Raw genomic sequence first — 60,948 nt, forward strand, 5'->3', positions numbered from 1 at the left:
AAAACTATACGACCTATCAAAACGTGGAATAATACGCCAATACACAAGATTTGTGTCTACTGTTTAAAGTTCAAATGAAGTCTCTAGGTGAAAGTATGCCTGAGCAGTAGACGTTTGTAAAACTCCAATGATTGTTCTTTTTTGCTCTTTTTTTTCCGCCCGTCCCATTGACTTCAATGCAAAATTGTGCGCAGTTGTCGTGAAAAATTTGTAAACTGTTGAGAAAAGTAATAGCACACCGATCCCGATCAAACTGCACGTTTTGATATATAATTTGTAGCAGCGAACCGAAAATCGTTCGAAAGATGAAAAATAAAAACTAGGAAAAAATCCACACAATAACAGTAGTGCCCGGGCTTCGCCTGCAGCTATTTCATAGCTGTAGGGGCCAGTGCCTGTTGCGATGGCCCGTGGCCCTAATAATGAATAAACTCTAGAAAAAAGTGGTAAAATTGAAAAAAAAAAAAAGTTTTTAAGATAAAAAAACTTTTTTGTAAAACTTATTTTAAAAAACTTATCACATATTAGACCACAGATCACATTAGACAAAGTTTTGAAGTATACACCAAAAATGTCACAAAAATGTGTTTTAAGATTTAAGAACGTTACTTTTTTGGTCAATGTTTGTTCAAATTATGGCCAATGCCGTGATTTTTTGTAAATATTGTAGAGAAATTTCTGGAAAAAGTGGTACAATTTCTCCACAAACGTTTAAACATTTCTAGAAAAAAGTGGTAAAAAAAAAAAAAGGCTCAAAACAAGTTTTTTAAGAGAGTATAGAAAAAAGTGGTAAGATTTCTCAAAAAAGTGGTAAAAATTTCTAGAAGACCCCCTTGAACCCTCTCAAGGACCCCACTTTACCACTTTAAAAGCATTGACATTGAACCACTGTTGTGCTTTGTTGAATTTGACATAATTTGGTAATTCACATTTGGTTTAAGGATCTTACGTTAACTCTTGTTGATGGAGATAAACTGTCTTATCTTTACCTCTGATTGAATCCTCACAGCACTGATTCCATATCTGGAGCGTCATGACGGAGTTGTTGTAAGTGAACGTGAAGCGGAGAAAGAGAAGACACAGCAGACAGGTGTGTCCTTATATTTTACAACTAAGGGTAAAGTAAGATTTACTTGTGATTTCTATGTTTATGTGTCATGTATGTGCGGGTGACGATGCGCTGCTGTTCATGCACAGATCTTTAGGGTTTTAAACTCTCCCCAAAAAGTACATCAAGACTTTCTATTTCTGTCCAGATGTGGGGGACACCGGGACTCTGGGCCAAATGTGGTTCGATGATGACGATGACGTAGATGAAGAGGAGCAGCCATCGATGCAACAAGCGACGAGCTGCAGACAGAAACGAGAAGATCTGCGGGACCCCGATTATCAAACACCATCAAGGTGACATCAAGACACCTTTTTACTGGTTTGGTCCCTCAAGGTCCAGTGAAGACAGATCTTTGGAGACAAGACTTTTCTATAATCTTGATTCAGCTCATGTCAACATCCTGCCGGTCTTCTTCCTCCACCAGGACGCTTTCCCCCAGAGTTCGGTCTGACAGAAGGAAGCCCGACAGACAGAAAAGCGGCATTCTAACCCATCGGAATCTCAGGATCTGCATCCTGGAGAATGTGCAGGGCGACGTGCTCTCAAATGAAAGTCAGTTTTACAAAACACTAGAGTCAAACAGTGAAATCAGATCAGTTCAAATGTTCATATAACCTCAAACTGTGTTTCCCCCTCTGTGCTCTAGTGATTAGCAAGTATCCTGTTCGGGAGCTGCAGTGTCCCTGTGGTCTCCAGGAGTCGGACTTCCTGAACTTGCTGAGGTCCGAGTTCCCTCAGCTTGCAGCTGGTAAACCATTTGACATCCTCACCATCGACAGAAGCTGGAGACTTCAGCCTCTGAAGTTCTCAACCCTGACGCCAGAGGAGATCTACAGGAGCATCAGAATCACCAGGGGGAAGTCGACACTCTACATCCGCCTGAAGGTACCGTCTTCTTCCATTGACCGAACCTCGATGAATCCATCTGTTATCCCAAATTTAGAATCATCCACAAGTCGACGAGTGGCTCGGGTGTAGATTTAGTCTTTGGTACTGTTTGGTTTAGGTATGATTGTGGATCTTTTGTCAGACAGGAGAGGATCCTCAGACCGGCAGTGACGACCTTCGTCCTCCACAGAGACCGGACGATGCCGATGGAGATTCTCCATCCAGCTCCGCCTCCATGACACCTGATCCAACAAGGTTCGTTTTCCCAGACAGAGGGAACTCTGACTGATCATATCTGGTCATGAACCACATTTAAAAGCGACCTTTTCTCTTTCAGTTTGTCTCTCAACGATCAGTCGGAGAGGAGGAAGCGTGGTCGACCACGACTTGGCGAGGAACCAACCCATCACTTCCTCAGGATCTACCTGCTGGAGGACTCCCAGTCAGACATGCTCTCAAGGAACGGTAAACATGAAGAAAACAGAAACTCACCAATCATGAAAGACGTTGAACAAAGTCCTAAACCTTCGTCTTCTGCTTCAGTGTTCATGAAATCCTCCATCCAGGAGCTGCAGTGTCCTCGCGGTCTACAGGAGGCCGACTTCCTGGATCTGCTCCGGTCTATGTTCCCTCAGCTGGCGGGAGACAACACACAGTTTAATATGTTCACCACCAACACAAGCCGGAGACTTCAGCCTCTGAAGGTCTCGACCCTGACGCCAGAGGAGATCGACAGGAGCATCAGAGCCACCGGGGCGGGGAGGTCGGCACTCTACATCCGCCTGAAGGTACCGTCTTCTTCCATTGACCGAACCTCGATGAATCCGTCTGTTATCTCAAATTTAGAATCGTCCACAAGTCGACGAGTGGCTCCCATTTCCCCCTTGGCCCTACCACTTACCCCTGCCCCTCCGTTTTGCGCGTTCACGTGTAGGGGTAGGGGTGTCCCAATACCCGTTAGGACAGTGGGGTAGGGGGAAGTGGAAGGGCTACATACCCCTTCAAACGGAGATTTTTCAGAGGCACACTTCAAACGGAGGGGTATGACAAGTTTCCCAGAATGCATCTTGCGGCAGCCGGCAGCGGTAGCCGTAAAAATGGAAAGCTTTTTTATTTCTTGCTGTAGTGTTGTTATTGCGTCACTTTAATATTTTTTCATGCAAGAAAGTAACTGTTTTTTTCCCAAATGTGTGGTTAGTTTATCCAAATGACGGCTGGTTAGAAGTTTGCTCCAACGTTTTTTCGGAGAAGTGAAGCTCCAGGAGGAGCGGCTCCTCACAGAGGCAGCACCAAACTACGTCCTCATCCCGGGGGAGAAGGCAATCGCTAATTAACTTACCCGCAGGTTTTTAGAGGTTTACTACCGGCTTAGTAAATTCTTTTTAGGAGATAAATGTTGGTCTCATCAATGAAATCTAACAATTGTGGCAGTCGCATTGTTTGTTTGAATGAAAAGTGAATTCATGTGTATTCTTGGATAGAAGAGCAGCGCTGCCTCTGGGCTCTGTAGCCTACGTACATTAATCACCACATTTACAAAAATAAATAAATGTTTTACAATGAACCGATCAGTCTGCATTAAGTTTTATTTTATTTTATTAAGTTATATGGTACAAGGCGATTGGATTTCTGGCAAAAGCTCACCGCATCTGCTTACGTAAAAGCCAGTGGAGACTACGTGATGACGTGTGTGATTGTTGAAGGGGTGTCCCAATTCATAGGGGTTGACTTTCAACCCCTACCCCTTGTGGCTCCGTTTCAAGGGGACAGGGGTAGGGGTAAAAAAAAAAAAAAGAGAAATGGGATTGGGCCTAAGTTTGGTTTAAGTACGATTGTGGATCTTTTGTCAGACAGGAGAGGATCCTCAGACCGGCAGTGATGACCTTCGTCCTCTACAGAGACCGGACGATGCTGATGGAGATTCTCCATCCAGCTCCGCCTCCATGACACCTGATCCAACAAGGTTCGTTTTCCCAGACGGAGGGAACTCAGTCTCTGACTGATGATATCTGGTCATGAACCACATTTAAAAGCGACCTTTTCTCTTTCAGTCCGTCTCCCAAAGATCAGTCTGAGAGGGACCCCGATTATCAAACACCATCAAGGTGACATCAAGACACCCTTTTACTGGTTTGGTCCCTCAAGGTCCAGTGAAGACAGATCTTTGGAGACAAGACTTTTCTATAATCTTGATTCAGCTCATGTCAACATCCTGCCGGTCTTCTTCCTCCACCAGGACGCTTTCCCCCAGAGTTCGGTCTGAAAGAAGGAAGCCCGGCAGACAGAAAAGCGGCATTCTAACCCATCGCAATCTCAGGATCTGCATCCTGGAGAATGTGCAGGGCGACGTGCTCTCAAATGAATGTCAGTTTTACAAAACACTAAAGTCAAACAGTGAAATCAGATCAGTTCAAAGGTTCATATAACCTCAAACTGTGTTTCCCCCTCTGTGCTCTAGTGATTAGAAAGTATCCGGTTCGGGAGCTGCAGTGTCCCTGTGGTCTCCAGGAGTCGGACTTCCTGAACTTGCTGAGGTCTGAGTTCCCTCAGCTGGCAGCCGGTAAATCATTTGACATCCTCACCATCGACAGAAGCTGGAGACTTCAGCCTCTGAGGGTCTCGACCCTGACACCAGAGGAGATCTACAGGAGCATCAGAATCACCAGGGGGAAGTCGACACTCTACATCCGCCTGAAGGTACCGTCTTCTTCCATTGACCGAACCTCGATGAATCCATCTGTTATCCCAAATTTAGAATCGTCCACAAGTCGACGAGTGGCTCAGGTGTAGATTTAGTCTTTGGAGCTGTTTGGTTTAAGTACAATTGTGGATCTTTTGTCAGACAGGAGAGGATCCTCAGACCAGCAGGGACGACCTTCGTCCTCCACAGAGACCGGGCGATGCCGATGGAGATTCTCCATCCAGCTCCACCTCCATGACACCTGATCCAACCGACTTGTTGACGAGGTTTGTTTTCTTAGACAGAGGGAACTCAATCAACAACACTAATGCTGTTACAGATGCTTTATCAATGTCGCCAGGTGCAGAATCACATGGCGTCATGTCGGGGTTAAACTTAATGCAGGTCATGAAATGGTTCAATTAAAAACATAAACACCAAGTCAACAAAGTGATTTTTGATTTTCCCTCCACAGCAGGTCAGTTCGTGCCAGCAGCTCGACGTCACAACACAACATGGAAACCGACGACGAAGACGTCGCCGAGAGCGTCGACAAAGATGGAGACCAGGCGCTTGACAGGGACGACGACGACGACTGGAAACCAGATCTTGAGCAGCGTTTGCCAAAGAGGACGTTGATCCATAGGCGTCGAGGGCGTCCAGCTGCTGACATGGAGAGGAGTAAGACGCCCTGTAAGGTGTGTGGAGTACGGTACAAGCTACGAGGCAGCTTGATCAAACACACCTGGAGTCACGTGGATGAGGCACAGGGTGTCTGCGGAGTGTGCGGCGAGCGCTTCGAATCTGTGGAAGAATTGAAGAAACATCTTAGAAGCTACGGAAAAACTCAAAGCTGCTCGCACTGCGGAAAATCTTTCTCCAGCATCTCTGGACTAGACCGCCACACTGCCCGACACACGGGAAACCAACCGTTCAAATGCGATGTCTGCGGCAAAGCCTTCACCCACAAATCAGCCTTGAGCGTCCACCGCTGGATCCACATCACCGAAAAACCTCACAAGTGCGACGTTTGCCCCAAAGAGTTCGGCCTGAAGGCGCAGCTCAAAGCTCACAGGAAGGTGCACACGGGCAGAGACCGGTACCTCTGCAACATCTGTGGTAAGTCCGTCTACCATCGCCGGTCCCTAACCCTGCACAAGGCGACGCACTCGGGCGAGAGGCGCTACGGCTGCGAGGTTTGCGGGAAGCGTTTCAAAATCCTCGGCACGTTGAAGTCGCATGAGAAGACCCACACGGTGAGAGACCGGCCGTACCTCTGCCACATCTGCTGCAAGACCTTTGTGTCGAACAGCTCTCTGAATATTCACATTAAGACGCACAGCAACGAGCGGCCGTTCATCTGCACCGTGTGCAGCAAGGGCTGCAAATCCAATGGTGAATTGAAGGCCCACATGCGGGTCCACACCGACGAGGCGCCGTACGGCTGCTCAGAGTGCGGACGCCACTTTAAACACAAGTGTCACCTGAACAGCCACGTCCGCAGCCACCTGGGCATCAAACTGTTCGTATGCAGGGTTTGTGGGAAGGCGTGTTCTCGCCAAGAGCACCTGACTGTCCACATGAGGACTCACAACGGAGAGAGACCGTACAAGTGCTCGCTGTGTGATAAAGCGTTCACGCAGAGCCACTGTCTGAAGACGCACATGAAAAGTCACCAGGCGGAAGAAAACTCATTTCTGGATCCGTCCACATCCTGAAGGACTCGTTGTGTCCGACGAACCTTGAACCTGTTGGTCCAAGTGCTGAAAAAACTGACTTCAGGCTTTTCTCTTTTACAATAATTTGGCCTTTTTTTTCCTACTGTGCTTCATCATTCACAAAATGAATGATTTAAATCTGTAATCGGCTGGTTTCAGTAAAAGATTCCTACATCCAACGTTTGTGGTATTTTGCTCTTCAGGGACTCTCAGGTCAGAGCAATTAACTAGATGTACCAATTTATAAAAAGAGAAGAATAAGTGTTACATAATGAAGGTTTAAATGTTTCTAGTGCAGTCCATGACCAGCAGATAGACACCATCCTTTCAACTGTGTGTGCAGTAACAAGGGAGATACGGGCAGAGCTAGCGCACCGCTAATTAGCTTAGCTCAAACACTGGAAGTGTATGGGTAGTGTTAGCCTGCCTCCACCTAAAGTCATCAGAGAAACTCTTCAGCAACTCTAAACGGAAACCGGCGGGCCGATCTTCGTCTCAGAGCTGACAAAACTCTCCGGTAAGGCATCTTGAGCGGTCCAATTCCAGTAATGGGACGAGATCGGTCAAAACGGAGGGTTCAAGCAAAGACGGTTTATTTTGGTTCAAGCCACGTCCGCAGCCACCTGGGCATCAAACTGTTCGTATGCAGGGTTTGTGGGAAGGCGTGTTCTCGCCAAGAGCACCTGACTGTCCACATGAGGACTCACAACGGAGAGAGACCGTACAAGTGCTCGCTGTGTGATAAAGCGTTCACGCAGAGCCACTGTCTGAAGACGCACATGAAAAGTCACCAGGCGGAAGAAAACTCATTTCTGGATCCGTCCACATCCTGAAGGACTCGTTGTGTCCGACGAACCTTGAACCTGTTGGTCCAAGTGCTGAAAAAACTGACTTCAGGCTTTTCTCTTTTACAATAATTTGGCCTTTTTTTTCCTACTGTGCTTCATCATTCACAAAATGAATGATTTAAATCTGTAATCGGCTGGTTTCAGTAAAAGATTCCTACATCCAACGTTTGTGGTATTTTGCTCTTCAGGGACTCTCAGGTCAGAGCAATTAACTAGATGTACCAATTTATAAAAAGAGAAGAATAAGTGTTACATAATGAAGGTTTAAATGTTTCTAGTGCAGTCCATGACCAGCAGATAGACACCATCCTTTCAACTGTGTGTGCAGTAACAAGGGAGATACGGGCAGAGCTGGCGCACCGCTAATTAGCTTAGCTCAAACACTGGAAGTGTATGGGTAGTGTTAGCCTGCCTCCACCTAAAGTCATCAGAGAAACTCTTCAGCAACTCTAAACGGAAACCGGCGGGCCGATCTTCGTCTCAGAGCTGACAAAACTCTCCGGTAAGGCATCTTGAGCGGTCCAATTCCAGTAATGGGACGAGATCGGTCAAAACGGAGGGTTCAAGCAAAGACGCTTTATTTTGGTTCAAGCTAGCTACATCAAGGGTAGGTTAGCTTCCTATTTCAAAGTAAAAGCACAAATTCTATCGTCATGGTTTTCTGTATGTAAAGGGCAACGGGAGTTTTATTTTGTAAAAGTAACCAGAAGTGCGTTGGTCACAACGGCTAGCTTGAGTAGCGCCAAATTCGTCCGAACAAAATTGTAAACAGCTGGTATTTAGACAAATTAACGACACACTGCTGATCTAAGCGGCTACTTTCTCGCCTAAAAATGTTTGAAATGTTGATAAAGTGATATATTTACAGAGTTTAGAGCTTCTGACGGCTGATTTCGGCTTGGGTAGGAGGCAGGCTAACACTACCGATGCACTTCCAGTGTTTGAGCTAAGCTAATTAGCGACTTTAGGTGGAGGCAGGCTAACGCTACCTATACACTTCCAGCGTTTGAGCTAAGCTAATTACGGGCGATATGGCTCTATCTCCCTTGTTACTGCACGCACAGTCAAAAGGATGGTGTCTATCTGCTGGTCATGGACTCGGGAGTGGGGCAAGACACACACACAAAAAAAATGTTGGCGTATCCCTTTAAAGTAGTGTTAAAATGTTAACTGATGTTTTTGTTTATTTGTTTCTACCAAAATGTTTACATTTGTTTTTCATTTATGTTTTTATTTGTGTTAATTCATAAAACAAAAAGCTCAGAGTAGCTGGTGTTCCTAACAAAGTGCTCGCGAGAGATAAAGTTCACAATCTGGTTTTCACGTCTCCGTGGTAACTTAGTTCGGATGTATTTAAACTTCCTGGTTCCAGGTGATTTTAAATAAAGAGGAGGCCATTGAATTTGAATGTTGTCAACTGGTTTTGTTTATTTGAACATGTGAACGTCTCAAACTGTTCGACCTGTGTGTGGTCACTTTGATGTTTGGATTAAATATATTTTTCCACTGACTCAGTTTTACTGTTTTTTTTTTATACTCCACCACAAAACAGAGGGAAATGTTTTTCTTTTTATATAATATAATCTACATTATATTTATATATTACATGGTTTACTATCATGTATATGAAATATAATTTATTTAAATATACTTTTATATATAATTTGAGCTCCTTTTCAAATTCAGAAAATTAGTACAAAACATAATCACTAATAATTGCCCTTATGCTCAGTATCAATTTAAAATTTCTGAGGAATTTTAAATTGATGTGGAGGAATTTGAGTTGATATTTGACACATTTGGTTGTTTTCTTTTTTAATATGATGTAAAATTCAGCTTTCACTTACTAGTGTATGTAAATCATGTGATTATATCATGATTTGATTTACAATTTACATGCATAATAAGCCAACTGTTACATTGTAATTTGTAAACTAAATATGAATTATCTAGAGATATTTATTAACATGCTGCCTTTATACTCCCTATCCCACTACAATTTGGAGAGAACTATTATCGTTTTTATTGATTATTGTCTAAATTGTAAATATATGAAAGAAGAATTTATTATATTTTATCTTTTTATTTTATTTATCAGGCTATGATATATTTTACATGTTTATGAAGGCTACACTTTTCAGGGTCAGGCTGTTTTGATGAGGCTACAAACTTCAAATCGTATTAAGATCTTATACATTAGGCTGTGTAACATTAATAACACTTTGCCTCAAATGACTTATGTATCACAGATGGTTCCGCTCTCTTTGCTTTGTGTTTCCAGTCGGACACTTTTCGTGGTTGCACCATAACCTGGAACCACTTTCGCTTTGATGTGAGAAGCTGTATCAAAAAAAACCTTGTGAATAAAAACACGCATCAACATGTTTTACTGGATGAAGCGGAGCGGCGGGGCTCCCGATGGCCCCTGCGGCCTCGACAACATGTCCAAGGCCGAGATACTGAGAGGGATCGTCACCGAGAAGCTGAGCACGGCCGCGCAGGAGATCCTGGCGGTGGTGGAGAGAACCTTGGCCGGATACGAGGAGGAGGCGTCGGGCTTCAGGCAGGAGATCGCCCGGCAGAGGAGGCAGCTGGAGGTGCTGCAGCCGCGGGTCAAACTGGAGAGGAGAGGTCGGTGCACGGAAAGTTACAATGAATGAATGAATAAATAAACAGATAAATAATTAAAAACATACACTCACAAACGTTTGGTCTTTAACACGTGATCTGTTCATAGTAAATAAATAAATAGAGAATTTAAAGTTCCTTTATTGACAGACACACCTTTCTTTCATTACAGCATCAATACTCAAATTCTGCATCATAATCAGTAAATAAGTAGGCTAAATAACTTATTTTTGTTAATTAGGCTGTACGAGTTTTCTGAGTTGCTTTGTTGAATTTCATTAAAGAAACAAACTCATTTAAAGGTATAATATGTAGGAATTACCCCCATCTAGCGGTGCGCCTTAATGTATTCTTGATGTTGCATTCACGTGAAATCGGGCAGACGTCAGACAGACAACAGACATTGCATGTCTATGTAAACAAGTGGTCGGCCAGCACAAGGCAAAACAATACAGGCGTGACAATATGTTGTCATGGTGATGTCATATTGTTTACCTGACCCATGTTTTACCTCTTTCCCTCGTCGAGGGTACACAATACACAATTCAACAACTCCAAAACTCTCTCGTGGACAAGTTGTGACCTGCACATAAAACAAAAAGTTGAATCAGTTTTTGTACATTTTGTGAAATTGTTAAGTGATTCATAAGCCCTGACCTTTAAACTTTTAAAAATGAAACCCTTATTTTAAAGTTTATTTGCTCACTGTAAGAGTTTAAATTAAACCGACACTTTAATTAACTTAAATGTTACATTACACCTTCTCTATGTAAATGTTCCTAACTTTATTTCTTTACCTAATATTCACTTTGACAGTGTTTTTCCTTTAAGTTGTGTTTTGTTGAATTTGACATAATTCGGTAAATTTACATTTGGTTTAAGGACTAAAAATAACTAAAAATAACTTTGCATTTGTTGATTGAGAGAAACTGTCTGATTTTTAAAAAAAAATTTTTACCTCTGAAACCTCACAGCACTGATCCCAGATCCGGGGAGTCATGAAGTGGTCGTTGTAAGTGAAGGTGAAGAGGAAGAGGAGGAGCAGACACAGCAGACACAGCAGACAGGTGTGTCCTTATATTTTACAACTGTGGGTGAAGAAAGATTTACTTTTTACTCCCCGATTTCTATGTTTAGGGTGACGATATGCAGACAATGTGCTGCGGCGGGTAATGCACAGATCATAGGGGTTTCCAACTGTCCCAAAAAAATAAATCAGGACTTTCTATTTCTGTCCAGATGTGGAGGACACTGGGAGTCTGGGTCTGATGTGGTTCGATGACGAAGATGAGGTAGATGAAGAGGAGCAGCCATCGATGCAACAAGTGACGAGCTGCAGACAGAAACGAGAAGATCTGCGGGACCCCGATTATGAAACACCATCAAGGTGACATCAAGACACCTTTTTACTGGTTTGGCCCCTCAAAGTCCAGTGAACCATTTTATAGCTACGCTGCTATAGACTTGGACTGCTGGGGGACACATCTGGTTACATGGAGCCCTCTCCTCTCCTCTTCTCTCTATCTCTTCTCCCTCTCCCTCTCCTCTCCTCTCCTCCCCGCTCTCTCCTCTCCATCTCCTCTCCTCTCCTCTCCTCTCCTCTCCTCTCAGCACATTTTGAACTGTCATTATCATTATCTGTTGCACTTCATAGTTTGGCCTTGGTGTCTCGCACTCTCTCTGTGTTGCCACAGATCCACCGGAGCTCCATCTCTCTGCACCAGCCACCGCCTGCATTGCCCCCTACCCCCCCCTTTTCCCCTGCTGTTAAACTGGTCTGCCCTCCCTTCCCATGAACCAGTTTGCCATCCAGTCCTCCCATTACAGTTTTTCTCGATTGCTAAGACACATTTCTCGAAAGCTTCTCTCATTTTCTCTAAACTGTGAACACAAACCCCAATTTTCAAGCTACATTCACAAAACCTCAGACTCTTCTTGCAAAACCAAACTTTCACCTCAAAACAGTTCAATCTGTGCCCAAAACTGAACTCTGTTGTCAAATCGTGCCCCGAGTCAATCAAAATTAAAAACACTACTGAGCAGCCACTAAACACTACATAGAAAAATAGAAAACACAACGCTCAGGACATGAAGCTGTAGAAATAAATGTTTATTGTTCACTGTAGCTAAATGCATGTTGCAAAACAAAAAACCTGTGCATTTACACTGTAGCACTTCTCTCCTTCCCTTTCTTTCACCCTCCTCCTTCCCTCTCCACATCCATTTCACATCCATCCATTTCATCCCTTTTCCTTCCTTCTTATTTTTTCTTCCCAGTTCATCCCTCCCTCCCTCCCTCCCTCATCCTTTCTTCCTTCACCCTGTCGTCTCTCATCTTCTCCTCTTGCAAAACAAAAAACCTGTGCATTTAGCACTTGTACATAGTACTGTAAAAAAAAAAAAAAAGAAGTACAAAAACCAGAAATCTTGTGCATTTACACGTAGCACTTGTACAGTACAAAGACAAACAGAAATCTTGTGCATTTAGCACTTGTATACAGTAGGCCTATGTAAAAAATAAAGTACAAAAGTATAGAAATGACAAGTGCATAACTCAGCCACAGCATCATTTCTCTGTACTGGATCAGGCCACAGGACTTCATCCTGAACTAGCTTACAGTATATGTTCCCTCACATCATTGGACATAAGTGTTATCAATTTTGAGTTGTTGTGTTCAACCGGTGAAACTTGTGCTTTACTTGTGTTTGACCTTTGCCACCTGTGCTCAGCATTTTGCAACACAGGTGCATCACAATGAAAATGTGTTGGTAAGTTGTGTCTAAACAGGTGAAAAGTGCTGATGGTTTTGCCAAAAGAGTGACTGATTCAATCAGTGGGTTCAGGCAACTGAGAATTTGGTTCAGACAACAGGGTTTAGTGTTTTAGCAACTGAGAAAAACTGTAAGCTGCCCTGCTCTCCCTGCCTCGCTTGCCTACCAGAAGCTTCCTCCTTCAGCCGTTGTTAACATTTTCATGTTTCTCGCATTCTCTGTTGTAAATTGTCTTCTTGTCTGTAACAACATCTATTGCACGTCTGTCCATCCTGGGTGAGGGATCCCTCACCCTGAGGTTTCTCAGATTTTTCCCTGTTAAAAGGGTTTTCCATGGAGTTTTTCCTCAGTGGATGTGAGGGTCTAAGGACAGAGGATGTTGTTATGATGCTATTTTTTTAAATTTTTTAATTTAACCTTTATTTATCAAGGAAGGATCCATTGAGATTTAACAATCTCTTTTTCAAGGATGTCCTGGTCAGGAAGTACAGATACAAGCAAAACATACACAACAAGATCAAGGTAACAAAGAGACAAACATCAAATGAATAGCACAATTACAGAATTAAATTAATTGTCACTGGTGCAGCTGGTGACTAAAAGTTCTGAGATTGTGTTTGAAGCCAGAAAGAGGGATGAGAGAGCCCAATCTCATCCTGGCTTGTAGGTCAGTGGTCCCCAACCACCGGGCCGCGGACCGGTACCGGTCCGTGGATCATTTGGTACCGGGCCGCAGAAAGATGAAATGAAAATGGAAAAAAAATAAAATCGTTTGTTTCGTCTATTTCACACTTCCGGTCGTTTTATTTTGAAAATGTTGCCACTTCCGTTTGTGCATCTTCCCAGTGCTGCGCAGGCAATTGACAGGCAGACACAAACGTAAAAGAGTGAAAAACACACGTCGCCGGGCCGGGAAAAACTCAATAATGAGACGACAGAAGACGCCTTCCAACAAGAAGAAAGCTGTTCTAAAAGAAAAAGCACGAGTCCTGTTTAAATTACGGGTTCATTGCAACAGGTGATTCACATGCTCCAAGCTCCGCAATGTGTGTGCGGGACCCGGCCGGCTCTCTGCCGCTTCATCACTTCACAGAAAACGTATCTCCCTGCGTTCTGGATTTAAGCAGAAAAGCACGGAAAACCTGCTTCCATTAGGCTACAAACATTATGTTTGTGAAACAGAGTTTTCTGCAGCTTCAGCAGCAAAACGAGATGACAGAGTAGACAGGAACCGAGATGACAGACGGAGCATCACCCCCAGATGACTGACATTATGTGATATTATATTATGGTGAGTTGTAACAAAGAACGTAAACGTAACAGAAAACTAGGCTATGGGAACGTGTAGTCCTGTTTATACAGTAATACAGTAGGCCTACATGTAATGTAAACAGGAGAACGTACGCTGCCCCCCCCCCCCCCCCCCCCCCCCGAAGAGAACGACCGCCGCAAACACCCCCCCCCCCCCCGGGCCGCGGTAAAATTTTCCACCGGTGACCGGTCCGCGGAGATAAAAAGGTTGGGGACCGCTGTTGTAGGTCATTCCATGACCATGGCCCAAAGTGAGAGAGGGTCTTCATCCCTAACTCGGTCCTCATATGGGGGACCTTAAATCGCAGCCAACTGTTGGCTCTAAGATTATGTGTCAACTGGACAGCAATAAACTTAGAACAGACGTAGTGCGGCAGCTTGCCTAAAATAGCCTTGTAGATTAAGGTGTACCAGTGCAATAACCTTCGAGTATTAAGGGAAGAAAATCCTGTAAGTGTGTATAAAGTGCAATGGTGGGTTCTGAAGGCTGATGTGAAGCCCTTTGAGACAAACTGTTTGTAAAAACGGGCTATACAAATAAAATTGCCTTGCCTTGCCTTGAAGACAGATCTTTGGAGACAAGACTTTTCTATAATCTTGATTCAGCTCATGTCAACATCCTGCTGATCTTCTTCCTCCTCCAGGAAGTTTTCCCCCAGAGTTCGATCTGCCAGGAGGAAGCCCGGCAGACCCCCGAAAAGCGACACTCAGACCCATCTGGATTTCAGGATCTGCATCCTGGAGAATGTGCAGGGCGACGTGCTCTCAAATAAAAGTCAGTTTTACAAAACACTAGAGTCACACAGTGAAATCAGATCGGTTCAAAGGTTCATATAACCTCAAACTGCGTTTCCCCCTCTGTGCTCTAGTGTTTAGAAAGTATCCGGTTCGGGAGCTACAGTGTCCTTGTGGTCTCCAGGAGTCGGACTTCCTGAACTTGCTGAGGTCCGAGTTCCCTCAGCTGGCAGCCGATAAACCGTTTGACATCTTCACCACCGACAGAAGCCGGAGACTTCAGCCTCTGAAGGTCTCGACCCTGACACCAGAGGAGATCTACAGGAGCATCAGAACCACCGGGGCGGGGCGGTCGGCGCTCTACATCCGCCTGAAGGTACCGTCTTCTTCCATTGACCGAACCTCGATGAATCCGTCTGTTATCCCAAAAAGGAGTGGCTGAGGTGTAAATTTGGTCTTTGGTACTGTTTGGTTTAAGTACGATTGTGGATCTTTTGTCAGACAGGAGAGGATCCTCAGACCGGCAGTGACGACCTTCGTTCTCCACAGAGACCGGACGATGCCGATGGAGATTCTCCGTCCAGCTCCGCCTCTATGACACCTGACCAAAGCGACTCGTTGACGAGGTTCGTTTTCTTGGATCGCGGAGAACTCCGACTTGAAGATGTTTTAAATCTTATCTGATCATGAACCAACATTTAAAAGCGACCTTTTCTCTTTCAGTTTGTCTCTCAACGATCAGTCTGAGAGGAGGAGGTGTGGTCGACCACGACTCGGCGAGGAACCGACCCATCACTTCCTCAGGATCTGCCTGCTGGAGGACTCCCAGTCAGACGTGCTCTCAAGGAACGGTAAACATGAAGAAAACATAAACTCATCAATGGGCTCTATGCACAGCTCCACCACTTCTGCATTGTGTCTGAGTAGTCACAATGGTCAGACACACCTGGATTAATCAGTTTGTCCAGTAATGTAAGACAGGAAATGAAGGACCTGCCTTAAATTCAGGAAGTGGTGGAGCTGTGCATAGAGCCCATTATGAAATGTTTGTTTCTAGATGTTGAACAAAGTCGTAAACCTCCATCTTCTGCTTCAGTGTTCATGAAATCCTCCATCCAGGAGCTGCAGTGTCCTCGCGGTCTACAGGAGGCCGACTTTCTGGACCTGCTCCGATCTACGTTCCCTCAGCTGGCGGGAGACAACAAACAGTTTAACATGTTCAAGTCCGATAGAAGCCGAAGGCTCCAGAGGCTCCGAGTGAAAGCCATCACACCAGAGGAGATCTACAGGAGCATGAGGCCCACCAGGATCTCCAAGACCACGGTCTACATCAGACTCAAGGTGCTGTCGATGGTCGATGTTTGTCATAAAGCTCCATACCATACAAAGGTATACAAGTTAAAGGTAATGAAGTTAAATGATCAAACTCTTGTAGACAGGTGAGGAAGATGAAGAGGAGGAAGAGCTCAACCTTTTACCGACAAACGATGCCACCGTCCATGGCGATGGTGATGATGCCGATAATGATTCTTCATCCGCTGTTGCCGTTGTGATTAAAAACGACGACTCTGGACCAGGTTCAAGGTGATTTATAAAAAAGATGGAAATTTTGTGTTTGATGTTGTTTGGCAGTGTTTTAGTGTTCAAACTTCTCTGGTCTAGGAAAAACACCATGAACAATAGAGTTCAGTGAAGGATTTATTGCAGAATTGATTTTATTTATAATTTTCTTCATTCTTTATTCAGGCAGCAGCTTTACTTTTCTTGGTGAACACGACATCATCATGTAAAACAACAATTTAAACTAAAATCAAAGACAAAAGAGAAACAAACAGCAAACAGTGAAACTAATAACAACACACACAACATATTTAAACAGCTCGATAACATCAGCATTGCCACTAGAAACGGTGTGTAGTAGGTATTGTTACCCACATGTACCAGATAAACTGTAAACCAAGTGAATATTACAGACAAAAAAAAAGAGAAAAGACATAAATATTTTGCATTTACAGTCACTGACAAAAGTCTTGTCGTTTATCCGTATTGTAGGAACGACAAATAATAACCTGACTTGTACTCGATCAATTCGAATTACTGTAGAAATGGCTCATATGAATTGCAAAAGCCCTTTTGTTGGACAAAAGTCTTGTTGCATACAAAAATAATGTGGAAATTTATTTTGACCACACAAACTTGCTACAAGAACATCAAGTTATGCATTGTGAAAAAAAAAGTATGTACTGTATATCGTAAATATGACTCCCATGAGCTTGGAGGACTACTTCCATACAGTTTGGCAATAACTCAAATAACTTATTAAGTTATCTGGAATGGCAAGGAGAGCAGTCTTGCAGGACTCCCAGAGTTCATCAAGATTCTTTGGTTTCATCTTCCAAGCCTCCATCTTCATCTTACCCCAGACATGCTCAAAAAAAAAACCTACTGCAATATGGGTTATTTTATTTAAAATAAGAGTTTTTTAATTTGAAAAAGTTTTAAATGATGATGGTCCTGTGTTTTTTGTTGGTTCTTCTACCAAACAAACATGAATTTTAAGGCCGGAGTGTATCTGTAGCACATCAACACTAATGGTGTTACAGATGCTTTGTCAATGTTGCCAGGTGCAGACTTAGCACTTAGCGACATTGAGATGGCGTCATGTCGGGGTTAAACTTAATACAGGTCATGAAATGGTTCAATTAAAAACATAAACACCAAGTCAACAAAGTGATTTTTGATTTTCCCTCCACAGCAGGTCAGTTCGTCCCAGCAGCTCGACGTCACAACACAACATGGAAACCGACGACGAAGACGTCGCCGAGAGCGTCGACAAAGATGGAGACCAGGCACTCGACAGGGACGACGACGACTGGAAACCAGATCTTGAGCAGCGTTTGCCAAAGAGGACGTTGATTCGTAGGCGTCGAGGGCGTCCAGCTGCTGACATGGAGAGGAGTAAGACGCCCTGTAAGGTGTGTGGAGTATGGTACATGGTACGAGGCAGCTTGATCAAACACGCCTGGAGTCACATGGACGAGGCACAGGGTGTCTGCGGAGTGTGCGGCGAGCGCTTCGAATCTGTGGAAGAGTTGAAGAAACATCTTAGAAGCTACCAAGAAACACACATCTGTTCGCACTGCGGAAAATCTTTCTCCACCGTCTCCGGACTAAACTGCCACACCGCCCGACACACGGGAAACCAACCTTTTAAATGCGATGTCTGCGGCAAAGCCTTCGCCCGCAACTCCAGCCTGAGCGTCCACCGCTGGATCCACGTGAACGACAAACCTCACAAGTGCGACGTTTGCCCCAAAGCGTTCGGCCTGAAGGCGCAGCTCAAAGCTCACAGCAAGGTGCACACGGGCGGAGACCGGTACCTCTGCAACATTTGCGGAAAGTCCGTCTACGATCTCCGGTCCCTCACCCGGCACAAGGCGACGCACTCGGGCGAGAGGCGCTACGGCTGCGAAGTTTGCGGGAAGCGTTTCAAAATCCTCGGCACATTGCGGTCGCACGAGAAGACCCACACGGTGAGAGACCGGCCGTACCTCTGCCACATCTGCTGCAAGACCTTCGTGTCGAACAGCTCTCTGAATATTCACATTAAGACGCACAGCAACGAGCGGCCGTTCATCTGCATCATGTGCAGCAAGGGCTTCATATCCAACGGCGAGCTGAAGGCCCACATGCGGGTCCACACCGGCGAGGCGCCGTACGGCTGCTCAGAGTGCGGACGCTACTTTAAACGCAAAACTCACCTGAACAACCACGTCCGCAGCCACCTGGGCATCAAACTGTTCGTGTGCGGGGTTTGTGGGAAGGCGTGTTCTCGCCAAGAGCACCTGACTGTCCACATGAGGACTCACAACGGAGAGAGACCGTACAAGTGCTCGCAGTGCGATAAAGCGTTCACGCAGAGCCACTGTCTGAAGACGCACATGAAAAGTCACCAGACGGAAGAAAACTCGTTTCTGGATCCATCCACATCCTGAAGGACTCGTTGTGTCCGACAAACCTTAAACCCGTTGGTCCAAGCGCGGAAAAAACTGACTTCAGACTTTTCTCTTGCACAATCATTTCCTCCTTTTCTCCAACTGTGCTTCATGTTGACAAAGTTTAAACGTACGGCTGCTCTATGTTTCAACATTTCATGTTTCATATTTTGTGATTAAGATTTCCTGCCAAAATGATAAAACAAGTTAAGAGGTTACGATACGAACGCTCAGGTCAAACTCCAATAAAGTCAGCTTTAATCACCTTGTGCTGATTCCAGACCTGCTGCACCTCTCAGCTGTACAGACTGTCGCTGTTCTTACTGTACTATTTCACTGCTCGTGTAAGAAAATCAGTCAAACTTAAACACTTCTTAAATAAATATTGTTATGTAGAAGGTGAAGTTCAATTCTGAAACTGTACAGCTGATGCTTTTACTCAGTTTATCTCAATGTTGCTTCTTATTTCACTGTAACTAATGTTGCATTCATGGAGTGTGGGGACAGACGCTTTCTTCAACCAATCAACTCTTAAAGGGTAACTATGCAAGTCCGCTCGCTTTTCTGCTGTTTTGCTAACGCTCCTCTCATCCATGTGCATTTGTTTACTATCACGATTACTCCGGAGCTTTTTAATTAAGGTAAAAATGTAGCAGAGCCACGGGAAAATCCTGCTTAGTTCCTCTTTAAACGTTGATTTTCTTGCTTATAAAAACTCTTGTAGTGGGGCGGATTAGCTGAACAATCGTTCACTTTGTGATAAAAGCATGAAATTTGGTGGATGTGTTGGTGAATATGTTTCAGACAAATCTGGATATTGGGCCACCTCAAAAGCGCCCCCTAGTGGCCGTGGCAGCCATTTGTTATGCGAATAAATGAATGATGAATAAAAACTGCCCTTTTAATAATACCAACTATGTATTATAGTGTCATAATTATCAGAAAAAGTGTGTTCATTTGTCTTTGTATGATGTCTGGTTTAGGAGTTATGAAAATTGGCCTTTTCGCCATTCGTGCAGACATAAATTCAAAATGGCCACCGAAAAAACCCCCATGGGACATTAGTTGACCCGGGCAACAAGCAAAAATCTTAAGTAGACATCTTAAGGGTCCTTAAAAACCATGTTTCAAAAATGTATCCACCAACACCTCCACCAAATGTTGTGCTTCTGTCACAAAATAAACAATTCTTGTGATTTATTGAGCTAATCCGCCCCATAGGGGATGCACATTTTTGGGGGGCGCTACCCACACGTTTAGCCCCGTTGCTCATTCCATGAATGCACGATCCTTACAAGCTGTACCTCGTTGTAAAGGTGACTAATCAGGCTTTCCAACAATATACAATACATCACCAGTTGGTATTATTAAAAGGGCAGTTTATATTCATCATTCATTTATTCGCATAACAAATGGCTGCCACGGCCACTAGGGGGCGCTTTTGAGGTGGCCCAATATCCAGATTTGTCTGAAACATATTCACCAACACATCTACCAAATTTCATGCTTTTATCACAAAGTGAACGATTGGTGTAAAATATTGAGCTAATCCGCCCCACTATTGCCAAATCCCACGTGGTGCTGTGGTGCCTTAAAGTGCATGTTTTTTTTCCTCAACAAGTGTTATTCAACTTTTAACTTTTATGTTGTTGTTTCTTTGTTTGTTTTTTTACATCTGCAACTAACAGACAAGCTAACATGTAGAAAATATGAACCTGCTTGTTGCCATGGCGAATGTTACAATATTAAACTACATTCTGTAAAAAGGTTGAAGTTCTGTCGTCGTATTTTTAAAAAAACACAACGTTAGCTTAACTTCCCTACATACCGTCATGTCGTCTACGTCAGGGAAGCTCCAACATGTCGTATTCGGCGAGGATCCGTTGAGTCCGTGCATGAACCAGCGTCAGGGCGTGGATAATGATGCGGAGGACTGGCGCCGCCTCGCTCTGGTCTTCAACACAAACCAGCTGCAAGAAGTACCGTCGGTCCGGCAGGGCGAGGAAGACGAACTCAGCAGCCTGACGCAGCACCCAGGGGTGGTGGGGGGCCAACGCCACCTTGTAGGCATCTCTGAGGGGGACAAAAGACGGACCGACTGAAGGTTTGATGCTTCAACCGGGGCGTGGAAACTGTGGATGTAATGGCACCGTTATTACCTGCTGAGCTCGCCGGGTGTTTTGAAGCGTCCGTCTGCGTCCGGTCCTTCAGCCAAACCCTCCAACATCAGCTTCAACCACAGCAGAGACCGATGCAGCCGCAGCAGCGTCCTGCAGCCCGAATCTGTACGACGGTCGAAGTTGACCAAGCCTCCTTTAAGCTCCGCCTCCACCATGGACCGCGCCGACCGATACACCTCCAGAAGAAAAAGTAAAGAAAAAACTCAAACCCCCAACTAACAACTTTGGCATGTTTAGAGATCCATCCATCCATCCATCCATCTTCTTCCGCTTATTCGAGTCCGGGTCGCGGGGGCAACAGTTTGAGCAGGGACACCCAGACTTCCCTCTCCCCGGACACTTCCTCCAGCTCTTCTGGGGGGACCCCAAGGCGTTCCCAGGCCAGCTGAGTGACATAATCACTCCAGCGTGTCCTGGGTCTTCCTCGAGGCTCCTCCCAGCGGGACATGCCCGGAACACCTCCCGAGGGAGGCGCCCAGGGAGCATCCGATACAGATGCCCGAGCCACCTCAGCTGGCTCCTCTCGATGTGGAGGAGCAGCGGCTCTACTCCGAGCTCCTCCCAGGTGACAGAGCTCCTCACCCTATCTCTAAGGGAGCGTCCCGCCACCCTGCGGAGGAAGCTCATTTCTTTATGGTGCTTGTATCCAGGATCTTGTTCTTTCGGTGACCCAGAGTTCATGACCATAGGTGAGGGTAGGGCCATAGATTGACCGGTAAATTGAGAACTCAATTTCGGCTCAGGTCCTTCTTTACCACGACAGACCAATACAACAACCGCATTACTGCGGCTGCTGCGCCTGTCAATCTCACGCTCCACTTGGAGCGACTTGGAGGTGCTGATTCTCATCCTAGCTGCTTCACCCTCAGCTGCAAACCACCCCAGTGCTTGCTGAAAGACAACATCATCTGCGAAAAGCAGAGATGAAATCGAACCGGACCCCCTCCGGCCCTTGGCTGTGCCTAGAAATTCTGTCCATAAAAATAATGAACAGAACCGGTGACAAAGGGCAGCCCTGCTGGATTCCAACATGCACTGGAAACAGGTCTGACTTATTGCCGGCAATGTGAACCAAACTCCTACTCCGGTCGTACAGGGACTGTACAGCAGAGGGCCTCTGACCCCATACTCCAGCCTCAGGAGTCCCCCGAGCCAACCAGCCTCGATAGGACTCCTTCTTCAGCTTGACGGCATCCCTTACATCCGGTGTCCACCACCGGGTTCGGGGATTGTCGCCACAGCAGGCACCGAAGACCTTACGGCCACAGCTCCGGATGGCCGCATCAACAATGGAAGTGGAGAACATGGTCCACTCGGACTCGATGTCTCCGGCCTCCCTCGGAATCCGGTCAAAGCTCTCCCGGAGGTGGGAAACGTTCCCAGCAGACCCTCACGATACGTTTGGGTCTGACAAGTCTGACCAGCTTCCTCCCCTGCCAGCAGATCCAACTCACCACCAGGTGGTGATCAGTTGACAGCTCAGCCCCTCTCTTCACCCGAGTGTCCAAGACATACGGCCGGAGGTCAGATGACACGACTACAAAGTCGATCATTGACCTCCGGCCTAGGGTGTCCTGGTGCCACGTGCACTGATGGACACCCTTATGCTTGAACATGGTGTTTGTTATGGACAAACTATGGCTAGTACCGCTCGGGTTCAGATCGGGGAGGCTGTTCCTCCCAATCACACCCCTCCAGGTAACACTGTCACTACCCACCTGAGGAAGCCTGTGCATATTCTCATTTGTCCAGGTCATAGTATTTCAAAGGAGGTTAAATCGAAAGCAACTGGACTTAGTTATTTGTCTGGGAAGACGTTTCACCTCTCATCCAAGAGGCTTCATCAGTTCATGTACGCATCTGACCAGGCTGGGACTGGTCCAACTATCTGGTGTGGAGACTCACTATTTAACCTCTTGTGTGGGCGTTCACAAGGCTGATGATGTCACTGGTTCCCTTTTGTGCTCCAAGTGCCAACAACAGTTGTTTAAGTGACTGTCTGGTGGAAAGTTGGTTTTGACTTTGTTAGTCGTTAGTGCCCTATTGTGTTATAACGACAGTCGTTGGAGTCACTTGCCACTTGTGAACAGTTGTTATTCTTTGAGGCTAGATTGTTGAATCTCCTGGGAAGGGATGAAGGGAAGCATTGTAAATTGGAGATAGGTGGTGTCTGAGACCTGAGGCCACCTGAGTGTTGAAGACCCCCAGTAGAATGATGGAGTCCCCAGGTGGAGCACCTTCCAGTACCCCTCCCAGGGCCTCCAAGCACAATGCACCTATCCCCGACCTGAAGGCACAGGGAAGGGACCCTCTCATCAGCGGGGAGAACTCCAACACGTGGCAGCTGAGCTGGGGAGCTATGAGCAAGCCCACACCAGCTCGCCACCTCTCACCGCGGGCAACTCCAGAGTAGAAGAGAGTGCAGCCTCTCTCAAGGAGTTGCCCAAACTGTGCGTGGAGGTGAGGCCGACTATCTCTAGCCGATACAGCTCAACCTCCCGCACTAGCTCAGACTCTTTACCCCCCAGCGAGGTGACACTCCATGTCCCTAAAGCCAGAGTCGTTGTCCGTCGTCGTCGGGGCCCCCGCCCACGACCGCCAACCGAATCACACAGCACCGCCCCCTTCTGAAGCCTCCTGCGGGTGGTGAGCCTACTGGAGGTAGAGATCTTATCTTATATTCTTTTATTTTTGTCTCACCCCGGCCTTTAGTCCAAAAGAGGACGGAGTTTGTAGTTTCCCATGATCCTCTGCGGTGCGTTTGAGTGACAGGTCTCGTATCAGTACGACCTTTTCCCTGACCTTCTGAGAGAAGAAACTGACCATTGTCCCCAGAGACTCCATGAAACTGGAAACACAAGGAGGCAAATCAGATTTTAATAAATTTATTATCTTTCTCTAGTCATTAGAAATTGTATAAATGACGGGGTTTTTTTGTTTTAAAAGAGATTTTGAGCCACTAAACGTACGAAACATATAATATATATAATGTGAGTACTTGAGGAGCTCATCCCAGCCATGCAGGTACGGTTCCAGCAGGACGTCGCCCTCCTCCATCAGACTGGACTTTAAATGCAACAGCAGACGCCAGGCCTGAAACGATTGGCCAGGACACTCCTTAATGAGGGGCGGCACTCCACCAAGATCCGCCCATTCCTCAGGGACCAATGGAGGCTCGGCCTGAAGGAGAAAGTGATTCAGAAGATGTAAAATGTACAGGACAGCTATTAACTTTACTTTTCAAAATTTAGATTTAGAATCTGGTTAGGTTAGGTTACAGTTTCTACGTCTCACTTAGTACAATGTGTGCACCACCTACATTTTACTGCAAATACATTATTGTTTGAATGTCATTAGTGTGTGTGTGTGTGTGTGTGTGTGATAGTCGTACTGTTTGGCGGTAAGCATTTAAACATGGCTGCCAGGCGCTGCCACACTCACTGGCTCCACCCTGAGCTGAAGAGAAAGAAAAACTGAATGAGTTCACAAGTTTACAATGAGTCTAGATGGAAAGATACTTTATTTCTCTACTGGGGCAAATTCAATTCTTCTAATGCTCATTACTGATAATAATAGTTATATATAATTAATAATGACAGTTTAATATTTAATGCAATAGTTTGTGTGTGCAATACAGTAAATATGAAATTGTCTTCATTGATTTATTGTATGAACTATAATATTTGTAGAATTCAACTCATTCATAAACAGCAGCATTAACCCGTCTCTTAATTAGATAATTAACATTGACAGCTTCATTCACAAACCAAAGAGTTTGGGGATGTCTGGTTTAATCGTACTTTATAAACGTTTTTTTAATTACATTTGTCAAAGTGGGAGCACAAAGTACCACACAAGTACCTTAAAGTTGTGGTTGAGTAAAAGTACTCAGTTACTTTCCTCCACTGACGCTAACCGAGCCAATGAGAGGTGGAGTCAAAATGTTTGAGAGACACTCACGGAGCCAGAAGGAGCTGACGAAGAGGAGCAGCGCCAACATGGCCGACAGCAGCAGGTACCGGAGCAGCGCCGTCCGTCTGAGGAAAACCATGGCGACCACAAAGTGCACCACAACAACAACAACGAAACACAAGTAGAACACACACTTTCCCTCAGACCGCCTCACTCACACTTAGACACACAAACACGAGTTCAAGCAAACACATTGTTTACAAGCCGTCACTGGTCACCACATGCTCGCTCTCTCTAACTCTCTCGTTGGGGTTAAAGGTTGTTTGTTCGCTCACTCCCACACAGAAACACACACACACACACACACACACACCTCAAGACGACCTTTGCACGTGACCTTTGTTCAGCCGGTTTTATTATCTCTGACTGTAATCAGACGTATTTAAGGGTGCGTTCAGGAACACCTGAACTTGGGAAATTCACTAAACAATGGAATAATGTCAGGAAACAGAAGCAACTTATTTTGTGTCTTTTTGTATTGTGTTTGTTTGACATTGACACCAATTTTCGGTCCCTTTGAGGTCATTATTACCAGTAAGTTTCTTCTTTGGAGTTCGTTGTGTCTCTTTGAATTAGTTCAGTGTCTCTTTATGAGCACTTTTCACTTTTAAAAACCGTTTGTGTATCATATTTTTTATGTTTTTGTCTCTTGTACTTGGTAAATAAGTCCAGTGTGTCACCAACTTATTATCTTTCTATAGGGACGGCTGTTTTTTTCTGTCTTATTGTCAATATTTCTTTCTTATATTTCCTATCTTTTGCTCCAACGCACCTGTTTTTCAAGATTTTTTAGGTGTGCATCAGCCTCCACATCTTGACTGCATTTATCCTTTTGGATTTTTTGCTGTTTGCACCCTCTTACTTGCAATTGAACTTGAGCCTGGCTCCAAGATGAGCTCTTTTCAAGAATTAAAGTCTTTTGCAAGTGTTTTGACTGTGTGCGGGAGACCCTTTTTTCTTTTTTCTTATATTTTTGAAAACTTCCTCTAACAAACACAATATCCCATAATCCTACACGCTAACAAAACATTTTTTTTTTATTATAATGTCAAGTTTTGAAAGAAGAGTTGAGTCCACAAGCAAGTTGGACATGTGAAAAATGTGTCTGAGGCTCCATCTAGTGGACATTAGAGGAACTGAAGCACCATATAACCTGGTGTGTTTTTATGTCACTGTACCTCAGCCATGCCAAAAAAGTTTTTTGAAGTTCATTAACAAAACAAAAAAGTGTCCAAACACTGATGAGAACATGATTTATTGATGGTAAAATGACACATGTAGCACCTGCAGGTTCAAAAAGACGTTAAGAGACACACGATGGATCCACTTTTTCATCAACAACTCCAAAACACTTGCAACCGATTTGATTGATGTCTTTAAGAAATGAGTCAATGTGTTTTGTGCTTGTGCAAAAATATCTGTGCATACTCATGCTTGTGCTTGTTTTCAAGGTAAAGCTAAAGAATACTAATTTATAATAAGACTAATAAAGGGTTTCTATGACAAGAGGTAAACGTTTTTAAGGTGCAATAAGGATTTGTCTTAAAATCCTTATTGTTAATTTTGTTGGTAAAACAATTGAAAGCTTGATGGGTAAAACTAAACGCTATAACTTAAGGGTTTGTTAGTGATATTTTTTAAAAGGGAAAAAATTGAGCTTCGTTAAAATGCTAAGGGAGTGGGAGGGTTTGGAGTTTGGGAAAAGTTTAAACACAGACAAATGTGGTGGAAAAAGGTGTTTGTGATTAATTTAAGAGGAATTAAGATCGTGTAAAGGGGTTGTTTAAGAAGGTTCTGTGAGTCCTGGTCCAGGATTATCGGCCTTTTCTAGTGAGAAGGATATTTCAGTAACTCAACAACTAACTAGTAATTTGTTCCTTCAACTTTTTTCTTTCACCTTGAAGATTGTTGAAAAGGTCTTTAACATTATTGCCATAAAAATAAAAACAAAAATGTCCTGAGTGATTGAAACATCAGAGTGTGAAGTGATGGAAGAACAGAAAAACTGTCGTCTTTGGGGTTCGGAGTCATCAATACAGTAACATCGTGATGTTTTGTCACCATTAATCAATCGATTTAGGTGTCAGAAAATATTGTTTGACATCTTCAAACAGTGATTTGTTCAAGCAACAACAAAGACATTCAAGACAATTAATCCAACTTATTTTCAATCAACTATTCATCCGAGTCTTCATATCAATTGTACAGTTGATATATGAAATGGTCCGATTTGCTTCTAGACAAGTTGATTCAACTCTTTTTTTTATCATTATTGTTATTCTTTTAAAGTTGATTATATGGATTTTAAAGTGTCTGAGTTTGATTGTGCCATTGACAAACCACTGATTATTTACTCAGGTGAGTCTTTAGGCTGTATTCAGACCTGTGGCCCGTTTGGAGCAGTTGTTCCCGAAACGGGGAGCGCTCAACCCCAACGATCGGTTTGTTTGGTTCAGATGGTTCAGACACAGCGATTTGGATACGAAATATAAGAGATCTCTTAGAAGAAGAGGGTGGTCTGGTCTCGAGCTTTTCGTTGGCAGTGGGAACCTCAATCGACTCAGATGACTCAAGTCGGATCCATTTTGGGTTTTTTTTTGACTGACTCGGATCGGGTTGGGTCCAAGCTTCAACCGCGATTCAAACCGGGTCGGGTTTTAATTTTCAGGCCTGTTGAAACCTCTATTCCATGGTTCTTGTTTTTCCCAGGTAACCTCCTTCTCCTCCTTCCAGGTAGATTTCGGACCAATGAGAGAACAGTTGGTTCGTTCGCACGTGGCATTTGTTTACAACTTTGGACCGGTTCGGACTGTATGACTGTAGGAGTCCTAAAGCTGCGTTGACACCGGACCTTTTGTTTTTCTCGCGGGCGACAAGTTTACATGTTAAAGCAGAAGTAAGCGATCCGGTCGTTTTGGCTAATGCTGCGTTCCAGGCAGGCTTTTGAAACCGTAAATTACAGCTTCAAGTCACAACTTAACAACTTTGTAGCGTTCCAGGCAACCCACTCATGTTTTTCTGACCTGTTTTACCTGTGAAAGTCACTATAACGGCCACTCGTAACTTCTGACCCATGAACTCGTACCAGATTGAACTGGTACGACTTCACAGGTCAGAAAAACACGAGTTACGAGTTGCCTTGAACGCACCATAACAGTCCTCGTCCCTACGTCACCACATTCACGGCGTCCCTTGGCTGCACACACAGCCCTTCATGCCGTTCTCTCTCCTCATTGGATAAAACTTGTAGGATACGAGAAAAGTTTTCTCCTCGGCTCAGAGCAGAGCAGAGTGACTGACAGACCCGTGTTTCGGTCCAAACACTCTATGTAAGTGATTGCTGTCGGAAGATATAACTATTTAAGACTTATATTAACACAAATATATCGCTTACTTCTGCTTTAAGTCAATGCAAACGAGCGATTGAGTGTTTAATCGCCCAGACGAAAAAACGTTGGGGCTCCGAGCGAAAAATCGCTCCGTCGCTCGAGATGAGAAATCCCAACTCTCCGGCCGCCAGTCGCTCAGCACTGATTGGCTGCCGTAAACCCGGTGGTGCCGGTGTAAACAGAGACACATGGCAGTGGGCATCATGTCATCAAAGCGAAAATGCGAGTCTGTGCCAAATTGACGAGCGAATGCAGCTGAGCAACGGAGCGATTTTTTTGGAGCGATATGAGCGACAGCGACAAGAATAAAAGGTCCGGTGTGAACGCACCTTAATTCATGGATGTGGAACAGGTTGAGATTCTTAAGGGTTTGAATTTCATGTCATAGTTGTATGTCTAGAGTGCTAGAATTGGAGTGTTTACACCAGCGACAGCTTCAGTGTCGAACATTGATTTTTCTTTTGAAAACGGATACATCTCGTTATTCATTCTTGTAAGAAAACCTACCTTTCATGCCTCCAATGTGGCCTTGACACCACGAAGGAAAGCCACAACAGTCAGTTACCATGTGAACACAAACGATGGCCCAAAAGAAAAATATAAGCATTGTATCGGTTTTACACTGCAAAAACTCAAAATCTTTCCAAGAATATTTGTCTTATTTCTTGTCAAAATGTCTCATTTCTAGTCAAAACTAATCTCTTTCCACTTAAAATAAGACTCATCACCTAAAAATTAACTTGTTTTTAGATGATTTTCACTTGTTTCAAACTCATTTTCACTTGAAATAAGTAGAAAAATCTGCCAGTGAAAGGTTTTTTGTGCTTGTAATAAGAAAGAAAAACTTGCTCCACTATCAGATTTTTCTACTTATTTCAAGTGAAAATCTGCTCGAAAGAAGTAAAAAGTGTCTAAAAACAAGCTACTTTTTAATGTGATGAGTCTTATTTGAAGTAAAATGAGATTTGTTTTGACTAGAAATAAGACAAATATTTTTGGTAAGATTTTAAATGTTTTTGCAGTGTAGCCACTGAATCTGAACAAAGCAAAACGAGAACCACGGGTCTGAATTCACCCTTATAATGAGCTTCAATGAACCTCCGCATGCTTGAGGTCTTAACGGGCACTTGGAAAAATATATGGCAGTTATCGGAAATAAACCACGTTGCACCAGGAAGTAGCCTGATCCGAACAGAGACTCATCATCAGGTCGGAGCGGCTCCTCACAAGCGTAGAAGTCTCTGTGAGGAGGACGTCGCTTCTTCACAGTTCAAAGAGTTCAGGTCGAAGGTCGTCGCAGGTGTAGAAGGACAGATGTGTGTGTGTGTGTGTGTGTGTGTTTAGGTCAACAGAAACCTTCAGCTTTGACCTGCAGGACGTCGCTCAGGCCGGGACGACTCTGAAGAACCTGGAGAAGAAAGAAGAAAAAGAAGAACTATATTGATTAGAAACGATCAGCTCAAGTTGAGTTGGTGTTGTTCACATCAGTTTTAAGTAGGGCTGTCAAAGTTAACGCATTAAATAAAGTGTTTAATGTACGGCGGCTTCAGGAGGACAAAGTTCTCCATTAAAGGAGAATTCCGGCCATTTTTGACCCAAGAATTCCGGCCATTTTTGACCCAAGAATTCCGGCCATGTTTGACCTCTAAATCGTTGTCCTGATGGCCACCCAGTGTTGGTTGGAGCAAAAAAAACGCGACTAAAATTTAGGCAGACAAACCAGAGTTACACCATGGCTACCCGGCGCTAGCGCTAACGACAACGCTAACCTATGGGGGCAATTCTTTCAACCACAACAAACACTCAGAAAACAATCAAATATCTATGGTACATGACTGGAATCCTTAGAGACACCACTGAACTCATAAACTGTACAGTATAAACAGTATAAACTTTGTGTTTTTGCATGTAGTCACTCACCTCAGATAGCCGAACTCTGAAACATCCTGGAAAGACATTACTATCCCATCACAGAGCGCCTGCTCTCCCCGCCACAGAAACAAACACTTTTTCCTTGTTGTGATGATTTCTTTACTAAAATAAACGGTCGAGCAGTGCAATGGTAATGTCCAAAATATCTCCATATCTGCATCAATTTTAGTCGTATTTTTTGCTCCAACCAACACTGGGTGAACATCCAGAAAACGATTTAGGGGTCAAAAAATGGTCGGAATTCTCCTTTAACAAACAAACAAAAAAGTTTTCCATTCACATCGAAGCCTGTGATGTGATTTGTGTGTTACGGTTGTGGTGTGCAAATCAAAATATAGTGATAATGTGAAAAAATAGACAATTATGATGTGTTATTGTTTTTCACATCTGTAAAATTGCATATTCTAATGGATTAACTGTAGGTACGCAAATTGCGCCCTACAATACTTTATAAGGAAGAATAGAAGTAAATACAGGTCATATTAGTGTATATAATATTTAGTATTTTAATTGCGATTAATTGAGTCCATTTCTTTTTTTTAAATGAACAACTTTAACCTTTAACGTGCCGACGATTTCCCCAAACAGGTGCTGAGCTTCCTGAGTGTCCGGCTCCTCGAAGTAATCCGACACCGAGACCTCGACCACGATGGACCTGAGGTTGTCACACACACCTACACACACACACAAACACACACACACACACACACACACACACACACACAGAGGACGCTGTATTAATCATGTGTGTGTGATGTTAAAGGGATAGTTCACCCAAGATTGAAATTACTGGGAGAAGTTTCAGAGTCCTCCGTGGCTTCTCTGAGTTACAGGGGGTCTCGGCGTAGCAGTGCATGTCCATATGACGGTTGCAAATGGATACCAACTGTCTTGGTAACAAAAAGACACACCAAAAGACATCCAAATACCTCCATGCTGCTCGTATGTAATGTCCGTCTTGTATTGAAGCCCCGAAATGCAAAATTGTCCCGAAAAAAATTAGTCTATATGTATATTTCAAGCTTGTTGTCTTCGTCCAAATTTGACGAACCAGGAAGAGAAGCTTCCGCTACAAAACAAGCTTGAAATATAGACTTATTAAATTTTTTTCGGGACAATTTCGCATTTCGGGGGCTTCAATACAAGACGGACATTACATACGAGCAGCATGGAGGTATTTGGATGTTTTTTGGTGTGTCTTTTTGTTACGAAGACAGTTGGTATCCATTTGCAACCGTTATATGGACATGCACTGCTACGCCGAGACCCCCTGTAACTCAGAGAAGCCACGGAGGACTCTGAAACTTCTCCCAGCCCTTAGTCCACATGAGGGGGAGGAGATAATGACTGAAATTTCAATTTTGGGTGAACTATCCCTTTAATTTTTCTTAGGTTTTTTAGGGTTTTGCTGCGTCTCACTGTGGAAGTGCAGGATGGCCTGACCGCTGACGGGCGTGTGCGTCAGGATCAGCGTCTGCAGCTTCTTCAGTCCGGTTCGACACAGCTCCGTCGCCGCCTGCAGCCCGAGGTCGGTGACGCGCTCCAGCTCCAACACCTGCAGCTCAGCACAGGTGCGCACTGCACGGAATAAAAACACACACAGGTAACAAGTCTGATGTGTTTTTCCTGTAAATATGTTTCTTTTTTTTTAGTTTTAATAACTTTTGTTTACTCGTAGGGTTCAAAAATCCAAAATAATGAGACATTGTCCCAAAATAATGAGATACTGACTCAAAAAAATGAGGAAATAACTCACATCATATCGATTATATAGTGTAAATACAGCAAACTTGGACGCAATTTGCATATATTTGATATGATGTGAGTAATTACTTCATTGTTTTGAGTTAGTATCTCATTATTTTGGGATAATGTCTCATTATTTTGCCTTAGTATCTCATTATTTTGGGATAATGTCTCATTATTTTGCCTTCGTATCTCATTATTTTGGGATAATGTCTCATTATTTTGCCTTAGTATCTAATTATTTTGCCTTAGTATCTCATTATTTGGGGATAATGTCTCATTATTTTGCCTTAGTATCTCATTATTTGGGGCTATTAAATCTTGTTTTTCTTGTTGTTCATGCTATGGAAGCTCAAAATGGGCTTCCATAGCATGTGAATAAGGGAAATGACAAAAAGACATGAAACAAAGGTGAATAAACAGAGAGTTAAAGTTGCATTTTATCACATTAACACCATTTTTAAATTATACATTAATGTCTGGTGAAAAAATTACCTTAAAAATGTTTTTGTCTAGATTTTTAAGACAAACAAATTTTTAAATTAAATTAAAATATATGGAAACAAGAATTTTCTAAACATCATCTGTTAACTGTGGCTCACCAGCAGCAGCCAATCCCTGAGTCCCACAGCCGGCCCCGCCCACACTGAGCGAGCGGAGGTGTGGCCAGCATCGACCAATCGTCTGCAGGCAGCGGTTTCCAAAACGAGTCGGTTGTTGGCTGAAGGAGAGAGAGAGAGAGAGAAAAAAAAAAGAAAATTAAAAGAATTAAATAATTATATTTCACACTTTGTTGAAACAAGTCGATCAGCAGTGACATCATCACTGACCAGGGGTGAGCCGGCGCCACCTGCAGGCTGACGATGCTCCTGCAGCCGGCGCCCAGGGCCCAGAGAACCTCCTGGCCCACGGGGTCCGACGAGCTCCTAAAGGGACCGAGACAAGGCAAGGCAAGGCATCTTTATTTATATAGCAGCGCATTTCATACCAAGGCAACTCAATGTGCTTTACATAAAGACAAAACATTAAAAAAAAAAGCATAAGACAGAATAAAAACAAACAAAACACTAAAAACAGAGTTAAAAGCAAGAGCAAATAAAAGAAGTTTTAAGTTCTCAGCTATAAGCACGTGAAAAGAGAAATGTTTTTAACCTGGATTTAAAAGTGCTGACTGTTGGGGCTGATCTCAGTTCTGCTGGTAGTTTGTTCCAGTTGTGTGCAGCATAACAGCTAAATGCTGCTTCACCATGTCTGGTCTGAACTCTGAGCTCCACTATCTGACCTGAGTCAGTAGATCTCAGAGCTCTACTGAGTTTAGACTCTACTAACATGTCATTCATGTAGTTTAGACTCTACTAACATGTCATTCATGTAGTTTAGACTCTACTAACATGTCATTCATGTAGTTTAGACTCTACTAACATGTCATTCATGTAGTTTAGACTCTACTAACATGTCATTCATGTAGTTTAGACTCTACTAACATGTCATTCATGTATTCTGGACCTAAACCATTCAGTGATTTGTAAACCAGTAGCAGAACTTTAAAATCTATTCTGTAGCCGACTGGGAGCCAGTGTAAGGTCTGAAGAACCGGGCTGATGTGATCTGATCTCTTTGTTCTGGTTAAAACTCGAGCTGCAGCGTTCTGAATGAGCTGCAGCTGTTTGATACTTTTTTGGGGGAGACCAGTCAGAAGACCGTTGCAGTAGTCTAGTCTACTGGAGATAAAAGCATGAATCAGCTTCTCCTGATCAGTTTGGGACATAAAACCCTTAATTCTGGATATGTTCTTAAGTTGATAAAAGGCTGATTTGGGGATCACACTGCAAAAACTCAAAATCTTACCAAGAATATTTGTCTTATTTCTAGTCAAAACAAATCTCATTCTACTTAAAATAAGACTCATCACATTAAAAAGTAGCTTGTTTTTAGACACTTTTTACTTCTTTCAAGCAGATTTTCACTTGAAATAAGTAGAAAAATCTGATAGTGGAGCAAGTTTTTCTTTCTTATTACAAGCACAAAAAACTTGCTTTCACTGGCAGATTTTTCTACTTATTTCAAGTGAAAATTAGTTTGAAACAAATGAAAATGATCTAAAAACAAGTACATTTTTAGGTGATGAGTCTTATTTTAAGAGAAAAGAGATTAGTTTTGACTAGAAATGAGACATTTTGACAAGAAATAAGACAAACATTCTTGGAAAGATTTTGAGTTTTTGCAGTGCAGACAGGCGATCGGTCAGACAGACAGACAGGGGATCAGACAGGCGATCGGTCTCACCTGTACGTGAGTGTGTGCAGGTTCCTGCAGTAGCAGCTGGCCAGCCACAGCGTCCGCTCCGTCAGGATGTGAGGACACTGAGACACCGAGAGGAGGAGCAGACTGCCGCCGGCCGACCGCAGCAAGGCCTCCAGCCCCGGCTCCACGCTGCCCCTAAACACACACACACACACACACACACACACCATCAGGACAACTACAATACCCACAATGCACTCTGTCAGGCTGAACGTTCCTCCCTTTTACAGTAATCTCTTTCTCTGTCGACAACACTAAGGGCCGGATCTACTAAGATCCCAGATAACTGGCGCTAATGCGTGCTCCTAGTAACATTTTGCGTGTTTGGTTAGCGCACGAAAAATGAGTGATCTACTAAGAGTAAAATGACAACACACGCAAACTGCAGTATTTAAAAGAGTGTTTTGCGCGTGGTAATCGTGCTAAATAAAGACGCGAAATCTGTTTCAGGTTTGGTAAATCACACTGCGTGCCCTACATAAATCTAATTACTCTACTCTATTTTGCGTGTTCTGGCAGAAACGTACATATTTGCATAGTCATTAAGGCAAAAGCGCTAAATGGATTGCACGTGCTATTTTGCCCGTTGGAGAGACGCAATCCTCGGTGCGCCTGGTTAGTAGATCAGCTTCAGCTGGTGAAACGAAATGTGAAGAAACGGTCATGTGAAAAAGAATTTCCCTAGAGGGACAATAAAGGTCTAAAGTCTAAGTCTATACACGCAAACCTTTAGTAGATTCGGCCTTGGACTCTCGCTGAAATTAGATACTGTTACTATGGCAACATGCACATTATAAGTGTGTGTGTGACATCCTTCCCAGTGTGCAGCACTCACTGTTAATCCCCAAGAGCTGAAAACCTAGATTAAGATTTGGCTTGAAGGCTCAGGTTGTTGTTGTAGGAGCTGAAACCTACAAACTGGGTTCGAAATATTGATTCGTGGTCGTACCACCAGTGAAAACAGAAGCCCGTCGCCCCCGGTTACCTGGTGTTCCTGTGGTAATCCTCCCGCGACTCGTCAGCCCGTCGGCTCCGAGGCTTCAGGTTGTTCAGAACCACGGACTGAGTCTGAGTGCACCACTGAGACAGAGTGGTCAGGAACTACACACACACACACACACACACACACACACACACACAGAAGAACGTTTAATGGATCAATAATAGTCTATATAATATAATAACAATCAATAACCATCTGTATTGGTCTCAAACAGAGATGGACTACTGGTCAAAATTTACTCCGTTACAAGTAAAAGTAGCTCAGTCGACATGTTACTGGAGTAAGAGTAAAAAAGTACTTGCTTTTAAAGGTACTTAAGTATCCAAAAGTACATGCTTTTAAATTTACTTCAAGTAGAGTAAGAGTAAATTTCTTATTTTTCACATCAATGAATTACTATAATTTTTTCTAAATGAATGTAAGGAGCTTTTAACTCTTGTTTCCGAGAATGAACTCTTTGAAAGCAGCTGCAGTGATGTGCTGCTTTTAGGGGTTAGAGTTTCCTTCTCTGACAAACACAGCTTGTGTCCAATAGGATTTTAGAAAAAGACCTGAAAGTAACCAGTACTTTTCAGCCTTCCTACAAATTAACTCCAGTAAAAGTTAAAGCAGAAGTAAGTGATATATTTGTGTTAATATAAGTCTTAAATAGTTATATCTTCCGACAGCAATCACTTACATAGAGTGTTTGGTCTGAAACACGGGTCTGTCAGTCACTCTGCTCTGCTCTGAGCCGAAGAGAAAACATTTATCGTATCCTACAGTTTTTATCCAATGAGGAGAGAGAACGGCATGCAGGGCTGTGTGTGCAGCCAAGGGACGCCGTGAATGTGGCGACGTAGGGACGAGGACTGTTATGGTGCGTTCAAGGAAACTCGTTTTTTTCCGACCGTGAAGTGGTACCAGTTCGATCTGGTACGAGTTCACGGGTCAGAAGTTACGAGTGGCCGTTATAGTGACTTTCACCGGTAAAACAGGTCGGAGAAACACGAGTGGGTTGCCTGGAACGCTACAAAGTCGTAAGTTGTGACTTGAAGCTGTAATTTACGATTTCAAAAGCCTGCCTGGAACGCAGCATTAGCCAAAACGACCGGACCACTTACTTCTGCTTTAAAATATTTGTCTTGGAAATGTATTCAAGTAAGAGTAATAAGTACCAAAGAAATCTAATACTCAAGTAAAGTACAAATCCTCTGGATATGTACTGAAGTACAGTACTCAAGTAAATTTACTCCGTTACTGTCCACCACTGGTCTCCAAACAAACATGAAACGTAAAACCAAACAATAATAACAACATGTTGTCGGTGATCCAAACAAAATGATCATAACTACAGAGATAAATCAATAGAAACAAAGGTGATGATTGATTGATTGATTGATTGATCGATCGATCGGTTACCTCGGTCGACACTCTGGCGCTGTCCAGGCGGAGGCGGGTCCAGACGGCCGGGTGCCTAGCGACGACCCTCCAGTCGCAGCAGACCTCGGCCGCGCGCAGCAGCGAGCGCACGTCCAGGTACGGGAAGACGCAGAAGAGCCCGGCCCGCCGCCGTAGGCTCTCCGCCCCCAGGGGCCTGTCGCCACGACGACGGGAGGACGGGGTGGAGCGGGGGGAGGAGGGGGCGTCTGAGGGTGGCGAAAGAGGAAGAAGAAGAAGAGGGAGAAGAAAAAAGGAGAAGAAGAAGGGAGACAAAAAAAGGAGAAGAAGAAGAGAAGGGGAAAAAGAAAAAACGATATGAGAAAAAGAAGGAGAAGAAAAAGAAGAAAAAGAGAACAAGGAAAAAAGGAGAAAAATAAGGAAGAGAATAAGAAAAAGGAGAACAAGAAAAAAGAAGGAGAAGAGAGAGAACAAAAAAGAAAAAGAAAGAAAAGAAAGAAGAGGAAGAAAGGAAAAAGAGAAAGAGAAAAAACGATAAGAAGAAAGAGAACAAAAAAAGAAATAGAAAAAAGAAAAGAGGAAGAAAGAGAAGGAGAAGAAAGAAAAGAAGAAAGAGAACAAAAAAAGAAAGAAAAAACGAAAGAGAAGGAGAAGAAGAAGAAGAAGAAGTGAGAAGGACAAAGGAGAAGAAGAAGAGAAGGGGAAGAAGAAAAAACGAGATGAGAAAAAGAAGAAGAAAAAGAAGAAAAAGGAGAACAAGAAAAAAAAAGGAGAAAAAGAAGAAAGAAAAGAGGAAGAAAGGAAGAAAGAGAAGAAGAAAAGGGTAAATGAGAAGAAGCAGAAAGAGAAAGAAGAAGAAGAAAAGAAACACTCAACAACAACAAGAGGAGGAAATATAAAATAAAACAGAGTTTAAAGGATAATTACCGGGTTTTTTTACAATCTGGACCTTATTTCTATCATAAAATCCGATCATTTCCTCCCCCAGATAACTTTGGTGTCATTACAAGTCGCTCTGATGAAATTAGCCGCGTATATCTGTATAATGCGAGAATGCAGCCTCTAAATAACACATTATCTGCAGAGAAACTCCTTCATTTCACCAATATTTAGTTCTGATACACTAGTGCTATTCCCCTCTGAGTCCGGGGTTAGCTGTTATCAACATCCGGGGTCTGTAGGTTGACCTACTGACCTCTGACCTGGATGATGTCATCTCCGACCGCGGTGCGGCGTGGCTTGTTGCTACCGCTAATGCTACGGTTCGTTTCTGCGTGTTTCTGACTTGTCAGAACCATAGACTGTAAAAAGAATGGACGTAGCGTCCGTGACGTCACCCATTGGTTTTGGGGAGTCGTTTTTGTGACTCAAATATGGCAGCCTGAACAGCGCCATGTTGGATTGGCCGGCCGAGAACCCGCCCACTGGCCTCGAAGCAGCTGTCCACGGAGCTGCTCGGACCTGTCACAACGTTTCCGCGCCCTAATTGGCCAGAGTTTTAACCTAATAACAGTAAAACTGTAGAGTTAAAAAAAAATTCACCCCCCTCAGAGTGTGTGCGGGGGTAGAAACTATCGATTGAGACGAAAAAACGTTCTGACACCAGGCTTTTAACATGTTATTGAGGATGTAAAGTGGGTGATTTTAACATGGGGGGTCTATGGGGACATGCTGCTTTCTGACACCAGCCCCCAGAGGAAGAAGAGGGGATTGCAGTTTTTTGAACGCGGAAGTGAGCTTCACTTCTCAGACCGACAACTGCCCCCTTGGTCAGAACAAAATGCAGCTGGATGAAGTTCAGCTTCCACAGGCTTCCTCTCCTCAACCTGGACTCACTAAAGCTCCGGCTAGTTGAGATAAAAAACGCTCAGAGATGACATCATCCAGGTCAGAGGTCAGTAGGTCAACCTACAGACCCCGGATGTTGATAACAGCTAACCCCGGACTCAGAGGGGAATAGCACTAGCCTATCAGAACTAAATATTGGTGAAATGAAGGAGTTTCTCTGCAGATAATGTGTTATTTAGAGGCTGCATTACGCTGCCCTGTAGACTCCATTATACGGATATACGCGCCTCTCGGCTGGAGCTCATTTCATCACAACCACTTGTAATGACACCAAAGTTATCTGGGGGAGGAAATGATCGGATTTTATGCTAGAAATAAGGTCCAGATTGTTAAAAAAAAAGTTAATTATCCTTTAAAGTTTAAAGTCGACCTGATCCCGGTGTGTGAGTCCTGGAGAAGACGAGTCGTCTCATCTCGATGCTGCTCCAACAGCCGTCCTCCTCTTCATCTTCCTCCTCCTCCTCTTCCTCCTCCTCCTCGGTGCTGTGATGACGTCGGTGTCTTTTGTTCCACGTTCTCCCCCACCCTCCCTCCCCCACCCTGCACACACAACACAAGAAAAACAAAAACAATCAAACTGGGCTAATCCATCTGAGTCCAGTTGTTCATAGATAATCTGATCAGATTTTGGATAATTGATTGGATCAAATCTTGAAAACGAGTTGTTTCAAAACTAAAAAAAGATTCTGAGATCAGATCAGATCACGTCTCTGTTTAAATCTGGATCAAACCCTCAGTTTGTGTTGATCAACTTTTTAGTCGGATCAGGAGCTATTATCTAAAACATCAGGATTATTCTGAACAAAATGTGAATTAAATTATATTCAAACTGGTCAAATAAATAACATTTTATAATGTAACATATATATATATTTATTGGTTTATATTATATAGTAGTTAACTCTTGATTATTCCACAAGTGAAGAATTTTTCCCCAACTACTGGATAATTAAAGGGGACCTATGCAAGTCTGCTCTGCTCTCAGCCATGTGCATCTGTTTACAATGAAGCCGGCGAAAAATCAATAAATGGAGCGGTGGATAACGTTACATAACATATACGATGTTACCACGTATGTGTTTGTGTAGTCTTAACCGTCCTGAACAAAAGATTGCGGGTTACGGAGCGCATTTGTGTCGCGGCCGTGAGACGCCAGGTGAAGGCAGAGAGCCTCCGTTGTCACTCGTAACAAGTCACAAGTCATGTAGTTAACCATCACAATTACTCTGAGCTTTTTAATTAAGGTAAAAATGTAGCACAGCCACGGGAAAATCCTGCTTAGTTCCTCTTTAAATTAAATCTGATGTTTGAATTTGAAACACATGGAAATTTGACTAATGTACTGTATATTTGCCTTTCTTTTATTTATTTAAACAGCCAGACCAGATAAGATCAGGTCTGTCTGTTTAACTGACATTGAAGAAACAAAAAAAAACAGCACAGAAAACAACACAAACAGCCCATTTTCATATAAATCCTCTCTGAGTGTCTCCACGCTACCTGTTGTTAACAGACCTGTCAGCCTTCAGTGTGATACACAGTCACATTTTACACTCATTACCTGAAACGTGAAAAGTTCATATCTGGATCAGACTGGTCCAATCCAACTGAGCTTTGAACAATTTAGGGTAAAAGTAAAGGTGGATTACGTGATCCTGGATGGAAAAAGAAGGGATTTCAAAATCCTGATTTGTAGTTGCGTTTCCATCCACCTTTTTTTATTCGCATTTTCAAAAATTGCGAATAAATACTTGGATGGAAACGCCGGAAATTCAAGGAAAAAAAGGCAGTAAATGCGCATAAAAGTTTTTACGCTTTGGGGGGGTGGATTTGTCAGCGTATCGATAAAAGGAAAATGCAACTTTTTGTTATGGAAACAGATTATGCGAATTGAGCCAGAGTTTGTGGGTGAAGTCTCTGCTGGACGACGACTTCCCAAAAGTCCTTCACCCGCCGACGTTCAAACAAATGGAGAACGACACACTCCTCCTCTCCCAATAATCGCATAACAATAACGACTGGAAACGGGCATAAATTCGCATTTGCTTTTTGCGCATTTTCACAAAATCTGCTCTTAAATTCGATCCATTTGGATGGAAACCCAGTTATTGTGATCCAGATTAAACCTTTTGAACAACTGGGCCCAGAAGTCAACAAAACAGATAATTCAATAAATAAAAAGGTCTAGACTGTAGAGATGCATACCAGAACCTCTCTCTCCTCCCATCCCCTCCTCCTCCTCCTCCTCCTCCTCCTCCTCCTCTGTCCAGTCGGGTCCAGGGTGGAGGGTAGTAGTGGTGGTGGAGGAGGTGGGGGGGGTCACAGTCCCACCCCCCAGAGCCCAGAGACAGCGTCCGCATGCGCCCACTCAGACCGCTGCAAAGACACATATAACCAATAGATCTGGTAAAATCTATTTATTATGAATCAATAAAGTTTATTATAGATCATTAATAGGAGAGAAAGTCTAAATGTGTCAGATACCCGTAGTGATGGTGGTCGCTGTACAGCTGCTCCCCGAGGCGACACGAAGCTGAGACACTGTAACTCCTCTGGAGGAGGAGGAGGAGGAGGAGGAGGAGGAGGCGGAGGAGGAGAAGGAGGAGGAGGAGGAGGAGGAGGAAGAGGAAGACAATGAGGAGGAAGAGAAGGAAGAGGAGAAGGAGGAAGAGGAGGAAGAAGAAGAAGAGGAGGAGGAGGAGGAGGAAGAGGAAGAAGAAGAAGAAGAGGAGAAGGAGGAGGAGAAGAAGAGGGAGTGGAAGAGAAGGAGGAGGAGGAGGAGGAAGAAGAGGAGAATGAAGAAGAAGGAGAAAAAAAGGAGGAGGAGGAGGAAAAATAAGAAGAGGAGGAGGAGGAGGAGGAGAGGAAGAAGAGGAGGAAGAAGAAGAACAAGAAAAAGAGCAGGAAGAGGAAGAGGAGAAGGAGGAAGAAGAAGAGGAAGAAAAAGAAAAAGAGGAGGAGGAAGAGGAAGAGGAGAAGGAGGAAGAACAAGAGGAAGAACAAGAAAAAGAGGAGGAGGAGGAGGAGGAAGAGGAAGAAGAGGAGGAAGAAGAAGAACAAGAAAAAGAGCAGGAAGAGGAAGAGGAGGAGGAAGAAGAAGAGGAAGAAAAAGAAAAAGAGGAGGAGGAAGAGGAAGAGGAGAAGGAGGAAGAACAAGAGGAAGAACAAGAAAAAGAGGAGGAGGAGGAGGAGGAAGAGGAAGAAGAAGAGGAGGAAGAACAAGAAAAAGAACAACAAGAGGAAGAAGAGGAAGAGGAGGAGTGAACAGGTGTATTGTTACGTCTCCTTGTGTCAATAAAGTTGTGTTGAACAGCTGTATTGTTACGTCTCCTTGTGTCAATAAAGTTGTGTTGAACAGCTGCTCACCCGGTTGCCGAGGGTTTCCTGCATCGTCTTCATCAGGTCGTCGTTGCTGCCGTCCAGACTGCGTCCGTGGTAACCGTACGGGTTGGCGGCGCCATACAGCCCGTCGCCGTGTGTGTATCTGACGTCGTCAGTGTCGTTGCTGCTGCTGTCGTTGCTGTGGTGACGGTGATGGTGATGCAGGAAGCCGCCGTCGTCATGGTGATGATGATGCGAGTGCGAGGAGCTGAGCTGCAGCAGCTGTCGCTCCGCTCGGTCGGCTCGGTCCAGCAAGGTCTCGATGAACAGCTGGAGAAACAAGTCGTACATTTACGAGAATAATTCGTACATTTCCTACGAGAAAAAAGTCACAACATTACGAGAATAAAGTCATAAATTTACGAGAATAAAGTCGTACATTTCCTACGAGAAAAAAGTCACAACATTACGAGAATAAAGTCATAAATTTACGAGAACAAAGTCGTAAATTACGAGAATAAAGTCGTGAATTTACGAGAATAAAGTCGTACATTTCCTACGAGAAAAAAGTCACAACATTACAAGAATAAAGTCATAAATTTACGAGAAAAAAGTCGTACATTTCCTATGAGAAAATGTCATAACATTACGAGAATAAAGTCGCACATTTACGAGAATAAAGTCGTACATTTACGAGAATAAAGTTGTACATTTCCTACGAGAAAAAAGTCACAACATTACGAGAATAAAGTCATAAATTTACGAGAATAAAGTTGTACATTTCCTACAAGAAAAAAAGTCATAAATTACGAGAATAAAGTCGCACATTTCCTACGAGAAAAAAGTCATAACATTTCGAGAATAAAGTTGTGAATTTACGAGAATAAAGCTGTAAATTTACGAGAATAAAGCCGAACATTTCCTACGAGAAAAAAGTCACAACATTACGAGAATAAAGTCGTAATTTACAAGAATAAAGTCGTGAATTTACGAGAATAAAGTCGTACATTTCCTACGAGAAAAAAGTCATAACATTACGAGAAAAAAGTCGTAAATTTACGAGAATGAAGTCGTACATTTCCTACGAGAAAAAAGTCACAACATTACGAGAATAAAGTCGTACATTTACTACGAGAAAAAAGTCACAACATTACGAGAATAAAGTCGTAAATTACGAGAATAAAGTCGTAAATTTACAAGAATAAAGTCCTACATTTCCTACGAGAAAAAAGTCACAACAGTACGAGAATAAAGTTGTAAATTTACGAGAATAAAGTCGTACATTTCCTACGAGAAAAAAGTCATAACATTACAAGAATAAAGTTATAAATTTACAAGAATAAAGTCGTACATTTCCTATGAGAAAAAAGTCATAACATTACGAGAATAAAGTCGTAAATTACGAGAATAAAGTTGTACATTTACGACTTTATTCTCGAAGTTTGTGATTTTTTTATTTGTCAATGTGGCCCTAATACTCCGTCGTATATATAATATATACTATATATAAATCAATCACATAATCAGTAATAGATCCATATTATTATTCTAAATTATAAAAAATGTCGGCGCCACCTGTAGTCGTGTTTTGGCCTCTGCTTCTTTTTCTGCCGTCGCCCTCAGGAAACGCTCGATGTCGACCATCTCCCTGCAGACACACACACACACACACACACACACACGCACACACACACATGTTTCAAAATGATTGATACAATATTAACATTAGTGGGAAAGAAAAACAACACAACAGATGAAACGATAATGTAAATACACATCCGCTGCAGCTCTGATAGGATCTGCTGTTTGTCTCTGTGTCCGTTACATAACAGAGTCGTGTTGTATTGTTTTTATCTCCGACCCCCCGACGGCCAGTTGGATGCAGATAATTACGTCACATATAAAAAACACACACACACGACACAAAAACAGCATTAAAAAATAAATCACAGTATGTGCCGACAAATGAAGCTGCATAAAACGCACACACACACAGAAAACACAACTCCCTCGGGGATGCAATGTCTCACTGTCATCTTATATTAATCATCACAGCCGAGTGTGTGTCTGTGTGTGTGTGTGTGTCTGTGTGTGTGTGTGTGTGTGTGTCCAGTGAGGCAGAATAAACGTGACGTGTCCTCTGTCTGTGCATTGTGTTGTCGTTGTCGTGTTTCTCTGTTTTTTCGGTACACTGACTGGCTGCGCTCTCTGGTCGAGACATTCAGAGGAATTATAATTCATTTTTTACAGAATAAAAAGGACAAAACTGAATGAAATATAAAGATGAGTCTCTGTTGTGTTTTAAATGACATATAAACATGGCTGTACCGTATCCTCTGCTACAGGCCTCGGTGCTTTATTCTCTTAACCGACTGAGCCTTGTTTTGTTCGTTCATTTATGCAGAATTAACTATCAAACTATGAAACTGAAACTAAATTCAAAACCTGGTGATTTTCAGGCAAGTTCTGGATTCATAAGGGAAAAAAATCAATGTTTTTATGATTAATAAGCAGATTTCTGGATGTTTATGATATAGATTTATAATACAATGACTCATCAGAAAGTCAAAATCAAACTTAATCCATACAGATGTTCATGTCTGTCAGATTTGACCAAGTGAAATCCTGATTTTTTCTTTATTTCTGTGGCTGATAGGATGTTTAGGATCAGATAAACTGACAATTGTTTTTTCAAATCAACCTTTTCCTTCAGAAAATAGCAAGAAACGCTCATTATAATTTCCCACAGACGAAAGGAAACATCCTCAACATCGTCAACAGAAAACAAGAGATACTGACTGTTGTCGTTCGTTCAGCTCCTTCTCTTTTCCGTGCAGCTCTCTCTTTAATCGCTCCATCATCTCCATGGCAGCTGAGATCTGAGATATAAATATAGACATAAGACATTAAACTGTTTATTAACCCCACACATGAGAAATTTGGTTGTAACAGCAGCATTTGTGACATACAAGGTAAAAAAGTAGAAGAATGTGCAAATATAGAGATATAAAAGACAAACATATAGTTATGAACCAACATGTTTAAGGAATAAATACAGTTATTTACAAGAATAGGATAGTATTATATTCACAGTGTTGGTAGTTTAAGTGTGTATGGGGGTGTACAGCAGCAAGGTGCAGTTTGTACACAAAAAATGCAACTGGAATCTCTTGAAACTCCAATAATTAATTTAAAGGGGGCATATTATGGAAATATCACTTTTTTAAGGCTCTTTATGGGTGTTTGTCTTGACTTCCGGTCCCCAAAATGTAAGAATTGACAAAGAAATCTGTAATTTTCAGGCTCCCCAGGTTGAAATCCATGTGATGTAACTAGGATTCGAATTTGCATAATCCCACCCCTACCTGGGATCGGTAGAAGGGGGCGGGGCTAGCAGTGGCTCATTTGCATTTAAAGGGACAGACACTAAAACCAGCCGTTCTGAACAGGGTTGTTTTGAGAGGATGAAAAGATCCTTTGATCCTTAAGGTATTTTGACCAAAACATGTCATCTTTAAGACACCTGGGAACAATAGAATGAATCTCCTTGTTGTTTACAACTACTTCCGGGTAGAAAACCAGCATGAGAACAATAGTAACGGACGAGAGTTTCGCTACATATATCTAATTTTTCATGTCACTATATCACCGTTTAGACTAATTTGATGTTTGTAAAGTTTATAAAACCAATGATTGGACAAACATTACTATTAATGTGTGCACATTTTTGTAATTAGTCATGGTTATCATAGATTAGCCGGGCTAACGGTTAGCTACCTGTTTAACTTTAATAACTCAGTGACTCAATAAACGGTCCATGAATAAATATTTTCTCCAGCGGATATCTGAGTTACAACATGACTGAGCTAACTGGAGTAGTTTCATGTCGTGTCCGACAACGGGAGGGTTTTAACAGCTGACGTCCTGGTGTTAGCTTAGCTACCGCCGTTAGCTTAGCTACCGTTAGCTTAGCTATCATTAGCTGTCCCTGTCAGCTGCAGCCACTGATGCTTTCTAGACACTGTGATTCCCCAAACTGAATAAATACAACACATAGCAACACAAAACACACACACAGAAATAGTAGCTAATGTTTCTTCAATCACTTCAGATTTGTCTAAACGGTGATAGGGCGTGAAAAATATATATAGCCTAGCTAAACTCTCGTTCGTTACTATTGATCTCATTCAAATTATGTGCTGGTTTTCTACCCGGAAGTAGTTGTAAACAACAAGGAGATTCGTTCTATTTTAATTTGTGGAAAAGGGGCAGAATACGTCTCCTTTAATGTGTGTTTGAACTCTTTTCTGTATCATCGTAGCAGCTCCGCCACCCACCTGTCTGGACAGGTATGCCGCTCTCTGCTCCACTTCCTGTTTCTCGCTCTTCAGTCGCTCCCCCTCCCACCGCTCCCGCTGCAGCTCCACCTCCCTCCGCTGCAGCGCCACCCGCAGGCGGGCCACGCGCCGGTTCACACGCTCCTCCACCTCCGCAAACGTCCGGGCGATCTTCCGGTCCAGGCCGAGGCCCAGCCGCTCCTCCAGCCCGATGCCCACCGACAGCCCGAACTCCAGCACGCCGACTCCGCCCCCCACATCCTTCCCGGGCAGCGCCAGCGCGGTGGACGGGGTCTCCGCCGGCGCCGCGGGGCCCGTGGAGGCGGGAAGAAGAGCTCGATCCGAGGAGCCGAACATCTCCCTGAGCAGCTGCATGGAGGCGGAGGACGAGGCGAGGTCCAGGCAGGCCAGCGGCAAGGGGAAGCAGCGGGGCTCCGCGCCCAGAGAAGAGCTCTGTCTTTGGGGTAGAGCGGGGCCGGGGAGCGGGAGAACGCCCGGTCTGGAGCTTCTGACCCGAGCCTGAAAGGTAAGGTAGGGTTAAGTAGGGCTGCGTTAAAAAAATGATTTTCCGATTTATAACGATCTTCATTTGAAAGTTCAGATATCGATTCATAAAATCTTTAGATTCATCTTTTAAAGCAGAAGTAAGAGATCTGGTCGTTTAGGCTAATTTTCTGTCAGCCGATGGAGTTAGCAGTCCCCGCCCTCGTCCCTACGTCACCACATTCACGCGCATCCCTTGGCTGCACACACAGTCAAGGGATGCCGTTCTCTCTCCTCATTGGATAAAGGTTGTAGGATACGAGGAAAGTTTTCTCCTCGGCTTACAGCAGAGCAGAGTGACTGACAGACCCGTGTTTCGGACCAAACACTCTATATAAGTGATTGCTGTCTGAAGATATAACTATTTAAGACTTATATGAACACAGATATTCCGCTTACTTCTGCTTTAAGTAGGGCTGCGTTTAAAAAAAAAGATTTTCCGATTTATATCAATCTTCATTTGAAAGATCAGATATCGATTCATAAAATCCTTAGATCGATCTTTTAATGTACGCCGTTGCACTGTTTACTTCTGGAGTGGGTCACTTTAAATAAATTTTCATTAAATAAGAATTCCGGCCATTTTTGACCCAAGAATTCCGGCCATTTTTGACCCCTAAATCGTTGTCCTGATGGTCACCCAGTGTTGGGGGGAGCAAAAAAACGTGACTAAAATTGATGCAGACAAACTGGACGGCGCTAGGGATAGCGACAACGCTAACCTATGGGGGCAATTCTTTCAACCACAACAAACACTCAGAAAACAATCACATATCTCTGGTACATGACTGGAATCCTTAGAGACACCACTGAACTTATATAGTGTAGAGTATAAACAGTATAAACTTTGTGTTTTTGCATGTAATCACAGACATTACTATCCCATCACAGAGCGCCTGCTCTCCCCGCCACAGAAACAAACACTTTTTCCTTGTTGTGAGGATTTCTTTACAAAAATAAACAGTCAGAGATGTTTTGGACATTACCACTGCACTGCTCCACCGTTTATTTTTGTAAAGAAATCATCACAACAATGAAAAAGTGTGTGTTTCTGTGGCGGGGAGAGCAGGCGCTCTGTGCTTTCCCTTTTTGGGAAATTTTTCTCCACCAAGTCTTTGCAATGAGCTCTTTGCACAGCTCCACTACTTCCTGAACTTAATGCTGCTCCTTTGTTTCCTGTCTTACATTATTGGACATCCTGATTAATCCAGGTGTGTCTGACCATTGTGACTACTCAGACACACCTGGATTAATCAGTTTGTCCAATAATGTAAGACAGGAAACAAAGGAGCAGCATTAAGTTCAGGAAGTAGTGGAGCTGTGCAAAGAGCCCATTGACCGTTATTTCTAGGTTATTTCTAGACATTGTGACGCAATTAATCGTTATTTCTTGGCTATTTCTTGACATTATCCAGACCTGCCAACATTGGCAAAATATTTTGAGTACTACCTTGTGTCGTGCGGCTTTTTTTTCTCGCGGACCTTTGCAACTTACTTTGCTTTGCAGTAATTTCCCTATGATTCACTGGCTGGAAATCAGTTATAAAAGTTACAAAAAAAACAATGAAATTATATATTTTTGATTGAACAAAATATAGCCTAGACATTTTAACCATTTATTCACAGAGAAAACCCATCAACAGAAAACCAAACAATGGTATGTCCTGTCCTCTGCAATGGATTCCCAATTCTAGGGTAGGCTAAGAGAAAAACACTGTGGAAAGTACGTATTAGCCTACAGTTACTTAAATAAAAATCACAGGGTACTGTTCTTGACTAAAATGTAGCTACTTTCCACATTGTTACACACACACACACACACACACACACAATAACCTTGCATCTACAGGAGCTATTCCTTCATGACAGGAGCCAGTGAATCATAGGGAAATTACTGCAAAGCAAAGTAGTTGCAAAGGTCTGCGAGGAAAAAAAAGCAGCGCGACACAAGGTAGTACTCAAAATATTTTGCCAATGTTGGCAGGTCTGGTTATTTGACAACATTACATTAAAAAAAGCACCAATTAAAGCAGAAATGAATAATCATAATGCTTGAATCACCTGTGACAGCACCAGCAGCGTCTCGTAGGTGTGTCGGCTGACCAGGTGAGCCTGGAGCTCAGGTACGGACACGAAACGAAACTTGTCGCCACAGCGAGGACAAAAGTAGGGCATCTCCTTGGAGGAAGAGGAGGAAGAGGAAGAGGAAGAGGAGGCGGAGGAGGAGGAGGAGGAAGACATGATTCACCAGGGAGGTGCAGAGTAGACCTGGAAGATAAAAAAGGGACACGTCACGAAAAGAAAAAACAAAGAGACAGCGACTGGTTGTAGGATAAGACGGGAACAATTGAGACGTTTTTCCCCTTCATGCACACAAAGCAGGAGATGAGTAAACCTGTGGAAAAACTGGGTCAGTGTGCGTGCTACATAATTGATTTTTCTTTTTTTGAAGATAAAAATTTAATGAGCCTGAAATCTGAAGATTAAAAAGGAGCAAAAATGCTGGTAAGAGTCCACACATGTCCCACTAATGTCAAGTCCTCCTCCTCGCCTGTTGGATTTGACATTAGTGGGACATGTGTGTGTTGAGTATTTATTCCCATGATGCCGATTGCTAAGTGAACCGTTGCATCTTCCACCCCCCACTGGCTGTATCCTCTGGTCAACCCCATGCAGAGGAATTTTAAATATGGATGAATGAGCAGGAAGAAAGAAATGTCTGGGGCGTGGACTCCCGGCTCTCTCTCTCTCAAAACACACAGTTGATCCTTTAAAAAAACACAGTTTTATGTCACCGATCTGTCATTGAAAGAGTTCGGTCATTAACATGGGAGGTATAGGAACGAACCATGGCGACAAAACCAAAGCAGTAGCGGTCTACGGCATTTCTCTAAACCGGATGAAGTCATGTTTGTGTCTGGACGTAAACAAACACGGTCTGATACATACGATAAATATGGAAAAAGTACAGTTTCATGGCAAGTTCAGTTCCTGATTGCAGATTCTGGGAAGTATGAACAAGAATAGTCCGATACATGTACATGTCCCATTAAAGCTGAAACTCATCAAGTTTACCTGAAAAATTGCCAATTTTTCTACCAAAATACTCTTGAGAATCACTTTAAAGCCAATATTTTAATGAATTAAACCACTTAAAGACAGTTAAAAACAAATAATTCAATTGATAAATTGAGAAAATAAGCCCTTTAATCATTAAAAGGAAAAGGCTTGGGAAAAATGATCTATAAAATGCCAATACTTTGCTGTAATGGTGGAAGTCTGGAAGAGTATCATTATATTGTAAAGAAATTGGTATTTTTGGTGAAATGGTGTCAGCTTTTGGTGATTATCCATTTTAGCCATTTTAAATTGACTGAGTTAGCTACATAAACACTGTGTAAAATATCATAATAACTGTGGTTAGAGCTTCAACAATTAATAGTTTCTTAAAACTAGAAATGTAAACATGGACGAAGCAACACTGTTTTTTCTTCCTTCCTCTTCTTACGTTTTACCAATTTCTTTTTTCAATTAATTAAAAACAAACAATATAATGATACTGTTCCACCATTACAACAAAGTATTGGCATTTTTTTTTTCCTATGCCAAAAACAGTGTTGCTTCGTCCATTTTACATTTCTAGTTTTAAGAAACTATTAGCCTAATTGTTGAAGCTCTAACCACAGTATTATTATTAATATATTTCACACAGTGTTTATATAGCCTAACACAGTCAATTAGCCATTTTATCAAAAACATATAGTTAAATTGACTGATTATGGTCATTATTGATTAATCTGAGGGTTATTTTGTTGATTAATTAATTGATTGATTGATTGATTGATTGATTGATTGATTGATTGATTGATTGATTGATTGGTTAATCAATAAAACGTAAGAAGAGGAAGGAAGAAAAAACAGTGTTGCTTTGTCCATGTTTACAGTTTTAGCTATGAGAAACTATTGTTGAAGCTCTAACCACAGCATTAATATTATATTTTACACAGTGTTACACAGTCAATTTAACTGTATGTTTTTGATAAAATGGCTAATATAATATATAATAATAATATAACAATAATACTGTGGTTAGAGCTTCAACAGTAGTTTCTTCCTAGCTAAAACTGTAAACATGGACGAAGCAACACTGTTTTTTCTTCCTTCCTCTTCTTACGTTTTATTGATTAACCAATGAATCAATCAATTAATCAATCAACAAAATAACCCTCAGATTAATCAATAATGACAATAATCAATCGACGAGCCCCGTGAATCCCTCAGTAAACACCTTAGGACTCACCTGTACCGGAGGATTAATCCGCTGTCACTGTCACAACTTCATCATCATGCTAAGAAGAAGGGGAATAAAATCCGTTGCCATGTCCATGTTGCCATGGTTTCCCGGCTCCTTGGTGACGGAGGATCGGTCGGTGCTCTCAGTCCGGTACCGGGAACCGAAGAAACGCTGAGTCTGGCCCATGTGTGTGTGTGTGTGTGTGTGTGTGTGTGGGGTTGTAGTTGTTGTTGTGTGTGTAGAAGCGTGTGTGTGTATGTGTGTGTATGGTCCACCCAACCGCCGCCCCGCGCGCACAGCACAGCACACTGACTCCAGTCCTCTCGGTGTGCAGCTGCTGCCGCGTGCTGCTGCTGACGTAAGAGCCGCGTGACGTGATGTGGAGATGATGATCATCATCATCATGGCGGACGGGTTTTTGATACTAATTAATTAATAATTCAAGTTTTTGTTTTGTTTTGTTTTTTGACACACACAACATTCACGCCACCCAAGGGAAATACACAACTGGTTTAACAGTATACGTCTATAATAAAAAATATAATTTCTCAGGAAAAACGGCCCATATTTACGTAACAACGTAATTTTGATTGATTTGATTTATTCGTCCATTCCATAAAACATAAACATATACAAACAAGTCAAAATTTCATGATCAATGTGGGCGAAAGGGCGAAGGCAGGAGCAAAGCTTATTAATGCCTGGCCCTACCCTACTTACAGGAAGAAAAATTACAATAACAAAACAAAACAAAATTTGTAGGAAGATTATACTCGAAGAGTAGAGTAAGTAAAGTGAACATGTATCAAAACAAAACAAGCAGAACCATCATTTAGTAATAATTAACTTACTTTATCCTAGTAGTGTTCAATATGTATTCAATACATTGATTTTAAATTGGGTAATAGTTGTACATGATTTTAATTCATTGTCAAGGCTATTCCATAATTTTAATCCGATAACAGAAATGCATTTGGCTTTAGTATTTGTCCTTGCTTTTGGTTTGTTTAAAATGCAGGTCCATTTCAACAGTTTGATAATATTTAACTTGGTTTATTTTAGAAATACAGTGCGTCGCCAATTTCTTTTGGAAAAAATTGTCGCAAACAAATCAAGATAAGGTGGAAATGCATAACAGAAAATGGGAAAAACGTATGCTTGAGTAATAAGTAGTTAATTTAATTTTAGTAGTTTTACTTCTTCACTTCACTTTTTGTTTTAGTTTATTAGTAGTCACAGAAATGGTGACATTTGCCTCAGGAGTGAAAACTTACTTGTGACCCCTGTGGTGGTGAAAGGCAGAATATTTGTAGTTCTGGCTGTTATCCACTGAAGGGCGCCAAAAGCCTGTAGAGGAAAGTGAAGCCCATGTCAAACATAATCATCTCTTCATAACAAGCCTGGTGAACAGTATGTTCTTCCTCTGAGCCATTGTCTCCTAAAACTACTACAACACATTAATCCGATAAAAACGACACGAAGCAGCTCAAGATTTTGAATCTTTTAATCTCGATTTACACCTTAAGTGGAGCCAAAGGGTCAGAGCTCAGAGCCACAGACAGAGCCAAACTGTTTCCTATGTACATCGAGAGCTAGAGGTGACAATAATAATAGTAATGGCATTAATGGCTGTAATGACAGTAATGACTGGTGACAGTGACAGTAAAAATAGTGACAGCAGTGATAGTATGACAGTAATAATAGTGATGACAGTAACAATAGTGATAGTAGTGAGCTAAATCTGGTGCAACCATCTCTTCTGCAAAGGATTAATGTAATTGCACACTGTCCCTTGTTAAACTAATAAACTAAACTCGTGATAGTAGTGATAGTGGTGATAGTAGTGATAATGGTTATAGTGGTGATAGTAGCAATAGTGGTGATAGTAGTGATAGTGGTGATAGTGGTGATAGTAGCAATAGTGGTGATAGTAGTGATAGTGGTTATAGTGGTGATAGTAGCAATAGTCGTGATAGTAGTGACAGTGATGATAGTAGTGATAGTGGTTATAGTGGTGATAGTAGTGATAGTGGTGATAGTAGTGATAGTAGTGATAATGGTTATAGTGGTGATAGTAGCAATAGTGGTGATAGTCGTGATAGTAGTGACAGTGATGATAGTAGTGATAGTAGCAATAGTGGTGATAGTAGTGATAGTGGTGATAGTGGTGATAGTAGCAATAGTGGTGATAGTAGTGATAATGGTTATAGTGGTGATAGTAGCAATAGTGGTGATAGTAGTGATAGTAGTGATAATGGTTATAGTGGTGATAGTAGCAATAGTGGTGATAGTAGTGATAGTAGTGATAATGGTTATAGTGGTGATAGTAGCAATAGTGGTGATAGTAGTGATAGTGGTGATAATGGTTATAGTGGTGATAGTAGCAATAGTGGTGATAGTAGTGATAGTGGTGATAATGGTTATAGTGGTGATAGTAGCAATAGTGGTGATAGTAGTGATAGTGGTGATAATGGTTATAGTGGTGATAGTAGCAATAGTGGTGATAGTAGGGATAGTAGTGATAATGGTTATAGTGGTGATAGTAGCAATAGTGGTGATAGTAGTGATAGTAGTGATAATGGTTATAGTGGTGATAGTAGCAATAGTGGTGATAGTAGTGATAGTGGTGATAATGGTTATAGTGGTGATAGTAGCAATAGTGGTGATAGTAGTGATAGTGGTTATAGTGGTGATAGTAGCAATAGTGGTGATAGTAGTGATAGTGGTGATAGTAGTGATAGTAGCAATTAGTGATAGTAGTGATAGTGGTGATAGTAGCAATAGTCGTGGTAGTAGTGATAATAGCAATAGTAGTGATAGTGGTGATAGTAGTGATAGTAGCAATAGTAGTGATAGTAGCAATTAGTGATAGTAGTGATTGTGGTGATAGTAGCAATAGTAGTGAGTGTGGTGATAGTAGTGATAGTAGCAATAGTAGTGATAGTGGTGATAGTAGCAATAGTGGTTACAGTGGTGATAGTAGTGATAGTAACAATAATGGTGACAGTAGCAATAGTCGTGAAAGTAGCAATAGTAGTGATAGTGGTGATAGTAGCAATAGTCCGACTATTGCTATCACTACTATCACGACTATTATAGTCGTGATAGTAGCAGTAGTCGTGATAGTGGTGACAGTAGCAATAGTAGTGACAGTGGTGATAGTAGTGATGGCAATAACAGTAGTACAGTGACAGTGGTGATAGTGATGACATTGGTGACCGTGATAGTGATTGTGTTGATAGTGATAGTGATGATAGTATTGATAGTGATATTGTTGATAGTGATACTGTTGATAGTGATAGTGATGATAGTATTGATAATCACGGCTGCTGTGTTGTGATGGTTAAAGTCACCCAGAGCTGTTGGTCTGTCTGTCTGTCGTCACTGTGAAAATAATAAAAAAAAAAGATTTAAAAAAAAAACTGGATGAAACTCGAGTCTCTGGGGCTGCTGTTACCGTGGCAACGCAGCCTTCACAGTTCATAAAACTGGACAAACTGTTGAACTGACGGAGCTAATGGGACCATTTGTTGCCTGGCAACAGCAGCCTGTTGATGATGAATGGCACAGGAAGTGCAGAAAAGTCTGTGATGATGATGATGATGGAGGCTATATACAGAACGATGATGAAGACGAGGAGGACGACAACAGATACAGTCATTCAAACTGATTATTGATCGATAGTGGTGAGGATGAGGAGGATGAAGATGAAGTAGAAGGGGACTCTGATATTGTTTGTTCATGATGATGATGAAGATGTTGGAGTAAACATGACTTTCTGGCAATTGTTCCCTTCCTTCTTTCCTTCCTTCTTTCCTCAATCCTTTTTCCCTTCCTTTCTTCCTTCCCTTCGTCCTTCCTTCTTCTTCCTTCCTCTTTTGATCCAATTGACCTGATCTGTTCCCTATCCCTCCATCTTTCTTTCTTTTTCCTTTTCCCTTCCCTCTTTCCCTTCTTCCTTCCTTCTTCTTCCTTGAACTAATTTCTTTCTTCCATCTTTCTTTCCTTCCTTTTTCCACAATCCTTTCCCCTCCCTCCCTTCCTTTCTTTCTTCCTTTTCTTTCTTCCTTCTTCTTTTTTCCTCTTTTGACCCAATCTGTTCCCTCCCTCCCTCCTTCTATCTTTCCTTCCTTTTTCCCTTCCCTTCATCCTTACTTCTTTTCCTTCCTCTTTTGATCCAATTGACCTGATCTGTTCCCTATCCCTCCATCTTTCTTTCTTTTCCCCTTCCTTCTCTCCACAATCCTTTTTCCCTCCCTCCCTTCCTTCCTTTTCTTTCTTCCTTCTTTTTTTCCTCTTTTGACCCAATCTGTTCCCTCCCTCCTTCTATCTTTCTTTCCCTTCCTTCCCTTCTTCCTTCCTTGAACGAATCTGTTTCTTCCCTCAATCTTTCTTTCTTTCCTTCCTTTTTCCATTCCTTCTTTCCACAATCATTTTTCCCCTCCCTTCCTTCTTTTCTTTCTTCCTTATTCTTTTTTCCTCTTTTGACCCAATCTGTTCCCTCCCTCCTTCTATCTTTCCTTCATTCTTTCCTCCTATCTTTCCCTTTGTCCTTCCTTTCTTCCTTGACCCAGGAGGACAACAGGAGGGTCTCTGGCATCAAATTGACCCGATCTGTTCACTTCCTCCATCCTTCCTTCTTTCCTTCCTTTCTCCCTTCCTTCTTTCCTCAATCCTTTCCCTTCCTTTCTTCCTTCCCTTCGTCCTTACTTCTTCTTCCTTCCTCTTTTGATCCAATTGACCTGACCTGTTCCCTATCCCTCCATCTTTCTTTCCTTTTCCTTTTCCCTTCCCTCTTTTCCTTCTTCCTTCCTTCTTCTTCTTCCTTGAACTAATTTCTTTCTTCCATCTTTCTTTCCTTCCTTTTCCATTCCTTCTTTCTACAATCCTTTTTCCCTCCCTTCCTTCCCTACTTTCTTCCTTCTTTTCTTTTCTTTCTTCTTTTTTCCTCTTTTGACCCAATCTGTTCCCTCACTCCTTCTAGCTATCTTTCCTTCCTTTTCCCCTTCCTTCTTTCCTCCTATCTTTCCCTTTGTCCTTCCTTCCTTCCTTCCTTGACCCGTGCAGGAGGGTTAAGGTGATCCTTCACTTTTCCATTCCTTCTTTCCACAATCCTTTTCCCCTCCCTTCCTTCCTTGAATGAATCTCTTCCCTCCCTCCTTCTTTATTTCCTTCTTTTTCCCCCTCCCTTTCTTACTTTCTTCCTTCTTCTTTTTTTCCTCTTTTGACCCAATCTGTTCCCTCCCTCCTTCTATCTTCCCTTCCTTCCTTCTTTCACTTCTTCCTTCCTTCTTCTTCCTCGAACAAATCTGTTTCTTCCCTCAATCTTTCTTTCCTTCCTTTTTCCCTTCCTTCTTTCCACAATCCCTGTTCCCTCCCTCCTCCTATCTTTCCTTCTTTTTCCCCTTCCTTCTTTCCTCCGATCTTTCCCTTTGTCCTTCCTTTCTTCCTTGACCCAGGAGGGTTAAGGTGATCAAGAGGATGATGATGAAGAAGATGATCAAGGAGAACACCTTCCTTTCTTCCTTCTTTTCTTTTCTTTCTTCCTTCTTCTTTTTTCCTCTTTTGGCCCAATCTGTTCCCTCTCCCTCCATCTTTCTTTCCTTTTCCCTTCCTTCTTCTTCCTTGAACGAATCTGTTTCTTCCCTCCATCTTTCTTTCCTTCCTTTTTCCATTCCTTCTTTCCACAATTCCTTTTCCCTCCCTCCCTCCCTCCCTCCCTTACTTCTTCTTTTTTCCTCTTTTGACCCAATCTGTTCCCTCCCTCCTTTTTCCCTTCCTTCTTTCCTCCTATATTTCCCATTGTCCTTCCTTCCCTCCTTTCTCCTTTGACCCAGGAGGACAACAGGAGGGTTAAGGTGATAAAGAGGATGATGATGAAGAAGAGGATGATGAAGATGAAGATGAAGATGAGGAAGGAGAACTCGAGACTCTGTGGTTTTCTTTGTTTCATCAGTTATTTATTGACAGCAGCAGCCTCCATGCAGAACGAGGGAACGAGTTAAAACTTGCACAGCCATGTGTGCTACTGAGAGCTCAGCTCACACTGAGCAGGTGTGTGTTCGATGTTTCACACCTGGACGCCGCCGCCGAGCCGCCACCAACCGCCGCCACGCAGCTCCGACTCGTCAGAATGAAAATTATAGAACAAAGTTCATTCAGCGTCCGTTAAAGAGACGATTTATACAGTCAGTTTCATAGAAAAGTGACATCACATTAAATCTCTTGTCTCGTCTACAAATATACACTCTGGTTGTTGTAAAACGGCGGCACAAGAAGAGGTAGACAAACCCATCTAGAAAAATAGATTCATATTACAAACATAGAGCTCCTCAAGTTTTGTTCAAATATAATATATAATAATAATAATAATAATAATAATAATAATAAATAAAGCAAGTTTGACATAAAAATATCTGAGAGAAAACAGGAAAACGAAAGCACGACGACATTCTGACGTCAACATTCACAGAGTTTCTTCACTGTTCACATCCTCATGCAGAGAAGACGAAATTCATTATGTTACAGTGGAAACTTTCTGGACTGCTCCTTTAAAAAGAAAAGACCTCCTCAGTCCAGATCGGAGACCAGAAACATCCAGAGTCACGACAGCGAGAAGCGTTTTAATAAACAGCCAGTCAGAGTTCGAGCACCGTGAGGTAAAAACCCGCCGGTCCGGGAATCGAACCCGGACCGGACAGGAAGTCCTTCTTCTTCTCCTCCGTCTGGACCGTGACGTCCACGTGCGCCTTCAGAGCGGCCATCGCTCGGACCAAAGTCCTCCAACACCTGGAAACACCTGGAAACAGCTGCCAACTCTTCTTCACGAGCTTCAAAACGTCGCTGTGACGCTTCTTCCGGTTTAACGGCTCAATTCAAATCCATCCGCGTGCACGCCGGCCGCTGCCTGTTTACACGCCGGGCGCGTTCACGTTGAGGGCCAGGGAGTAGGCGGCCATCATCTGAGCGCGCAGCTGCTGCTTGACGTGCACGCGCCCGTGCCTCTTCCTCTCGTCGCTGCGCGCGAACCTCTTGCCGCACACGTCGCACGAGAAGGGCTTCTCCCCGGTGTGCGTGCGCGTGTGCGTGGTCAGGTGGTCGCTGCGGCTGAAGCTGCGCGCGCAGATGGTGCACGTGAAGGGCTTCTGGCCGGTGTGGATGCGCACGTGCCTGTTGAGCTCGTCGGAGCGCGAGAAGCGGCGCTCGCAGCCGTGCACGGAGCACGTGAACGGCTTCGCCTTCAGGCCGCTTTTGGCGGGAGCTCTGCGGCCGCCGCGTGACGCTTTAGCTGTAGCGGGGGTTCCGGCGGGCGCGTGTCCGTTGTTGATGTTGACTATCGGGAACGCGCCCTGCAGGAGCGAGGAGAGCAGGTGCGCGTCCAGGGTGGAGGGGAGCGGGGCCGCGGGCACGAGCTCCGTCTTGACTACCGGTCTGCTGATGACGTAGCCGCCGGTGTCTCCCCCCCCGGTGAGGCTCCGCAGCCACTCCTCCAGCCCCAGCGGCTCCTGCTTCACCTCCTCCTGCTTCACCTCCTCCTGCTTCACCTCCTCCTGCTTCACCTCCTGCTGCGCGGCCCCGGCGCCGCAGCTCAGCAGAGACTCGAGGAACTCGTTCACATCCACGACCTCCGGAGCGGACAGCGGCGGCAGCGAGGCGGCGCTGCCCGGGAACAGAGCCTCATTCCCGGCCACAGAGGAGGAGGACTGAGCGCAGCCGCTGGAGCTGCAGCAGCCGGAGGAGGAGGGGAACTCACTCTTCACCACCAGCAGAGGAGGAGGAGGAGGAGGAGGAGAGAGGGAGGATGCAGGGAGGCTCAGGTCCGGGGAGAAGAGAGAGGAGGAGGAGGAGGAGGAGGAGGAGGAGGAGGAGGAGGTGCAGGACTGTTGCTGCTCCATGTCGGTGCAGATCCCCACGATCTCCGTGATCATGTTGAGGATGGCGTCGGCGGTGCTGCTGAGCCCGCTGCTCGGCTCAGGGTTTAGGTTAGGCTGCTGCTGCTGCTGCTGCTGCTGCTGCTGCTGCTGCTGCTGCTGCTGCTGCTGCTCCGGGAAGAAGCCGCTGCCGCTGTAGCCCAGCGACGGGGAGAGCGAGTCCGAGGAGCAGTCGCTGAAGTCGGAGAAGAAATCTGAGTCGGAGGCGTCGGTTCCCGGAGAGAAAACTGTAGAGGAGGAGGAGGAGGAGGAGGAGGAGGAGGAGGAAGAGGAGGAGGAGGAGGTGTTATTGTCATTGCATAATGAAGCTCAGTGCAGCTGATCAACCCACACACAGAGAGAGCGAGAGAAGAAATCAATACCAAGTGAAGATGCACGAACTATCAGTAGCTGTAACACCACGATTCAGCCCATAATAAGGCTGCTGCTGCCCTGTAGCTATGGCAACAGATGGTGATAGTAGGATATTCCACCAAATCAATAATAAACCACAACACATCCTATAATCTATTTATTTAAGCTGTTGATTATTATTATTGATGATTATTGATTATTGAACACGCACCTTGGCAGAAAGGAGACCCCACGTCCGACTCGGTCCCGTCGCTGCTGATGGGGCTCGAGCCCACGCTGTCCACCCACGCGCTGCACGCGCCCTCAAACTCTGACATGAAGCTGTCGTCGCGCTCCAGAAGCATTGTTTAGTGTGTTTGTTTGTTTGTTTGATTGTGTGTTTGTTGTTGTTGTGTGTAAATCCAAAGTGGATCCTCGGTGTGTCTCGGTGTGTCGGGGATTCCCTCCGTGATCCGTGGATTAAATCCTTAGCTGTGCGCTCGCGCTGTGGATGCTGAGGATGCTGAGGCTCCTCCGTCCGCAGCCGCAGCTTTTATACTCTCCGTCGCCTAGGTAACTCCCGGCCGCCGCTGATTGGCCGGCGCCGGCCGGGAGGGATTCCCCCCGCCGCGCCGCTGCGCAGCTGCCCAAACATGGGCAACTTCCGGTCGGTGACGCGGGGTATCCCCACACCATATAAGGACAGGCGGGAAAACAGCGTAGAGAAGGAGAGAGAGAGAAGAGAGAGAGAGAAGGGGTTTCCTTCACTGCGGCAACGGAGAGATTATACAACCAGGAGGGAGGGAGAGATGGAGGGATGATGGAGGGATGGAGAGGTGTCTGAAAGAGAGATGATGGAGGGACGATGGAGAGGGAGGTGTAGAGGAATGGATGGAGAGATGGAAGGAGTAAAAAGAAAGGATGCAGGAAGTATCCCAGAGAGAGGGAAGAGGGATGCAGAAAAAAGATAAAAGGGGGTCAGAGAAGGATGGATGGAGGGATGATGGAGGGATAGACAGGTGTCTGAAAGAGAGATGATGGAGGGGTGATGGAGAGGGAGGTGTAGAGGAATGTATGGAGAGATGGAAAAAGAGGGGATGCAGGAAGTATAAGAGAGAGGGCTGCAGAGGGAAGAGGGATGAAAGGATGGATGGAGAGAGTCTGATGAAAAGATAAAATGGGGTCAGAGAAGGATGTACAGGAAAGGACTGAGAGATGGAGGGAGTAAAAAGAAGGGATGCAGGAAGTATCTGAGAGAGAGATGCAGAGGGAGGGATGGTGTCTGAAAGAGGGATGCAGAAAAAAGATAAAAGGGGGTCAGAGAAGGATGGATGGATGGAGAGGTGTCTGAAAGAGAGATGATGGAGAGGGAGGTGTAGAGGAATGGATGGAGAGATGGGAGGAGCAAAAAGAAGGGATGCAGGAAGTATCCGAGAGAGAGAGCTGCAGAGGGAAGGATGAAAGGATGCAGAGTGTCTGAGAGAGGGATGCAGATGGAGAGATGACAAGAAGAAGATGTAGAAGAATGGATGGAGGGATGGAGGAAGTATCTGAGAGAGGGATGAAGAAGGAAGGATGGGGGATGAAAGGATGCAGAGGGAAGGATGGAGGGAGTCGGGTGAAAAGATAGAGGGAGTCAGAGAGAGAGAGAGAGGTGTAGAGGAGTGGATGGAGGGATGAAAGGATGGAGGAAGTATCCGAGAGAGAGGGCTGCAGATGGAGGGATGAAAGGGAGTCAGAGAGAGAGGT

At 43.5% G+C, this 60,948-nt stretch overlaps 5 protein-coding genes and 1 pseudogene across 5 annotated transcripts in view; 3 read left to right on the top strand and 3 right to left on the bottom strand.

Moving 5' to 3' along the window:
- The window catches only part of LOC146968534 (uncharacterized), a 10,318-nt gene extending 3,623 nt beyond the window's left edge, over positions 1–6,695 (top strand). The window contains exons 2-12 of the mRNA XM_085759258.1: positions 1,010–1,090; positions 1,257–1,404; positions 1,536–1,663; positions 1,758–1,996; positions 2,142–2,254; positions 2,319–2,464; positions 2,543–2,825; positions 4,251–4,363; positions 4,458–4,696; positions 4,842–4,966; positions 5,155–6,695. Coding sequence (XP_085615384.1) covers positions 1,010–1,090; positions 1,257–1,404; positions 1,536–1,663; positions 1,758–1,996; positions 2,142–2,254; positions 2,319–2,464; positions 2,543–2,825; positions 4,251–4,363; positions 4,458–4,696; positions 4,842–4,966; positions 5,155–6,397 — 2,858 coding nt within the window. The 3' untranslated portion in view covers positions 6,398–6,695. The remainder of the gene's footprint in view (positions 1–1,009; positions 1,091–1,256; positions 1,405–1,535; positions 1,664–1,757; positions 1,997–2,141; positions 2,255–2,318; positions 2,465–2,542; positions 2,826–4,250; positions 4,364–4,457; positions 4,697–4,841; positions 4,967–5,154) is intronic.
- A 2,836-nt stretch (positions 6,696–9,531) lies between these two features.
- On the top strand, positions 9,532–19,200 carry LOC146968535 (uncharacterized). The gene is made up of 10 exons (XM_085806472.1): positions 9,532–9,876; positions 10,848–10,940; positions 11,113–11,260; positions 14,601–14,731; positions 14,826–15,067; positions 15,193–15,317; positions 15,415–15,542; positions 15,788–16,032; positions 16,127–16,275; positions 17,447–19,200. Exons 1-10 carry the CDS (start codon positions 9,627–9,629, stop codon positions 18,684–18,686), a joined length of 2,751 nt encoding a protein of 916 aa, XP_085662598.1. The 5' UTR covers positions 9,532–9,626; the 3' UTR covers positions 18,687–19,200.
- On the bottom strand, positions 17,566–25,068 carry LOC146968536 (ceramide-1-phosphate transfer protein-like). Its single transcript, XM_085806473.1, has 7 exons — positions 24,827–25,068; positions 24,258–24,322; positions 23,865–24,046; positions 23,567–23,714; positions 20,846–21,042; positions 20,515–20,759; positions 17,566–17,772 (listed from the first exon to the last, which is right to left on the bottom strand). The coding sequence occupies exons 1-6, from the start codon at positions 24,915–24,917 to the stop codon at positions 20,531–20,533; spliced, it is 912 nt and encodes a 303-aa protein (XP_085662599.1). The 5' UTR covers positions 24,918–25,068; the 3' UTR covers positions 17,566–17,772; positions 20,515–20,530.
- A 4,410-nt stretch (positions 25,069–29,478) lies between these two features.
- On the bottom strand, positions 29,479–48,897 carry LOC146968537 (F-box only protein 41-like). The gene is made up of 16 exons (XM_085759675.1): positions 48,703–48,897; positions 46,099–46,617; positions 44,561–44,640; positions 43,337–43,409; positions 41,807–42,091; positions 40,925–40,992; positions 40,646–40,816; positions 38,811–38,980; positions 36,614–36,840; positions 35,195–35,310; positions 34,192–34,344; positions 32,736–32,831; positions 32,508–32,626; positions 31,579–31,737; positions 30,718–30,833; positions 29,479–29,635 (listed from the first exon to the last, which is right to left on the bottom strand). The coding sequence occupies exons 1-16, from the start codon at positions 48,880–48,882 to the stop codon at positions 29,573–29,575; spliced, it is 2,595 nt and encodes an 864-aa protein (XP_085615801.1). The 5' UTR covers positions 48,883–48,897; the 3' UTR covers positions 29,479–29,572.
- A 2,123-nt stretch (positions 48,898–51,020) lies between these two features.
- On the top strand, positions 51,021–57,072 carry LOC146968538 (uncharacterized; annotated as a pseudogene).
- Positions 57,073–57,735: 663 nt separating this feature from the next.
- Positions 57,736–59,595, bottom strand: LOC146968539 (uncharacterized). Its single transcript, XM_085758976.1, has 2 exons — positions 59,432–59,595; positions 57,736–59,093 (listed from the first exon to the last, which is right to left on the bottom strand). The coding sequence occupies exons 1-2, from the start codon at positions 59,562–59,564 to the stop codon at positions 57,847–57,849; spliced, it is 1,380 nt and encodes a 459-aa protein (XP_085615102.1). The 5' UTR covers positions 59,565–59,595; the 3' UTR covers positions 57,736–57,846.
- Between the last annotated feature and the right edge of the window lie 1,353 nt (positions 59,596–60,948).

The sequence above is a fragment of the Trachurus japonicus genome, chromosome 18, assembly GCF_045865225.1.
Source record: "Trachurus japonicus isolate A0001 chromosome 18, Traja_1.0".
Taxonomy (NCBI): Eukaryota; Metazoa; Chordata; class Actinopteri; order Carangiformes; family Carangidae; genus Trachurus; species Trachurus japonicus.

What these genes read in the sequence shown, in the direction of transcription:
- LOC146968535 (XM_085806472.1), top strand. Translation starts at nt 9,627, where the DNA reads ATGTTTTACTGGATGAAGCGGAGCGGCGGGGCTCCCGATGGCCCCTGC. An exon ending in GATTATGAAACACCATCAAG is followed by an intron (nt 11,261 to 14,600) that starts GTGACATCAAGA and finishes TTCCTCCTCCAG; the next exon opens with GAAGTTTTCCCCCAGAGTTC. An exon ending in GACTCTGGACCAGGTTCAAG is followed by an intron (nt 16,276 to 17,446) that starts GTGATTTATAAA and finishes TTCCCTCCACAG; the next exon opens with CAGGTCAGTTCGTCCCAGCA.
- LOC146968536 (XM_085806473.1), bottom strand. Translation starts at nt 24,917, where the DNA reads ATGGTTTTCCTCAGACGGACGGCGCTGCTCCGGTACCTGCTGCTGTCG. An exon ending in TAAATGCTTACCGCCAAACA is followed by an intron (nt 24,047 to 24,257) that starts GTACGACTATCA and finishes TTTCTCCTTCAG; the next exon opens with GCCGAGCCTCCATTGGTCCC. An exon ending in GGCTGGGATGAGCTCCTCAA is followed by an intron (nt 23,715 to 23,864) that starts GTACTCACATTA and finishes TTGTGTTTCCAG; the next exon opens with TTTCATGGAGTCTCTGGGGA.
- LOC146968537 (XM_085759675.1), bottom strand. Translation starts at nt 48,882, where the DNA reads ATGTCTTCCTCCTCCTCCTCCTCCGCCTCCTCTTCCTCTTCCTCTTCC. An exon ending in GAGCTGAACGAACGACAACA is followed by an intron (nt 43,410 to 44,560) that starts GTCAGTATCTCT and finishes GTGTGTCTGCAG; the next exon opens with GGAGATGGTCGACATCGAGC. An exon ending in GGCCATCCTGCACTTCCACA is followed by an intron (nt 30,834 to 31,578) that starts GTGAGACGCAGC and finishes GTGTGTGTGTAG; the next exon opens with GTGTGTGTGACAACCTCAGG.
- LOC146968539 (XM_085758976.1), bottom strand. Translation starts at nt 59,564, where the DNA reads ATGCTTCTGGAGCGCGACGACAGCTTCATGTCAGAGTTTGAGGGCGCG. An exon ending in GGGGTCTCCTTTCTGCCAAG is followed by an intron (nt 59,094 to 59,431) that starts GTGCGTGTTCAA and finishes CCTCCTCTACAG; the next exon opens with TTTTCTCTCCGGGAACCGAC.